Source organism: Pelophylax lessonae (assembly GCF_965119305.1).
Source record: "Pelophylax lessonae genome assembly, chromosome: 12".
Taxonomy (NCBI): Eukaryota; Metazoa; Chordata; class Amphibia; order Anura; family Ranidae; genus Pelophylax; species Pelophylax lessonae.
Genome location: NC_138779.1, coordinates 128,689,734 through 128,750,681, shown reverse-complemented (window position 1 = coordinate 128,750,681; position 60,948 = coordinate 128,689,734). Strand labels below are relative to the sequence as shown.

The 60,948-nt window shown below is 44.5% G+C and overlaps 2 protein-coding genes across 2 annotated transcripts; one reads left to right on the top strand and one right to left on the bottom strand.

Annotated features, from left to right (window-relative positions):
• Window positions 1–753: 753 nt before the first annotated feature.
• On the top strand, window positions 754–29,995 carry HMBS (hydroxymethylbilane synthase). Its single transcript, XM_082274120.1, has 14 exons — window positions 754–882; window positions 9,670–9,723; window positions 9,845–9,917; window positions 10,755–10,804; window positions 15,047–15,102; window positions 17,251–17,328; window positions 17,412–17,489; window positions 19,350–19,425; window positions 20,823–20,936; window positions 22,721–22,759; window positions 22,863–22,982; window positions 27,022–27,075; window positions 27,674–27,760; window positions 29,605–29,995. Exons 1-14 carry the CDS (start codon window positions 880–882, stop codon window positions 29,776–29,778), a joined length of 1,056 nt encoding a protein of 351 aa, XP_082130246.1. The 5' UTR covers window positions 754–879; the 3' UTR covers window positions 29,779–29,995.
• A 25,855-nt stretch (window positions 29,996–55,850) lies between these two features.
• Window positions 55,851–56,300, bottom strand: H2AX (H2A.X variant histone; the record flags this gene model as incomplete). The annotated part of the gene is made up of 1 exon (XM_082274599.1): window positions 55,851–56,300. The coding sequence occupies one exon, from the start codon at window positions 56,298–56,300 to the stop codon at window positions 55,851–55,853; it is 450 nt and encodes a 149-aa protein (XP_082130725.1).
• Between the last annotated feature and the right edge of the window lie 4,648 nt (window positions 56,301–60,948).

Genomic DNA, 60,948 nt, shown 5'->3' with positions numbered 1-60,948 from the left:
GAATTGGGGTGGTCTGAGGTGTGAAGGTGCAGAAATTGGGGTGGTCTGAGGTGTGAAGGTGCAGGAATTGGGGTGGTCTGAGGTGTGAAGGTGCAGAAATTGGGGTGGTCTGAGGTGTGAAGGTGCAGGAATTGGGGTGGCCTGAGGTGTGAAGGTGCAGAAATTGGGGTGGTCTGAGGTGTGAAGGTGCAGAAATTGGGGTGGTCTGAGGTGTGAAGGTGCAGAAATTGGGGTGGTCTGAGGTGTGAAGGTGCAGAAATTGGGGTGGTCTGAGGTGTGAAGGTGCAGAAATTGGGGTGGCCTGAGGTGTGAAGGTGCAGAAATTGGGGTGGCCTGAGGTGTGAAGGTGCAGAAATTGGGGTGGTCTGAGGTGTGAAGGTGCAGAAATTGGGGTGATCTGAGGTGTGAAGGTGCAGAAATTGGGGTGGTCTGAGGTGTGAAGGTGCAGAAATTGGGGTGGTCTGAGGTGTGATAGTGCAGGAATTAGGGTGATCTGATTTGTGAAGGTGTGCAAAGCTCACTTGATTTCTTATTTATTCTATTTAATGTTATTTAATTAAAGCATATTTTCATGTAGTTGCATGTTTTATTTGGCTAAATGATTAAATGCGCCTATATTTTTGGTAGAATATAAAAAAATTTGGGGCCCCACTTTTAGGTTTGCCCAGGGCCACACTTTATCTAAAACCGGCCCTGGCTGCAATCCTCCTCACATACATTCCAGCACGCCGCTTTCACTGTACAGTCACTTATATGGCCAATAAAGTTTTGTTGAAAAAAAAAAAAGTAAAGCGGAGTCACATGGAGGCCTTCTGAGTGACGTGATGGGTCGAGGTGGGCTCTGCAGAGGGCAGTGACAGTGCGGGGAGCGGAGAGGACATGGTAAGTTCGGGCAGGACAGGGGATGGTGGAGGGAACTTGGAGGAGATATGTGCGGGTGGAGCACAGGGTGACCTTCTGTCATGGCGGGACTGCTGGCCGGTTCTCCCCGCTGTCTGTCAGTGTTATCATTGTACGGTACAGGACGACTTCCTCTGTACTCCCATTGCTGGTCAATGTATGGGCACTATGTGGGGGGAGGGGAGGTTTATGCTAACATTAACCCTTTCCATCCAGCCTGCCTTGTCAAGTAGCAGATTGAATGGAGTGCTGCCTGCAGAGACTTCACATCTTCCCTCCAACTATCCTGACCCCCTACGGTCGTGAGTCGGACCCCTCCTGTCCCCCTGCACAGTCCTGGGTCCTGACCCCTCCTGTCCCCCTGCACAGTCCTGGGTCCTGACCCCCTCCTGTCCCCCCTGCCCAGTCCTGGGTTCTGACCCCCTCCTGTCCCCCCTGCCCAGTCCTGGGTTCTGACCCCCTCCTGTCCCCCCTGCCCAGTCCTGGGTTCTGACCCCCTCCTGTCCCCCCTGCCCAGTCCTGGGTCCTGACCCCCTCCTGTCCCCCCTGCCCAGTCCTGGGTTCTGACCCCCTCCTGTCCCCCCTGCCCAGTCCTGGGTCCTGACCCCTCCTGTCCCCCCTGCCCAGTCCTGGGTCCTGACCCCCTCCTGTCCCCCCTGCCCAGTCCTGGGTCCTGACCCCCTCCTGTCCCCCCTGCCCAGTCCTGGGTCCTGACCCCCTCCTGTCCCCCCTGCCCAGTCCTGGGTCCTGACCCCCTCCTGTCCCACCCTGCCCAGTCCTGGGTCCTGACCCCCTCCTGTCCCCCCTGCCCAGTCCTGGGTCCTGACCCCCTCCTGTCCCCCCTGCCCAGTCCTGGGTCCTGACCCCCTCCTGTCCCACCCTGCCCAGTCCTGGGTCCTGACCCCCTCCTGTCCCACCCTGCCCAGTCCTGGGTCCTGACCCCCTCCTGTCCCCCCTGCCCAGTCCTGGGTCCTGACCCCCTCCTGTCCCACCCTGCCCAGTCCTGGGTCCTGACCCCCTCCTGTCCCCCCTGCCCAGTCCTGGGTCCTGACCCCCTCCTGTCCCACCCTGCCCAGTCCTGGGTCCTGACCCCCTCCTGTCCCACCCTGCCCAGTCCTGGGTCCTGACCCCCTCCTGTCCCCCCCTGCACGGTCCTGGGTCCTGACCCCCTCCTGTCCCCCTGCCCGGTCCTGGGTCCTGACCCCCTACTGTCCCCCCCTGCACGGTCCTGGGTCCTGACCCCCTCCTGTCCCCCCCTGCACGGTCCTGGGTCCTGACCCCTCCTGTCCCCCCCTGCACGGTCCTGGGTCCTGACCCCTCCTGTCCCCCCCTGCACGGTCGTGGGTCCTGACCCCTCCTGTCCCCCTGCACACAGTCCTGGGTCCTGACCCCCTCCTGTCCCCCCCTGCACGGTCCTGGGTCCTGACCCCCTCCTGTCCCCCCCCCTGCACGGTCCTGGGTCCTGACCCCCTCCTGTCCCCCCCCCTGCACGGTCCTGGGTCCTGACCCCCTCCTGTCCCCCCCCCTGCACGGTCCTGGGTCCTGACCCCCTCCTGTCCCCCCCCCTGCACGGTCCTGGGTCCTGACCCCCTCCTGTCCCCCCCCTGCACGGTCCTGGGTCCTGACCCCCTCCTGTCCCCCCCCTGCACGGTCCTGGCTCCTGACCCCTCCTGTCCCCCCCCCTGCACGGTCCTGGCTCCTGACCCCTCCTGTCCCCCCCCTGCACGGTCCTGGCTCCTGCCCCCCCTGCTCGGTCCTGGCTCCTGACCCCCCTCCTGTCTCCTCTGCACGGTCCTGGCTCCTGACCCCCCTCCTGTCTCCTCTGCACGGTCCTGGCTCCTCACCCCCTCCTGTCCCCCCCTGCACGGTCCTGGGTCCTGACCCCTCCTGTCCCCCCCTGCACAGTCCTGGGTCCTGACCCCCCTCCTGTCCCCCCCTGCACGGTCCTGGCTCCTGACCCCCCTCCTGTCCCCCCCTGCACGGTCCTGGGTCCTGACCCCTCCTGTCCCCCTGCACAGTCCTGGGTCCTGACCCCTCCTGTCCCCCCCTGCACGGTCCTGGCTCCTGACCCCCCTCCTGTCCCTTCTGCACGGTCCTGGCTCCTGACCCCCCTCCTGTCCCTTCTGCACGGTCCTGGCTCCTGACCCCCCTCCTGTCCCCCCTGCATGGTCCTGGCTGGGTCCTGACCGGGTCCTGTCCCCGCATGGCCCTGACCCTTTGGTCCCTGGGGGGAGCCCTGAAATCCATCACCTCCCCCAGGAATTGTGTCCCTGGGGAGCCCTGATTCTAAACCAGGCCATACATGCGCGGTACACTCTGCATGTACTCTCTCTGGTTCCATTCAATCTATAGAGAGAAAAACTGCACTGAAACAATTATTGAAAAGCACATTCACTTGTACCTTCTTCTATCAATCCACATAATCTTGAGTGCCCAGAAACCCAGGCTTCCACATATTCAAATAATGACTTGGGAAAGAAAAGGTGAAGGTTGTCCAACCTATTTACATGCTTGATTATTGGTCCTAAAGTCTGTTTCATACAGGTTGTATAAGAGCAATGTGAACAGCAAGCTTTGGCGAAGCATCTGTAGAGCTTTCGGCAAGCTATGTTGAAGCTTACAAAGTACCATTCAGTTTGTAAATATTGAACACAGATTCTTATGGGAGTTATGATTATCACTTTAAGCAAGCTGCTAGCAGGCTACAGCACTTCTTGATTTGTTGAAAGCTTGCTTAATGTGGTAATCATCACTCCCACAGGGATCTGTGTTTACATTTACAAACTGAAGCTGAATGGTACATTATAAGCTTACACAAAGCTTGCCGAAAGTTCTGCAAATGCTTTATCAAAGCTTGCTGTTCACACTGCTCCTATACAAGCTGAAGCCCATGTGAAACTGACCTAAAAATGGCTGGCAGTCTTAGTGACCCACAGTGAATTTTAGGAGAGTTTGCATTTGCTTCCAGAGCAAATAAGAAAATATTGAAAGGTATGTGCAGACACCTCGGTGTCAGTTCTCTTCATTTTTTTGTGCCACTTTAAACATTTTTTAAGATGGACGGTTTATTTAAAATGTTACAATAATGTTGAATAATATTTTAGGAGTCATGTATGCATTTGTCCTTCAACTTTCTTGGGCTAGGTTCACACACATGTGGGCCTGGGAATGTGTGCTAATCTCATGTGTTCCTCAACCCACAAGGCAAAAAGCGCTGCTCTTTTGCAGATGCATGCGGGTGGCATTACTTCTTATTGGCACCCCCATGCATCAGAAAGCATGGCATATTTTTTTGTGTGCAAAACTATATGGTGCTACAGCACCATGTGGCAGCGTTTAAGAAAGGGTCCAGGACTTTTTTGCTGCATTTGCCGGAGTTACAGCTGCCAATTCAAATTAATGGACTGCTCAGCCTGTGTAAACCCGGCACGCAGGACGTGCACAAGTATCAACCTAGCCCAGCTTCTTTTCAACCAGGGTGCCCAGGCACCTTCAGGGGTGCCTTGGCAAAATGCTTAAAAATTGCCCAAAGAGTTACACTAAGCCACAGGTTTCATTGTTCAACATTACAACCTTCTAGATGCCAACATCCTAATGACCAATGGCATCATCAGTTGATAAGGAGGATGTCAGTCACCTGCATAGTATCCTTGTTTGAACCTCCCCTGCCCCTCTCCATCAGCGTTGGGTTCACATTACCAGAGAGAAGAGAAACATTGGAATACTAGTCAGTACCAGTTTGCAAAAGTGTATTTGCTTTGGAAGAATAAATGACCTCTAATGTTGGGTGTCCTACTTGGATTTGTGGATTATGCATTATTAGAATAGTTTTTACATTTTAGAATGGGGTGCCTTGAGACTGTCCATAATTTTTAAAGGTTGAGAAACACTGACCTAGCCTTAGAGTATCGGGTCATCTGGTTTCCTGGGTCATGATGATTTCATATGCCAGTTTTTCCTTTTTTTTTTTTCACCTATCTTGTTCTTATAGCCCAGGTCATGAACATCTTGCATTCATAGTTAAGGTTGGTAGCTAGGACCATTCATGGTTCTCAGGAGAAAGGTTTATACTGGCTGAGCAGCATGGGCCTCTATCACCTCATTTCTTTATACAGTGCATTGCGAAAGTATTCGGCCCCCTTGAACTTTTCAACCTTTCGCCACATTTCAGGCTTCAAACCTAAAGATATAAAACTGTATTTTTTTGTGAAGAATCAACAAGTGGGACACAATCATGAAGTGGAAGGAAATTTATTGGATATTTCAAACTTTGTTAACAAATAAAAACTGAAAAATTGGGCGTGCAAAATTATTCAGCCCCTTTACTTTCAGTGCAGCAAACTCTCTGCAGAAGTTCAGTGAGGATCTCTGAATGATCCAATGTTGACCTAAATGACTAATGATGATAAATAGAATCCACCTGTGTGTAATCAAGTCTCAGTATAAATGCACCTGCACTGTGATAGTCTCAGAGGTCCGTTTAAAGCGCAGAGAGCATCATGAAGAACAAGGAACACACCAGGCAGGTCCGAGATACTGTTGTGGAGAAGTTTAAAGCCGGATTTGGATACAAAAATATTTCCCAAGCTTTAAACATCCCAAGGAGCACTGTGCAAGCGATAATATTGAAATGGAAGGAGTATCCGACCACTGCATATCTACGAAGACCTGGCCGTCCCTCTAAACTTTCAGCTCATACAAGGAGAAGACTGATCAGAGATGCAGCCAAGCGGCCCATGATCACTCTGGATGAACTGCAGAGATCTACAGCTGAGGTGGGAGACTCTGTCCATAGGACAACAATCAGTCGTATACTGCACAGATCTGGCCTTTATGGAAGAGTGGTAAGAAGAAAGCCATTTCTTAAAGATATCCATAAAAAGTGTCGTTTAAAGTTTGCCACAAGCCACCTGGGAGACACACCAAACATGTGGAAGAAGGTGCTCTGGTCAGATGAAACCAAAATCAAACTTTTTGGCAACAATGCAAAACGTTATGTTTGGCGTAAAAGCAACACAGCTCATCACCCTGAACACACCATCCCCAATTCCAACAAGACAATGATCCAAAACATAAAGCAAAATCTACAATGGAATGGTTCACAAATAAACATATCCAGGTGTTAGAATGGCCAAGTCAAAGTCCAGACCTGAATCCAATCGAGAATCTGTGGAAAGAACTGAAAACTGTTGTTCACAAACGCTCTCCATCCAACCTCACTGAGCTCGAGCTGTTTTGCAAGGAGGAATGGGCAAAAATTTCAGTCTCTCGATGTGCAAAACTGATAGAGACATACCCCAAGCGACTTACAGCTGTAATCGCAGCAAAAGGTGGAGCTACAAAGTATTAACTTAAGGGGGCTGAATAATTTTGCACGCCCAATTTTTCAGTTTTTTATTTGTTAAAGTTTGAAATATCCAATAAATTTCGTTCCACTTCATGATTGTGTCCCACTTGTTGTTGATTCTTCACAAAAAATGTTTGAAGCCTGAAATGTGGCAAAAGGTCAAAGTTCAAGGGGGCCAAATACTTTCGCAATGCACTGTATGCTCCACTATTGGCACTTTCATAGCTGAATATAAAAATATTTTTGAATTGGTGCCATTATAGACATACCACATCCATTGTATTTACCACTTCGAAAAAAAAAAACCATATATATTATTGTATTGTATATAAATACACTATATTGTCAGAAGGGACGCCTACCTTTGCACACACATGAACTTAAATGGCATCCCAGTCTTAGTCTGTAGGGTTCAATATTGAGTTGGCCCACCCTTTGCAGCTTTAACAGCTTCAACTCTTCTGGGAAGGCTGTCCACAATTTAGGAGTGTGTCTATGGGAATGTTTGACCATTCTTCCAGAAGCGTATTTGTGAGGTCAGGCACTGATGTTGAATGAGAAGACCTGGCTTGCAGTCTCTGCTCTAATTCATCCCAAAGGTGTTCGGGTTGAGGTCAGGACTCTGTGCAGGCCAGTCAAGTTCCCCCACACCAAACTCACTCATCCATGTCTTTTTATAGACCTTGTTTTGTGTTCTGGTCCAAATCATTTGGTGGAGGGGGAATTGGGGTGTGGGGTTGTTTTTTAGAGGTGGGCTTTGCCCCTTAATTCCAGTGAAGGGAAACATTTGGACAATTTCATGCTCCCAACTTTGTAAGAACAGTTTGGGGGTGGCTCCTTCCTGTTCCAACAGGACTGCGCACCATGCACAAAGCAAGGTCCATAAGGATATTGATGAGCGAGTTTGGGGTGGAGGAACTTGACTGGCCTGCACAGAGTCCTGACCTCAACCCAAACGCCTTTGGGATGATTTAGAGCAGAGACTGTGAGCCAGGCCTTCTCGTCCAACATCAGTGTCTGACCTCACAAATGTGCTTTTGGAAGAATGATCAAACATTCCCATAGACATACTCCTAAACCTTGTGGACACCCTTCCCAGAAGAGTTGATGCTGGCATAGCTGCAAAGGGTGGGCCAACTCAATATTGAACCCTATGGACTAAGACTGGGATGCCATTGAAGTTCCTGTGTGTGTAAAGGCAGGCGTCCCAATACTTTTGACAGTATAGTGTATGTTAAAACCCTTGTGATTTTAACATATTATTTTAAGGTTATGTAACAAAATGTTATATTTTTTATACATATGTGTTCTCCTTTCTAGGACCATTAGGGCTCATGTACACTGCAACTTGTAAACGGCCGTTTAGGAGCAGTTGGGCGTTTTTTTTTTTTTTTTTTTTCAGAAGCCCCTGAACCCTCCTCTATGTTATCTTATCTGTCCATGTACACAGGGACGTTTACAGTCATTTACAGGCAGTTGAGTTCAGGGACGTTTTTTTTAAAGCAATTATTTGTGTTCGAATGTGTGTTTCCTGGTGTTTCAAACCCCACTCTGCCATGTCAGGGTGACCGGTGTTTAGGGTGACCCCACTCTGCCATGTCAGGGTGACCGGTGTTTAGGGTGACCCCACTCTGCCATGTCAGGGTGACCGGTGTTTAGGGTGACCCCACTCTGCCATGTCGGGGTGACCGGTGTTTAGGGTGACCACCTGACTCTGCCATGTCGGGGTGACCGGTGTTTAGGGTGACCACCTGACTCTGCCATGCCGGGGTGACCGGTGTTTAGGGTGACCACCTGACTCTGCCATGCCGGGGTGACCGGTGTTTAGGGTGACCACCTGACTCTGCCATGCCGGGGTGACCGGTGTTTAGGGTGACCACCTGACTCTGCCATGCCGGGGTGACCGGTGTTTAGGGTGACCACCTGACTCTGCCATGTCAGGGTGACTGGAGTTTAGGGTCACCTGACTCTGCCATGCCAGGGTGACCCCACTCTGCCATGCCAGGGTGACCCAACTATGCAGATTTTGGGTTGGGGATATATATTCATTCTAATGAAAATGGCTGAAAAACCTATATTTCTGTTGCATTGTGGGTTTTTGGGAGGGTCTCCTGATGTGTTTTGCAAAAAACGCCTCTGAGCGCAAACGCCGCTAAACGCATCCAAACGTGGCATGCAAACGCGACACAACGGGCGTTTTTTAATGTCGTTATGTAGCTGTCAAGTTCCAGCGTTCAAAGGACTTTTTCAAACGTCCCGTGTATATGTAGCCTTAAAGTCTGACATATACGGTTTTTCAAGTTGGTGCTATTATAGTGGTGTGATCTTCTATGTGACTAATGCTGACCATAGGTAGATTGATATTCAGTCGGTTCAGCAGGAAGCGTCTGAATTCAGTCAATCTTATGATCGGCTTCTCTTTAACTGGCTTGTTGGGAAATTTTCCTTTGATCAGCACTGCAGCCGATCAGAGGAGCGCCCGCTCTCAGAATACACCAACACAGCGGGAAGGATTCCTCCATGCACCTCACTTGTTTAGGAATCCATTCGGTTTTTTCGATCAGCCCACTGTCTGATGGAAAAGAACTGATCCATGTATTGTCAGCCTAAGCCCGTTGCTTCTATTACTATTGTAGTAGATGGTTTAAGTTCAATTTATTTTAATTTTTCCCCAACTAGTTTGAATTAAAGGATTGTGCCGCATGTGATACCTCTATTTAGTGTGGACGCAGTAGTTAATTTTGGCAGCTCAGCACAAAGAGAGGAGTTCCCATTTTCTGCTCAGATAAATGCTACCATAATTTTTTGGGTTTTGATAAGAAGTCCAGCCTGAGTGCAACTGATAACAAGTTTTGAGATTCTGTGTTAAATTGCACTGAGGGGTGGAGTTGCAGAATATTATCTGTCCCACCCCCAGGTCCTGCAACTTATCAGCTTGTCCATATTGCCATTGAGGAATATTCTTTTAACTGAAACTGCAGCCTGCAGAGTAGGAGGCAGACACGTGTAGAAGAGGGCTCTATTCCTTACACTGAAAATGGAAAATTTCAAAAGCAAGGTAAACTTTAGAAACTCAGATAATTGTATATTTGTTATATCTCTTCTGTAAAATTAGTTAGGAATTATTTTTTTGGTAAGGAATCGGCAAACTACTGTGATCTAACCTGCAGCATCTTTTATTTTTTACTAGTTGCTAGTTTTAGTGATATTTAACAGCATTGTAAATATGTATACATGCTATGAAATGACACATGCCATACATTTAATATAGACTGTATAACCACAATGTTAACACATATCAAGGAACATGAATGGCATATAAAATCATTATCATGTACCTAATCTGATCTTTTTTGCCCTTTATTCTGTGTGGTTTTTAAAGGGATGTTTTCCAGTATGATCTCACAACTTTTTTATTTTAGGATGGTCTTGGACAGAGGGGAGATGTCATCCGAGTCGGTACAAGGAAAAGCCAGGTGAGCCTTCCTTAACTTCTGTAGACAATCTTTATTTCCCACATTTTCTATATTTCATGTGTGTGTGTGTATGACAGGAACTAGTCGATCCTGGATCAATATGTATTATATCTTTCTACAGCTAGCACGCATCCAGACTGACAGCGTGGTGGAAATGCTGAGTCAGAGGTTTCCTAATGTTCAATTTGATATTGGTAAGTGAATTGACCTGATCAATTACTTTGCTAAGCCTTTGTTCTTACAACTATACAGGGCATTTATTTGCTTGTGTAACTAGCTGTACCTGTATAAAGCTGGCCATACATGTATAGATTTTATTTAATTTTTTTTTATTGTTCAGGCTGAATAGAAAAAAACTAACGGAATCTTCCATTCAAACTACACAGTGCAGTTGGAGAAATCCCCTCCTCCTGCTGGGCGATTGTATTTTGACAGCTGTCTCTGCTAGCTGTCAAAATTCCTGAACAATGCCTGCATCTGATTGGATGCATCCACCGTTCATCTGACATTTTCCACCTAGCTCCTTTCATTTATCAATCAAGGGATGTTGGGTAGGGGAATGGCCAAATTTCGGTCTGTGCTGGTCTAACATAAGTCTTTACCATAGAACATACTTGAATGAATACATTCTGTGTGCATTTAATATTTTGTGATTTTAAAAACAAGCTAAGGGTTTTTTAGCCATCATTCCATGGAACCCTGGGGTTCCTTTTATAAGTTCCCGCTGATGCCACAGATTTTTTTTCTTTTTTTTTTTTTTTGCTATCTGTAAGGGGTTAATTCTTCCCACTAATCATTGCACTGACCATAATTTTCAACAGGTTTTCCTGAGACGGGAAAGTTATGTCAAGGGTTCCTCCATGTTAAAAAGATTTAGAAAGGCTGATCTAGCTGTTTAATGGTCTTGCATGTTTCCATCTGCCTCAGCTTTCGCCCCATTTGTATCTCATCTCATCATAAGAAAAATAAGCATTCAAAATTTCTTCTCCTCTTCTATGTTTTTAATGTTATTGTCCCATTTTGTTTTCTAGTTGCAATGTCCACAACAGGGGATAAAATTCTGGATACTGCTTTATCAAAGGTTGGTACTCTGATTATTTTATTCATTTTTTTTTCTTTTTATTTATCATAGTGTCTGCAGCGTGTAGTTTAGTCAGTACTAGAGCTGCACGATTATTTGTTAAAAAATCGCAATCTCGATTCAACCCCCCTCACGATCCTAAAGAGGAAGTATAGCCTAATGCCTTGGATGGCTGGTTGTTTTTTTTTTTTTTTTTTTGACTTTCCACTGAATTAAAGTGGAAGCCTAATGCCTTAAACTCTCCCCTGCAATCATTAATGTAAGCGGAGTTCAGCCTTATGTGTCAAATACCTGTATTTTTCAGTTTTCAAGTAGCTCAAAGTGCTCTGGGGTCTCAGCTCACAGTCTATAATGATCATAGTACAGGCAACCACACTAAGTCTACGTTTCCACTAGTGTGACTTTGGACACACAGTCGCATGTCCAGTCACAGCCCATTGATTTCAATGGCACCCATTCCCATCTATGCTACTTTAAAACTCAGCGACTTTGGAAAGATACCTGGACTACTTTTGATGCAACTTTTGATGCAACTTTGATCCAGAGAGTGTAAATTTGGATCAGTCGCACTCTAAATCGCAATAGTGGAAATGTAAACTAAAGCTCAGTTTCCACTAGTATGACTTGTCATATGACTTTGGACACACAATCGCATAACAAGTCCCAGCCTATTGATTTCAATGGCACCTGTTCCCATCCATGCGACTTTGAAAATCAATGACCTTGAAAAGATACCTGCACTACTTTGATGCGACTTTGATCCAGAGAGTAAAGTAGGATCAAAGCTGCACTCAGTCGCACTCCAGCCTAATGGCTACATTTCCACTAGTGCGACTCTTAAGTTTGAGTGCAGCTTTGATCCAACTTTACACTCTCTGGATCAAAGTCACATCAAAGTAGTGCAGGCACCTTCTCAAAGTCGCTGATTTTCAATGTGGCATAGATGGCAACGGGTGCCATTGAAATCAATGCGCTATGACTTGAGCTCCTGAACAGACTGAGGTGAAACCTGGCGGCAGCGGATGGACCAAAACATAATGTCCCAGAGGTGTTCTATTGGATTTAGGTCAGGCAAGCGTGGGGGCCATTCAATGGTAATAATTACTTCATCCTCCAGAAACTGGCTGCATACTCTCGCCACATGAGGCCGGGTATTGTAGAGCACCAGGAGGAACCCAGAACCCACTGCACCAGTGTAGGGTCTGACAATGCGTCCAAGGATTTCATCCCGATACCTAATGGCAGTCAGGGTGCCATTGTCTACCCTGTAGAGGTCTGTGCATCCCTCCATGGTTATGCCTTCCCAGACCATCACTGACCCACCACCAAACTGGTCATGCTAAACGATGTTACAGGCAGCACGGCTTCTCCAGACCCTTTCATGTCTGTCACATGTGCTCAGGGTGAACATGCTCTCATCTGTAAAAAGCACGGAGCCAGTGGCAGACCTGCCAAATCTGGTGTTCAGTGGCCAATGCCAATCGAGCTCCATGGTGCCGGGCAGTGAGCACCGGGCCCACTAGAGGAATTCGGGCCCTCAGGCCACCCTCATGAAGTCTGTTTCTGATTGTTTGGTCAGAGACATTCACACCAGTGACCTGCTGGAGGTCTTTTTGTAGGGTTCTGGCAATGCTCATCCTGTTCCTCCTTGCACAAAAGAGCAGATACCGGTCCTGCTGATGGGTTAAGGACAGGGTCTGTGCTCCCGCTAGGCAAACTAGACAGCCGCCTAGGGGCGCACTGCTGTGTAGACTAGCCTAGCCAGGGGGGTGCAGGCCGGCCCGGATGGATCATTAAATGTCTGTTTGCCGGGCCCAGCAGAAGCGCGCGGCTGGTGTGGCTCCACCGGAATAGTTCGGTGTCTCCTTTGAGTGTGTGTGCATTGCTGCTGTGCAGGCCTTACGGTTTGTCTGGGCAGTGCTGTCCTTTCATAGATACGATTGGTGGTGGTGACGCACCTCCCTATAGCCTGGCTGGCACTATGTGCCCAAGACAGGTTCCACTGTGCAAGCCAATGAGATGCTGGGCACGGCGCTCTGCCCGCCCTTAACGTGACGTCATTCCCTCCTCCAGTCAAGTCCCACCCGCAAGAGAGCAGAGGAGCCAGCGCAGTCCCTGGCTGTCTGTCCCACACAATGTGTGTGGACTGTGGTGGAGGCTCACTCAGGCAGGCTGAAACAGAATTGGAAGGGGAAGCGAGAAGGTACAGACTGTGTGTGTGTGTGTGTGTGTGTGTACAGACAGTGTGGCCTGTAAAATAATTTCTGCCTTTCTCAAGCTGTAGCCTGTAGACAAACAGCATTATACACAGGCTGCAGCTATCATATTTGAAATTGCCAGGCTGTGTACAGTATTATGGCATAATGTACTTGTACAAATTTATTATAGTATGATCATGGACATTTGGACACTGGATTGATGATCTAGCTAAGAGAAGAGATGGGGACAGACCAGTGTGTGATATCAGAAATGATTAATTACATAATTATGTAAATTATATAAGCAGCAGTCTTGTGTGCCATCCCCCAATATTATATCAGCAGGAAAATTGAATATATACAAAAGCAGCAGTCTTGATTGACCCCCAATATTATATATCAGCAGTACATTTATTATTATTATTATTTAATATTCATAATAAATAAGGCTGCTGCTATTGTATATATCCACTTCCAGACCGCCCCACGTACATATACTTTTTTTTTTTATTAGGACACAGCGGGAACCAAATCAGCGGGTGCGGCGGACCCATCGATCGTTTCCGGTGGCAGACAGAATGGCAGTCTACCTATGTAAATAAGGCAGATTGCCGTTCTGTGAGAGGGGAAGATGGAGATCTTGTGATTCTGCTAAGCAGGAACACGGATCTCTGTCCTCCCCCAGTCAAAACGCCTCCCCCACACAGTTAGTAAACAATCCCAGGGATCACATTTAACCCTTTGATTGCTGCTGATGTTAACCCCTTCCCTGACAGTGTCATTAGTACAGTGACAGTGCATATTTTTTTAGCACTGATCACTGTATTGGTGTCACTTGTAAAATGAGGCTGCAGCGCTCAAATAATGATTTCAAATGACAAATAATACAAAATACTGATGTGAAAAAAGGGTGTATATGACGATTCAGTCCGTAACAACATATAAAGTCCTTTAAATAAATCCACAGATGTGTGCTGATATTCAGTGCCAATATAATTAAAACAGACTCCCCTCCACCAGTGATCCTTAACCAAGATAAGAATGCGCACTTACCAGACTGATATGCTGCCTGGTTAAGACAGCAAATGAGTTTATAATGTAGTATCACATCTGGAGTAAAGCCAGATATAAGGGAGTTCACACCAGAGGATATCTACTTTTTCAATACTCCCAACAGGACAGGTGCACAAATCAGCAGACATAGGAGAGAAAATCTTCTCATGGTGTAGTATTTATTTAAAATAAAGCATAACAGGCAACTCTAAAAGCTGAATAAAACATCCAATATTGATCCATAAAATGCTTCCTCGACTGCTCCTGGGGAAGTGTATTAACCTGAAACGGCCGTAGAGCAGTGCTACATGCCAGCGGTCCATAGCTAGCAGTACTACTCTGAGTCTGGTCTTTATGTAAGTGCTTTCATTTATGTCTGCATTTTAGCCAAATGCAAAACTAGTGAAAAACCGTCAGAAAAGAGGAGTAGGGAAAAAGTCAGTGGCCTCCACCTGTAAAACCATTCCTGTTTTGGAGATCGTCTCATTGTTGCCCATCTAGTGCACCTGTTAATTGCATTAACACCAAAGCACCTGCAACTGATTAACAACCCCCTCTGCTAATTAGCTGACCAGATCAAAATCCCAGGAGTTTAATTGACTTGATACTATACTCTGCTTTAAATGTATTTCTTTAAATTTTTTGAGCAGTGTATATATATATTTTAGCAGAGACCCTAGGGAATAAAATGGTGGTCAACGCAATATTTTATGTCACACTGTATATGCACAGCGGTCTTTTAAACGCAATTATTTGGGGAAAAAATACACTTTAATTTTAAAAACCATAGAATTTTTGTATAGTGTGAAAGATGACGTAAAACCAAGAATCGTGATCTTTATTCTAAGCAAAAAAAATAGTGATTCTCATTTTTTCCAGAATAATGCAGCTCTAGTCAGTACAGCTACTTTTTTTTTTTTTTTTTTTTTTTTTTTTGAAGAGTCTGAATTCTATTTCCTTATTACTGACTTCTATACATTCCCCATTGCAGATAGGAGAGAAGAGCCTCTTTACAAAGGAGCTGGAGAATGCACTGGAACGAAACGAGTAAGTGGGGTTGTTCCAAACTGAAGAGGCATGTGTTACATTTACCATAAACCTTTAAAGCCCCATGCACATTCTTGTGTTCTATACTGGTGCTTATGTGAGCACCAGTGTATTCTTCCAATACAGCTGTGTGCAGTCTTTCATGTCTATGGGCAATTGTATGCAGCACCTGGGCTTTAAAAAAAAAAAATTCCAGATCTTTTTTGCAGGTAAAAAATGTGCATTGAATATATATTTTTATTTTTTTACTTGGAGCCTGTAGACCATTGCACCCACAATCAGCAGATTGCGAGTGCCATGCAGGACTCTTTGTCAGTATATTGGTCTGCTCGTACCTCGTATGGGCAGGCAAATGCACACCACACTGACGGGAAGAGACAATGAACTACCACAACGCTCAACAGCGCTGTGTTAGTTCATTTGGAACTACAAGCTGAAGGCCAAAAAAGGATGTTGGAACTAGTAGTTTTTCTGTTTAAATTGTTTTTTCTTTCCAAGATATAAAAGAAATACAAAACATAGCAACACCAGTAAATTGCCAAGGTAACATACACCGCAGTATTGGTACACATAAGGCAATAAGGAACAAAGTCGAACTGCTCAATAGTTCGATTAAAGGTCTAGGTAGATATTGTGGGCTGACACAATATTTTAGACAACATTCTCACAACCATTCCATGAAATGAAGGACCCTGAGTGGAAGGAAAACAGTGCCTCTCCCAGTAGGAAACGTAAAAGCCCTTAATAACTAGAGCATCATAAAAGCTTAACATCGATGAAAACTGTAAATAACAAAAATACCTTTATCTTACATCCAGTACCCTCCCAGGGCCAGGTTCAGGTGTCCGTCCGACCATGTATTTGGGTCCAAGGACCCCTCTGCCAATACCAATATCTGCCAATAGTTAGCTCAACTGAGTTTTCTGTGCCGCCACACAATACTTTCTAAAATCTGGGACTCCATGAACGCAGCTGCATGTTATTTAATGTGGCCACGCACATGCATTTATCTGCGTATTTGTGTGCAGCGTTCAGGGGCATAAAAAAATGCCCCAAAGCTGTGTTTAGAAAGGTGTCTATGCGCATAATTTACATGTGTACGCATGTAAATGTGCATAAATGTATTCTAGTGACTAGAATAAATGACTACTCTAGCCAATAGAATGAGTCTACACACTCATATGCTCATAAACACCATAAGCCCATAAATGCACACATACGTAACAGAGGCAATTTTTCTGCCAAGTTCCGACAGGAAAAAAATGTAGCCCAAATGAATCTGCCCATGTGCATGGTGCCAAAAAATCGGCTGTACAAATATGCTATGATTTTATTATGGTCAGGGAATTGCCTACAACTCTTGCTGGTGGTAATGTTGGTGCCTGTTAAAGGAGAAGGGAATAAGTTACAAAAACGCATAATAGATCGTGATTAGGTAGGTAGAAGGCAAAGAACAAAGTTTAATGCTCCATGGAAAATAGGGTTTTTTGTTTTTGTAGCAGGGAGGATGTCAGTGAGAATTGCAGGAAACCTGCACTGCTAGCAATGTGTAAGTTGCCAATGCACACTTCCTTTGTAAAATTGTTAGTTGCTAGTAAGGTCAGACCAACTGGTCTGTGAAGTTATTTATAGTAATTTCCTCAACTCTAAAGAGAGGTAACCTAAAAAAAGTAAGGGAATAGAAGCTATCCCATCCCCAATGCTCTGATAATTGCTCTCTTGCAGTGCTGTGCTGGCCAAAGAATCTTCAGGATTTAACACACTTCTAGGAGGGTTGGATGCCTATTTCTCTATGGCACCCTATGGGAATGACTACACAGTAGTGACATAGTGGTACAGTGAAACCAAAGTGGGAGAGTCTCTATAAAAGCTCGCCTACAGAGCCACTTATATTTGCTTTAGCTGCGCCCTGCTTACCACTCTGTTCCTCTGTCAGAGACAGAAGTCCAAACCCTGTGTATACTCAGTGTTAATGTCATCCTCCTCCTCCTCTGCTACTTTCAGGAGGAATTCCAGACAGAAGGATCATTATTTTTTGGGGAGTGTAAAGGCACAGTTAACATTTCCATGTTTCCTATAACAAATCAAGTCTTCACTCTACTCTCTCTCTCTTTGTAATTTTGCAGTTTTTGTTCTTTTTTTGTTTAGGGTTGACCTAGTGGTTCATTCACTAAAGGATTTACCAACAACATTACCTACTGGTTTCACTATTGGAGCCGTATGCAAGTATGTTTATCCTCTTCTACTTCTCTAACTTGGTATAAATAATTACTATAGTAACTGAGAAGTTTCCTTTTTTGTGTTTTCAGGCGTGAGAGTCCATTTGATGCAGTTGTATTCCATCCTAAACTTGCTGGGAATAAGTTAGAAACTTTGTCTGAAAACAGGTAAAATTCTTTATTGTATCATACTTGGATTGTTTACTTTGTGGCACTAATATTTGGGGAAACCCTTTAACAATATATGAAGTCTAGTTACCCATAGCTGCTAATCCATGATCATATTTTTTCCTAATTGTGTCTCTTCTAAACATGATGAAATTTGTCTGCTTTGGTTATTTCATACCATTCCTCTTTGTTTTAAATATTAACCATTTCTGCCCAGGCCCATTCTGACATTTCTCACCTTCATTTCAAATCTGCATTTTTTTTTTTTTTTCTCATTCATTGGCAGACACAGCTTAGCTTAACCACTTAACGACCGCCCAACGACTATTTAGGTCGGCCGTTTAAACCTAAATATAGCTGCCATAACCCTGGTATTTTTTTTTTAAACCGTGGGCGGTCGGCTTTCCGATAATGGTGGCCCCAGCGGTGGATCCGCCGTGGGATCACCCTTCCAGGGCGGCCCTAATCCTAGTCTCTCATGCACAGTGCAGAATGGAGATCAGGCTCAGGTAATTTTAAGGGGGGTGAGGGGGATCTTGCAGCACAGAAGGTTTTTTATCTTATTGCAGGGAATGCATTAAAGGATAAGTTCACTTTTTATAAATAAATATACATAATTTTATGCAGGTAAAAAAAACAATATGCATGTATTTTTTTCTTTTTTTTTTCTTTTTTTTTTTTTTTTTACACTGGAGCCCATAAAACATTGCTCCCGCGGTTACACAGATTATGGGTGCAATGCCAGGATCCTGCAGACTCTCAATACATTGTCTGGCAGTACCTCTGATACAGGCAGGCAGTTACTGAATTGCAGGAGGAATTCATGAACTCACCAGCTCCCTCACAGTTCATTTAGAACTACAAGCTGTCGGCCATGGCGGACGACGGTACTTGTAGTTCACTCATTCACAGAACTCTGGAGCCCTGCACGTTCTTTAAATTGTGACAGCAGGTGCAGGGAGAAGAGGGGAAAAGGCGGCAAGAACTGAAACATGTTATGTTCCACCCTAAATATGGGTGTAACATGTTCTACAAGTGAACATAACGTTGCCTTTAAGGAAGGCTTTAGAACTATTTTAAAAGCCTTTACAGGTTGCCAGAATAGGGTTAATCATGAACTCTAGTGCTAGAATTATTGCTCTCACTCGTTTGTGGCGACCCCTCACAAGTGTGGTGCAATTACCTGTTTACATATGTTCGCATTTACGTGTGAGCACAGGGGGATAAGGGTGCTATACGTTTTTTTTGTAATTTTATTTTTTTACACAGTTTATTTACCTTTTTTATTTACATTGATTTTCTTATCTTAATGGATGAACCACATCACTTGTGATAGCATGGGGAATCAAATAATTAAAATAAAATTAGTTGGTACAAATTTAATTTGCTTGTCTATGGTGAAAAACAACATAATTAAATCTGAAGTTTAGATTTTTTTTTTTTTTCTCTACAGCTTTATTGACTTCAATTACCAATAATGAAGTATGTCCCACATTATGCAGACAGCTTAACCCTAGAGAAATCTTTACAGCAGGGATGTCCCATTCTCTTCCTGTCTCTAAAGTATAACTGGTGGTTATTAACTTTTTGGGAAAATGTTGTGCTGTCTCCCTCTTCTCCATTGAGAGAGTTTTTTTATTTCACTGTTTACACTGCCTATAACAGGATCTCCAAATGTAGGGGAAGTCAGATGAGTCTGAACTAATTGTTTTTCTAAAGATGTGGTAGATAATGTGCGTAACAAAAACTAGTGTGAAAAAATGTTAACCTCTTATTCTTCCTTTTTACTTTTTTTGGCATTGTATCACCATTATGTCAGTATCGATTTATGGGGTCCTAATGTCCTTTTTTTAATTACAGTATAATTGGAACAAGTTCTCTTCGAAGAGCGGCTCAGTTAAAGAAAATGTACCCTCATTTAGAGTTCAAAGATATTGTATCCTTGTGTAAGTGACAGTATTTGTTTCTTTATTTAAAGGTATGCAACCGAACACAATAGTATGACATGACATCATGTTTTTAGTGGAAAAACAGCAGCGCCAACAGGCTGTATTTATACAGACGAATAATTACAGAACAAAATTTATTGTAAATAATCCCACCACCACAATATGTAGCATTTAAAGCCATGGAGGCTCAACATTCACGCAAAAAAAATACTGTGATGTGGTTGAAGACATTTAGGAGAACTTGGCTTACATGTATATACTAGGAAGATGGGAAATACCACCGGTACATTGAGGGCAGGGGACATTCATTGAACAAGTGAAGAACATAGTCCCTATAGCCTCAGTGCAGCCATATTGAATGGTCATTGCATACCAGGTGGCATTTTACAATATTGGGGTAGAAAAGTAGACCCCCCTAAGGTGTCCAGGAAGTTGGGAGGGGGCGGGGGAAACCACGGTGAAGTTGACCGCTCCCGGAGTCAATTCCACATTAAAAAAAAAAAAACAATTTAGGAATAGGATAAATATTCATCTAGTATTTATTTCTGATCATGATTTGGGGTGTCCTCCAGTCAATAAATATTTTTTATGTACCTAATAATATAAAAGGTTGGTAAATACTTCCTTGACAACTGGCGCTATGAATAGAACAATGTGCTGTTAAAGTGTAATGCTACTTAACAATGTAATTCAACTTCTGAAATTTTGAACAGTCCATTTTTTAAGGATAGTTCAGGGATAATGGTGGAACAGCTAAGCAACTTAGTGGATTTCTGATTAAAAAAAAAAAAACATTCAGGACATATGTTCAATACTTAATCCTTTTACCATGTTTTGTCTCTTTAAAAAAAAATATTGAAAGTTCTGAAAATACCTGTTGATCCTGACAGAATTCCAGTTTGCTACAGAAAAGTAAACTGGGCTGACAAAGTTGCTTTTTGTTTTTTTTGTTTTTCTTTTACTAATGACAGAAAACCTCCCTTCTCCTCCTCTTCATAACATAAGGACTGACAACACTGCTTAGGATTTCCATGCAGCAGAGGCATGTTTTCTGCTCACCACGTGAAATTACAATTTCAGTGTATTTCTGCTAGGGTCAAGAGGGTTTTACCTGCAGGGCATGTACCCACTGTAGAAAAATGTATTTTCAATTTCTGTTGTGTCTACAAAACGGGAAGGGAAATTCCCCACCCCCTTCTAAACAGGAGTTCTAACCATTTACTACCCTATCCAAAATGGGGGGGGGGGGGGGGAGAGGAAAGGTTTAACCTTACATACTGTATACTTTAACTGAAGCCATTGGCTTACACTGTTGTTCATGCACTATGTTTTTTGTTTTTTAATCTTGCATTTCGTTTTCAGTCCTTAACTCCATTTTACTTAGCGAGGTAACTTAAATACACGTTTGAAAAAACTTGAAGAACATGATAATTTCAGTGCCATTATTCTAGCAGCTGCTGGATTGCGCCGCATGGGCTGGCAGGGCCGTATTGGTCAGGTAAGAAGAGTATTGGCATATGTAGTATGTGTAAAGCTCTCTAGAGCTGACAATTTGGAAGACTGAAAAATAACTACAAGAATGTAACATTATGTACACCAATAATCGAGAAATAAGATTGTATTTAAAGATACCAGTTTAATGCAAATATTCTTAAAAAGATAGTAAAGCTTTACACTTTTTTTGTTGTTAAAATAATAAACATGTCATATTTCCCTGCTCTGTGTAATGGTTTTGCATAGAGGAAACCTGATCTTCTTGGGTCCCCCGCCGGCGCTCCTGACTGCTAAACCACAAGCAGTCAAGCACAGTGATGCCAAGCTTGTTAAAAGTGTCACTAAGCAGTGAGCTGTTACGCCCATCACATAGGCAGTTCCAGGGGCTGGCAACACTGTGCTTGGTAACGCTGAAGCTGCAGTTTTATCAGGCTCTGGGTCATGGAAATGGCTTGGCCATTGTACCTGCCTGTGTGACAAGCACATCACCTGGGCCTGGTGCTCAGTAACACTAAGGCTGTGGTTAGCACATTCCCCCTCACCTTGCTTCCGTGAGTGCCAGCTAAGGTGTCGGCCTCCATGGGCATCACAACCCTGTCTGAAACGTATTCAACATTGAAGAACAAGTCCAGCTGAATGTCGCTAACCAACACTAACTAATCCTAAAAGTGTGTGTGTGTGTGTGTGTGTGTGTGTGTGTGTGTGTGCATTTATTTTTAAAAAATTATTTCTATGTATATTTTTTTAATGATGTAAGTACATGGAAGTAGCCATATTTTCATTTGCATGTGTAGCCTCTGCTTCCTATGTATGCCTTGTGAATCTCACTGCAAGTCTAACTGACAATTTTTGGCTTTTTTAAAGCAGATGCTTCACTGTAGTTGTTAGTGACATAAATACCTACCAGATACCCTCGAAAAAATGTTTTTGTGGGAAAAAAATAAAACTTAGCATCAACATTTTGAACTTTTCAGTACCATTCAGCCATGAGCGCAATGCAGAAATTATATCATGTCGTGCTCAACGGGCAACAACAAGCCCGCCGAATGCTACCTATTCAAGTGAATGGGGAAGCACTGCAACTGTGTGCAATGCACAAGGTTAAACTGCATTAGTGAAGCAATTATGGGGTTAAAACAGGTGGTGAGGAGACATCACATTGCCTCCACACCACCAGTCAAATGCCTCCTAAAATGTGATCCTAACGCAGATCTTTTTTCAGAGGAGCAGCAGTTTAGATACAGGTCTAAACCTAGCCTTTGAGAATGGGCATAGTCTGGCAGACATCTGGCTAAGAACAGTAGGCCATGAGACCTCCTCTTGTTTTCAAATTAGTTGCTGCTCTATCAGAACCTGTTGTGATTGCATCTGCAACACAGGCAATGGATGTTAGCAGCATGTATATTAAACATGGACATACTTTCCTTCCCTTTTTTTCCAGCTGAGCAGTGGTGTCATTTATGGGGAAGGAATGACTGACCACTCTCCTTCAGCATAGACACAGAGGAGGAGTGGTGGTTTAAATAAAAGAGGTTACATTGTGCCAGTGTTGTCACCTGGTCTAAGGGAGACGAGATTTATGTTTTTGGCAAAATCACCGGTATGGTTTGGTAAATTAGAAGTCACACAGGGAAAGTGCACAGCCCATTGTGTGTGCATGTTATGTAAGATAAGTTTTTTCCTTTTGTTTTTGCCCATAGATACACTTTAAGCCCAGTGGGTAATGGGATACACCGTATTTACAGGACAGCTGTTCAGCCTGATTAAATGTCTTCTCTCTTTTCTTAGATCCTTTCTCCTGAAGAGTGCCTTTATGCAGTGGGGCAGGTAAACTTTTACAGACAGACTTTTTGGCCTTTTTAAATAGAAATATGTTTAATTTTGCCATGCAGGTATATAAGGTGTAGTAATCCTGTGCATTTCTCTGTAGGGAGCTTTGGCTGTGGAGGTTAGAGCCAAAGACCAGAATATCTTGAACATGGTGTCTGCCCTTCAGGATCCTCAGACTGTTTTACGCTGTATAGCTGAAAGATCTTTCATGAGGCGACTGGTAAGTGGTATACAATCAAGGATAACTAAACTGAAAAACAAAAAGTCATATTTTGCAGCTTTCCAACACTTAGATGTGGCGGCTGCATTATTTTTCTTTTTAAAGGCTAAGAACATTTTCAGTAAGTACAGAAGACACTGGTTAATTATGGCAGAAATTTAGTGTCCTTGTCGCTTCCCATAGATGAAAGGACGGCAAAATCATTGTCTTTACTTGTTTACAGAACAATCTCCCCACCTCCATGTAATGGAGATAAACAAAGGGCAGGCAAGTTTAAAGTCCAGCATGGGTGACAACCATGGCTCTCTCCATAGATATAAGTAATGATATGGAGTAAGTCAGCATAGACACTCAGAGACAGGAGGTGTGTTATTCACAGGATTACCAGGTAAAAAAAGGGAAAAAACAAAAACAAAACAAATGCAGCTGCTTCATCCAAAGCAGGGGTCTCCAAAGTACAGCCCACGGGCCACATCCACTAGGACATTTTTCCGGATTGCAATTAGGAGTCCTCAAACTCACTGCAGGGACAGTCTCAAGCTTTGTAAGGTTTTGGAGTTGCCCTCACCCCAGCAGTATGCAGGGCAGGTCCTGCAAACTCCCCCTTCCCGACACCTCAGGTCCTACCACCACCGGCATCCTAGCAACCAATGAAGACCTGCTGCACCTCCTGGCTCCCGCCCTGCTGTTAAGATCGGTCTCCTTTAGTGCTGTAATTTCACATACAGCATATCTGGAAGGAGGGGTGGGTGATGGCTCTAATGGGGACACAGTTGGGCGGAGGGGTGGGGGATGGGAATACAGTTTAGGGAGGGAAATAATGGCTCGGATGGGGACACAGTTGGGGGTAGGGGGGGCTTGGATGGGGACGCAGTTTGGGGGTTGATGGCTCGGATGGGGACATAGTTGGGGGGGTTAATGGCTGAGATGGGGACACAGTTGGGGTGACTTGGATGGGGACAAGGGTAGTTGGCTCTGATGGGGACACAAATGTGCAAGGGGGCTGTGATGGCAACATAAATGTGTGACGGGAACTCTGATGGGACACGGGGTAGGGAGTGATGGCTCTGCTAGGGACACAGTTGGGGGGATTTATGGCTCTGATGGGGACATATATGTGGGTGGGGGGGGCTGGGATGAGAACACAAATGTGGAGGGGGGCTGTGATGAGAACATGTATGGGGGGGGGGGGGTGGCTCTGATGGGGACACAAATGTGTGGGGAGACTGATGAGTGACGGGAACACAGATGTAAGGCCCCATGCACACTGGGCATTTAGCCCCGCTGCATGATGCTACAGTGTTGTAGGTGCGGGTGCAGGATACAGATGTCGATCCAGCATCCTGTCAAGATTTTATTATATTCCGTTGTTGCAGACTTTTTTATAAATATATTTTTTTGGCCTGCGAATATGTGTAAAATATACAATGTGGCCCTCCAAGTGATAAGTTTGGAGATCCCTGATCTAAGGTAAGCTAATATGTATTTTTGTGTGTTAGCTTCTGTTCTGCAGGTCACTGACATACACACTGTATAAAACATCTAAACCCTAAGTTGTTCTGATACATTGCAACATTTGTTTTACAGCTTTGTGGTTCTGGCTTTTCTAGAATGTATTCCTACCCGATTATCCAAAATCGAAAAGTGCAATTCTCACTCCATTTGTACTAGTGTTATGGATTTGTATCTGTAAAGGAGTCTGTTTACTGGAGTGCGGTCATCCACTACGGACCGCCCACCGTGTATTTACCTCGGTACTTTGATGTTAAATACCGGGGTTATGGCAGCAGCTACCTAGCTATTTTTTTTACAGAGCTGGCGGTACGGCTCTGATAAAAGTGGTCCTGGCGGCAGATTCGCCAGGAATCCCCTCCCGCCGCTTCCCTGTTGTTTTCCCCCACTTATCGGTAGCAGCAGAAACGATTTGATCTGCTGTAAAGTTGGGCAGGAAGTCGAGTGAGGGCAAGATGGCTCTATGCCATTGGAGGACCGGAGCAACGTTGGACATCCCTTCCGCCTAACGGCCCTAAAGGGCCCATTTTTTTTTTTATTTTTTTATAGGCAAATGTAAAATTACCTCCCTTTTTTGCTTTTAAGTGTAAATGAGAGATCTGAGGTCTTTTTGACCCCAGATCTCACAATAAAGGGGACCTGTCATGCTTCTATTACAAGGGATGTTTACATTTTTTTTTTTGTTATCACTTTTATTCCTATTACAAGAAATTCAAAGGGACAGTGTAAAAATAATAAGAAAAAAAAAAAAAAGTAAAGCGGCCTGTTCCTCCAGGCTTGCGCACAGAATTGAATGCATACGCAAGTCGTGCCCACATATGTAAACGGTGTTCAAACCACACGTGAGGTATTGTCGCAATCGATTGTTAAAGTGAGAGCAATAATTCTAGCACAAGCCCTCCTCTAACTCTAAACCGGTAACCTGTCAAAAATTTTAAATCGTCACCTATGGAGATTTTTAAGTACTGAAGTTCGTCACCATTCCACCAGCGTGCACAATCTTAAAGCAATGACATGTTAGGTATCAGTTTACTCAGGCATAGCATCATCTTTCACATTATACAAAAAAAAAAATGGGCAAACTTTTACTGTTCTCTTATTTTTTAATTCAAAAGTTTATTTTTTCCAAAACAAATTGCGTTTTGTAAGACTTCTGCGCAAATACGGTGTGACATAAATGATTGAAACAATCTCCTTTTTATTCTCCAGGGTCTCTGATAAAAAAAAAAAAAAAAAAAAAAAACCTTATATAATATTTGGGTGTTCTAAGTAATTTTCTAGCAAAAAATACTGATTTTTAACTTGTAAACAACAAATAGGCCTGGTTCTTAAGTGGTTAAACCATAATATTCTAACTATTAAAGAGTTACATACATATATGGTATTCCTGTAGCTGAAAGAATTAGAGCGTTAGATTTTATGTTTAATTTTTATATATATATATATATATATATATATATATATATATATATATATATATATATATATATATATATATATATATATATATATATATATATATATATATATATATATATATATATATTATTTATTTTTTTTAGTTGACCACAGATCTGTTTGTACAATCTACTGAAGATTTGTCAACAACTATATAGTTGATATATAGAAGGCCTACCTGACTGAGTATAATTTGTATACATTGGGGTTGATTTACTAAAGGTAAAAAGACTGTGCAGTTTGCAATGTGCAGTGGCACTCTGCAAAAATAGTTGGTCCACGGCTTGGTATATGAGCAGAAGCTCTGCAGAATTCCATCATTCAATCATGTGCAAGCAGAAATGCTGTTTTTCTCCCCTGCACATTGGGTACTCTTTGCAAAGGGAAGCTTTGCCTCATATACAAAGCTCTGGAGCAACTGCACTTTGCAAAGTGCACAGTCTATTTGCCTTTAGTAAATCAACCCGACTCTGTAGTTGCTACTTCATCTAAAGTAAATTGTACAGAGATTAGAATATGGTCCGTTTTTACCTAAAAACTTTGGAAAAGTTCAATAAATATAGTCGCTTAATATGGAACTCCAGCCATTTTTTTTTCTACCGTAGTTTTGTTTAGAGTTGGCATGGGTAAGAAACTCTGTGAGGGGTTTTATATCTGTGTTTTACCTCATTGGTGAGAGTCACCTTTACCTCCTGTCCTGTAAACCTAACCAGAAGTAACAGTAAATCCCACCTTTAACAGAAATGGTGTCTCCATTGCAAGATCTCTCCTATACTCCAATTCTGGGGACAACTGTTTATATTGATTTCCCCTCACTTTTTGTTTCACTGAAGCTGGTCACCAGGACAGATCGGTAGAGTAAATTTCCCCAATGGGAACACAAGTAAAAACCTAATAGAGGCTCTAACCCTTCCTGATTAAACAAAAAAAAAAACTAGAAATAGGGTGTTTTGGCTAAAACATTGGAAGCTGAAAAAATCCAAAAATGCAGAAAGCTGACTTCTTGGTATGCAAAATATAAAAAAAATGAATAATATTTAATACATTAAGATATATTATTCTCTTATAGGAGGGCGGTTGCAGTGTACCTGTTGCTGTGAGTACAGTTCTACAAGACTCCCAGGTAATGATTTGTTTTTTATATGAGTGGGGATTCCGAATTTTGACTCTCCTTTTTTCTGTTTCTGATTTAGGCTACGTTCACATGTTAGCGTAGCGGATCACGGGCAGAATCACAGCGATTCTGCCCGCGATCCGGAAATCATTGCAAATCGCGGGACGCCTGTGCGTTGCCGTTGATTTGCAATGGCACCCCAAACGCTGTGCTATGTTGCCGCGATTTCTGCCTGCTGAATCGCAGTAACATCGTGCAAACAAAATCGCGGGTCACATGACGCCCCAAAGAAGCTCTTGTACCTTTTTTTTGGGCGTCATGCGACCCACGATTTTGTTTTTGCGCGATGTTACCACTATTCGGCAGGCGTAAATCGCGGCAACATCGCACAGCATTTGGGGTGCCATTGCAAATCAAAGGCAATGCACAAGCGTCCTGCGATTTGCAATGATTTCCATATCGCGGGCAGAATCGCTGTGATTCTGCCCACGATCCACTACGCTAACATGTGAACATAGCCTTATGGTTTTATATTTTTTTGTTTGATGACCAGATAACTTTGTAAACGTTTTTCTTATCCAAAAAAAAATCAATTTCTCTCCCACAGCTGTATTTAACTGGAGCGGTCTACAGCCTTGATGGTTCCGAATGCCTTAAAGAGACAATGCAGACATGTGTTGTTTTCCCAAATGAGGTGAGGGCATGGATAAACAGGTTTACTGGTACCCTAAAATGTAAAAAATAAACATAAAAAAAATAAAAGGAAAACCTCATTCATTGCAAAAAAAATATTCACCAAACTTATGATAAATGGTTTATTTGGAATATGTGTGCATTTTTTTTTTTTTCTCTTAAAAATAAAAATGAAAACAGGGATTTTTGCTAGCACATGATTAGAGCATTGAAATAAACACCACTTCCCCTTATTTACTAAACTTAGTCAATATTCACTTTGCTAAGTGAACAGTTTATATCAGCCATTTTCAACCAGGGTTTGTAGAACCCTACGGTTCCTCTAGAGGCTGCTAGAGGTTCCATGAGCTGTGGAAGATTTACTTCTTGCTTAACAGTGCTTACATAGTTTCAGAGCCACTGAAAATGCCACTTGGCAGAGTCTGCAAATTCCCAATACAATCATGACACCAATGGCCATGATTGTATTGGGCATTTGTCCTACTGACCCCCCAATGAATTGCTTTTAGCAGGGCTTCCCTGAGATCTTATTCATTTAAGGGTTGCTCTGGGCTAAAAAGATTGAGAAAGGCTGATCTGTATTCCATAAATTGCCCCACTCACTTTTACCGGCACTAGGCTTTTTTTTTTTTTTTTTCCCCAAAAGCTGAGAATGAGATACAAATCAACAGAAGATCAAGCTCCACCTTCTGGCTGAACAGAAAACAATAATTACTATAAAATATTATTTACCATCAAATTCTGTGTAAGGATGGAAAAAAAGCGTTTTTTAAAATTGTCCTGATCATAAAGTATAAAAATCTTTACCTCCACTTTAATTTTCTTATCAAGGAATAATTTCTTTATTCACTGTAAACGACTATTTTTTACATTTTCATTCAAAAGGTTTAGGTTCTGTTATCCCAATAAAAACCCTGTATTTTTTATTTTATTTTTTTCGGAACACTACTTTCACGTTCTTGTTTTTCGTCAAGAAAGTCACAGCTATTTTATATTTGAAAGTATTTCTTCTAAGTAATTCTAATGAGGCATAGGAGGGAGCATTCTCTGAACTGGTGAGGAAGACGTGTTTATTTTCAAATGTGCAGACAAAATGATTAAGAGTATGGTTTAAGACCTGGTTCATACCAGCACGGCTTTGAAGTCGTGCTACTTCGGTGCAATTTCAAAATCCTCAGATCAGTGTAATTTTGACCTCTGATTTCTTTGCGACTTTATTTAACAAAAGCCACTGCAAGTTGCAATGAAATCGTGGGCGGCACAGTGGTGTGGTGGATAGCACTTTCGTCTGGTAGTAAAGAGTCGTTGGTTTGAATCCCAACCATGACACAACCTGCCTGGAGTTTGAATGTTCTCCCTGTGCCTCTGTGGGTTTCCACCGGGTACTCTGGTTTCCTCCCACACTCCAGAGACATGCTTGTAGGCTAATTGGCTCCTGTCTAAATTGGCCCTAGTATGTGTATGTATGTATGTATGTATGTATGAATGTATGAATGTGAGTTGGGGAACTTAGATTGTAAGCTCCTTGAAGGTAGGGACAATTTTATTGGTTCCGTTGCTGGCAATAGGGTGCGACTTGTCATGCAATTTTAAACGGTCAAATCACATGACAAATGGCACTGGTGTGAACCAAGGCTAAATGTTTAATACACGTTGACTTTTGTTTTTAATCTAAAATGCTTACCAAGCTCAGTGATAGGCTAAATGTTTAATGCACGTTGACTTCTTTTGTTTTTAATCTAAAATGCTTACCAAGCTCAGTGATAAAAGTACGATTATACTACCAATTTTATTATGTACAGTAGTGACTACTAACTAAACAACGCATGTATGTTTTATTTACAGGAAGGTGAATGTCCAGATGATAATGCCCAACACGTTGGTATCACAGCACTTGGAGTATCTCATAAAGCTCTGGAAGCTGCTGAAACTTTAGGAGCAGATCTAGCGAACCTGTTACTAAACCAAGGGGCCAAAGAGATCCTAACTGTGGCAAGACAGCTAAATGATGCCAGATAATAGTATATCACTACAGTTCAAGAATATATGCCTTTTCCGTTTTGGGACATGGATATCTTTAAAAGACATTATCTACTATGTTTTTCTCCATCCTCATTTTTTGCCATGCATCACTGCTTTGAGAATAAGGCTTTGGGCTTGTATCTGTAGAACTCATCTGGAGCTGGATGACTATTAGGCCCCTTTGGAATTCTCCAGACAGTGATAAAAGGGCAGAGGCTGAGGTTTTTGAGGTGTCAAGATTGTCTCAAGGCAAAAAATATTTTTGTTTACTGTAGATCTAATTTAATTATTTTGATGAAGAAGAATGTTTTGGTCGAGCAGTAATATTCTCTAAAAAGTGTGCTGCTACTGAGTGCTCTTAACAGAAAATTGTCCTCAGTAAAAATGAAATGAACAGGGATGCAAAAAACAGCAATCACCATATATTTCCCATCCTCCGCTCCAGCTATATTGTGGGTGCCCTTGGTGACCTTAACAGAAGGATTGCATTACACCACGGGATGTGGAAGGTATTCTAATTAAAGCACTGTATTGCAGTAAGGTTGGTAGTTCTTTACAGCCTGCATCCCAGGATACTCTGGAGTACCATTTACACAGACCAGAAAGATATGCAAGGGCACCATATGGTACTTGCTGTTCAATGCTGATACTAGTTTTTTGTCATCTTTCCTCAGGACAGGTTCACTTTATGCACATTTCTTTGAATGAATTAGTAATGCATATTCTTATTTTGATCAGTTATTAAAGATGGATTTCCGGTTTAGATGTTTTCACATAGTTATGTGTGAGCTTGGACCAATATCATTATGCATATTTCATACCTGGCTGATCAATGTACTAGGCACCACTACTACAGTTATCTCCAGTAGCTTCTGTTCCTGTGCCAAGCAGCTGCCCTGCTACTTGAACATAGGTCACCTCCGAAGCATTGCACCATGCAGAGAATGCGTTTGCATTTCTCAATGAAAGCAATGAATTCTGTGTTGGGTGAGATGGAGATTGTGGCGCCATTGCCCCACCTTTCTACTTTGTCCAATTAAAGAATGCGTTGCACTCATTGAGAAAATTGGTGCCTGTGCTGAGCGGGAAACCACCTGTGTCAATAAGCTGTAGGGCAGTCAGTTGGCACATGACAGGAAGCTAGTGGAAATTACTGTAGTAGTTGTACCTACTACATAGATTTTCAGCTTCCAGGTGGATTGGCTAGGTATGGTACGTGCTGGACCAATGTAACTGTGTAAAAAGCGCCATGCATGGAATTCAGCTTTAAACTGTATCTCGGATGTAGAAGACCACATGCATTACAGAAGCTGATGATTTTTTATATCGGCTGTTTCATATGTAGGTTTTTAGTTTACAAACTCAAAACCACCAACCACACAGGGAATGTATATTCAAAGATAGGGTTCATACATGTGGTAGTATTTTTGTTGTCTTTGTCCCTACTGTTCACTAGACCTGTATAAAGGAAGTGCCGATAATGTAGATAAGTAACCAGACTTCACTGTGTGCTTTTTCCATAGTTTACTTTCTCCATAGGGTTCAGGTAAAGTCCAGCTTTAGCTCTCTTTATTTTGAATTTGAACAGACATGGAAATAATACATACACCTGTAAAGTTTTTATTGCTATCTGAGATGCCGTGAAACAAATTTATCGTCGCTTCCTCTCCATGGGATATCAGCATAAGAAATGAGAGGGTCGGTTGTCCCTGAGAAAGGAATACCCTGACAGAGGTTTCAACCCTTTACCATTTTACTGACTGTTTTTATGCAGACTACATTCCTACTGCTGGAGGGACTTCCTTCCCCAACATAAGTCAGGGAAACCCCCCCACCCTAATGGGGAAAAAAGACTACAGATAAAACCTGACAGAGGTTCTATTCATTCCTTACTGTGTCCAAAGTACAAAAAAAAAAACCTCCTATGTTCTTTTCAGTGAACATTGAACGCAGCTAAAAAATGCATAGCATACATTTTACAGATGTCCCATATGTGTGAGCCCTGTGTTAGATTTAGTTACATATTTTAATTTTTTTTTATTTTTTAGAAATACAATTTATTACATAAAATACATATTTTCTAAGCTTAAGTATGTTCGATAAGTTATGATTATGGTGCCTTGATGTAATAAATATTTTGTCATGCAAATTTCTATAATTGTAATTGATGAGAAAAGCAAACTACGTGGCTTTGTAGTAAATTTCTAATAAATTGTGAAATGCCCAGACTATGCAATATTTTAGATTTTGTTATTTATCCTAAGAGAAGCTAGCCAGTTTGTGAAACCATTTATTGTCATTGAGCCCCTTTCAATTCAATTCCCTTTATCAATCTAGTTGTCCGCCTTTAAACTCTCTTGGAATGTCCAAAAAACCTCTTTAAGACGCTTAAACCACTATTATTTGCATCTCATTTTTGCAAAGTGTCTTTGTTTTTGTGGCTCAATAATTTTTATTGCTAATATGTCAGAAAGTTTACAGTAATACAAAGAAAGTACCTAGTCAGCCTACACAGGGACTACAACTGGCAACATAAAGAACATAGATTTGTTTTCCAGATCATCCTGCTTTTGCATGATTTGTGTGACCTGCTGCTGGAGTTGGTCAGTAGAGTGCTGGAGTGGGGGGAGGGAGTCCTCCATGCTGCTAATCCTGGTCTCGGCCTCGGACACCCTGTCCCGCAACTGTCACATATCTTGTCTGATCAGGGAGATGTCAACTTTCACCTCATCAATTTATGAGGTAAGGGTTGCTTGGCAGGCTGATATGGCTTCCAACACTGCTGCAGTTTCTGCTGCCGCTCCGGCGTCTGGAGGCTGCTCGGCACCATCTTGGGAGGAGGCCTCTCTGTCCTGGCGGCAGAATTTGTCGAGTTTGGGGGCCGCCTCGGATGATTTTTTTTCGGCGGAGACATGGCAGGACTGGCGCCGGAGTGCCCTGGGGAGCAGAGCGGGTCACGGTGAGATAGCGCAGGGAGACAGGATAGGTGATTTAGGATAGGATTCCAGCAGAGCTCCAGCTACTAACGTCCTATCTTATGCCGCTCCAGGCCACGCCCCCCCAGAACATAGATTTGTGCACATAACATAAACGAAGGAGGAAAGACCTCCTTTTAAACAAACACAAAAAAACCTAAATATAACATATATGTATGACTGGGAAACCCTGAAATGTTGCCAAAGTAGCCAGGACTCAATGACCCCGTGTAGGTCCTGGATGCCAATTAACGGTTAAAGAGGCTAAAGATCCAAGCAAATGAAAAGAGGCAGAGAAGAAGGTTAAGAGCAAAGTAGGAGGGGGAGGGAGAAGGTAGGGACCTGGGATTGCCTGCGACACCTGTTAAAGTTGACCCACCCTTGTCAAAGGAAGGTCAGGGAAGGCATATGTCAACCATGGTTCCCACATTTTTAGGAATTTACCATGTGTGTCATTAGGGATACTAGACATTTGTTTGTTAAGCATCATGCCCGTTAAATGGTCTCTCACTCCCTGGAAGGGGAGTGTAGGTTTCTTACAGGCCTGTGCAATCATCCGCTTGGCTGCTATGAACAGATAAGATGCCAGTTTTATTTTGCAAGCAAATAAGCCCAGAATGGGGCAATGCAGCAAAGCAAATTTAGCCTCCTTTCGGATATTTAGATGGAACAGGGAATACAGCAGTCTGAACACTTGGGACCAAAAAAACCCACCAGTCGAGGACAGGTCCACCAGGTATGCAAAACTTCCATATGATCACCACACCCCCTAAAACCGCGATCACTAGAGGTTGGCTTAGCATGGGTGATACAGGCTGGCACCCAGTACCACTGCAACAACACTACATGCTGCCTCTAAGGTGGCAATAGTAAAGTAACATAAAGCAACAGAAGACCAAGCCTTGCTCCAATCCGCTGGGTCGATCTTAGTACCCAAATCCTGTTCCCATTAAACCACATAGGAAAGTGAAGTAAGAGATGATCGGCCATTTATGGATGTGTAGAGCGTGGAGATAAGTCTCGTTGGAGTGTTGAAAGATATGCACAAAAATGTTTTTCTGATACAGGTAAGAAGAGGTATGCCGGAGAGACACTATCCAATGTTGAAGCTGGAGGAAGCGGAAATATTCTGACCAAGGAGCATCATAAACTTCATGAAAGGCAGTCCATGTCAGTAGGGACGAGGTAGTCAGAAAGTGTCACAGATGAGTAAGGCCAAGGGAGGTCCACCAAGCGAATGCTTGAGGCTGGTCAAGGCCAGGGATATACAAGGGATTGTTGGTAACAGGCAGCAAGGGTAGCAAGTGAGACATGAGGGAACTCTAATACCTCACTGAGTCCCATAGCTTCAAGCTATGCTGCATTAATGGGCTTAAGGTTGCAGGATGCAGCTTCTGTGGGAGCCATAAAAAGTGCCTGAAAGAGGGGCGCAATTAGAGAGCTCCAAAAACACCCATAAGAGGACATTGGACGAGGCGTGAGGCAGAGTTATTTGGGAGATCTGGGTGGCCGGATAATATTTAGAGACATGGGGAACCCCCATGCCTCCTTGTAGTCTATGTATTAAGAGCGTGGCCTTAGAGATTCTAGGACTTTTATTAGCCCAAATAAATTGTAAAATCTTGCTCTGGAGCAGGCGGAGGGACTCGCACAGGCAGGGTGTGGAAGTAGTACAAGAGTTTACGTAAGACAGTCATTTTTACCGAGTGGATGCGACCAATCCAAGACTGGTATGGAAACTGCCAAGACTAAAAGAGAATGGTCAACGACAAAAGTAAAGGATAATAATTATCAGTGAATGAGGAGTAGTTAGGGGTCAATCAGATGTCCAGCGAAAAGGAAAGCTGGACTGAAAATAAGCGACCAGGTCAGGATCTAGAGAAATTTTTAAGGCCATGGATTTCTCCAGATTAATATATAGGCAAAAAGTGCACCATAAGGCTTAACAGGTTAGGTTGAGTCGTAAGAGGATTAGTCAAGGTCAGATGGGCATCGTCCACAAAAAGGCTCAATCCAAGGTCATGGCCTGCACGGGGAGTTTCTGGTCACATTTTGGCCAGCCCAGAGTGCAAGCGCTATGGGTTCCAGTGCCAAGGGAAATAGGGTTGGGGATCAAGGGTCCTTATGGTTTTTAACAGAATCAACAACTTACTTGCATCTTTAAAGAAATATTCTAATAGCTTGGGAAAGTATATAATTTTGATGGGACCAGGGTAATAAACCGTATGACAGGGATCACAAGCAGATAAAAGAATAGCTGGATTACAAGAATGGATCTACACAGAATAACCAAGTATGGCAGCGACCATACCCAGATAAAGGAATGTTGTTTCAGCAATCAATTTTTGCACCAGAGTCCGCAACACAACCATCACAAAAAGAGGAATGGGAATCTAAATTCATAAAGAATGTAAATGCTGGACTGTGGCCCACATAAGGGGAGAAATGGACTATACCACTATATCCACTCTGAAAGGAATCTTCTTTTTTATCCACTTCAGGTGTATTATAAAAGGCAGATAGACATTCCAAAAAGACTGCAATTTCCAGCTCACACTCTAATGTAAAATTTGTTCATTCTTCTTATCCCTATAACATGTCTAATACACTCCTAATTCTAGATAATTATCTTAAAATCCTAACCTTTTACTATTCATGGATGTCAGTGAGAAAACATTTGTATTTAATTGCATCAATTTGTAGTTCTATGTATAAATGTGTTTTTGGACCCAGTTGCATGTCAAATAAACCTTCCATGAGAGAAATGCTGCCATTGCATTATGTTGACTAACTGGCTTCACTCTTTTTGAGTTTCTAATCAAGAACCAATTGGGCACATAAGAAATCTCAGAGGTCAGAAAAGTGGGTAGTTGACTAAGGCCCCTTTCACACTTGCGGCTCCGTTGGCAGACTCCGTTTTTCTCAGCGGGGGATCAATCCGCTGATTCCCCCACTGAGCAGGCGGATGGCAGCTCTGTCTCCGTGCTGTGTGCGGAGACAGGTGTCAGGTCCCTCTCTTCTCTATGGGGGAATCGGATGAGAACGGACCGCCTATCCGTTCTCATCCCATCCGCCAGATGGATGGAAAATAAGGTTTCCATCCGTCCGGATTTGATGGACAGGATCGGATGTCAGCGGACATGTCTCCGCTGACATCCGATGCCCCATAGAGATGCATGGGGCATCCGTTCAGATCCGCCTGAAAAACTGACAGGTGGATCTGAACGGTCCGCAAGTGTGAAAGGGGCCTTAAAGTTTTACAACTAGAGATTCAGTATGACAGCCAAGCAATTCGCATTTTCAGGAGAAGTCAGCAATGCCAAACTCCATATACTGTATTTCTCATCACAGAATTTCTAATAACAGTGCATTTCTAGCCAAAACTTTAGTTGAGTAAAGAAATCCAGGTTTATTTTCCCTGCTTGCGTGCCCAAGGGGGGTGGTGGAAGATCTAAACTTTTACAGTTGTCAGTTGAGCAAAGGGTAAGTGGTAACTCTTCCAATGGTAAAAACTAAAAGGAAAATTACACAGATTTTGTAGACATTACTTTTGGCTTCCTATTTCCAGGATAGAAAGTAAAGGATATATATTCGACATACAGGGGTTTCAATCTTTACCTACTTTAACCAGTTCTGGACAGGAAGGATTTTTCCCCTAATGACCAGGCCATATTTTGCGATACGGCACTGCATCACCATTCACAATATGTCAAAGTGCAATCATAGGTTCTCCAATTACCATAACTGTAACAGCAGATTAGGGTAACCTGAAGTGCAAAAACTTGTACCTTGATAATAAGAGATGCCCGTATGCTTGAAGAGAGCCTAAACAAGCAAATGAACCATCATCCACTGAGGGGCATGTCGGCAGCATTAAGATATAGGATACCAAGACTATAGGTCACAAGGTTAAATAAAGTGCTGAGGAAATGTGAACAGAAAAAACATGGTAACATATTACATGAACAGGACGACGCTTATATAGAGGATACTAGGACTGTAATCGCCCACACCAACTATACCTCTGAAGCAGGAGGGGGTTTTAACTTTTACTCATAAATTAAGTATGGGACTTAATCCGGATCAGAAATGTGATCTTGCCTCTCTGCCCAAATTCTAGAGAAGCGCCCTTGTCTGCCCTAACACGTCGCCACCCACTTCTCTACTTCTATGATCGCATTCACTTTCCTAATCCATTCCTCACTGTTAGGAGCATGAGCCCATTTCCACTAATAAGGAACTAATCTCTTGGCTGCATTTAGGAGGTGCAACAGGGCACATCGCTTATAATGACTAAGCGGAAGGATGGGGACTGGAACCAGGAAGTGGACCGGAGACAACGGAATGTCCACATTAAGAGCATCTTTTATCTGAGCCTTAATGTTGTTCCAAAAAGGGAGAATCATGGGCCACTCCCACCACAGGTGTATGAGCTTGCCACAACCTCTCCAGCAAAGATCTGTGACTGAGGGGTATATACATGACAAGGCCACAGTACAAACACGTTAGCAACTTATAGTTGGTTTCCTCAGTCTTGGTGTCAATCGAGCTAAAATGCGTTAATTTGTAAAGATGTGCAAAAATTAGCTAAGTATTTGATAGAAAATTTTCCATTTTCCTGACAGGCTCCATGGCAGCATACGTTTCGGAACTAACTAGCCCAAAAAACAAGGGTGGCATGACGAAAAAGGTATGGTTTCCAACATAGTATCTATCCATAAAGCTTCTGTTAGACAAGTGCTAACAGTTAAACCACTTCTGGATTGTAAGGTTTTACCCCCTTAATGAGCTTAAGGCCATTTTTTGCAATTTGCGCAATCACCAGTTAAAGTCACGCAGTGCCAGTCATGCAATGATGTACCCAAACTAAATTTATGTCCTTTTTTTCCCACAAATAGATTTCTTTTGGTGGTATTTGATCACCTCTGTGGTTTTTATTTTTTGCGATATAAACGAAAAAAGACCGAACATTTTGAGAAAAAATAAAATTTTCTACTTTTTCTTATAAAAAATATCCATTAAAGTCAAATTTTGGCCTAAATGTATGACAAAAATTATTTAGCTACATGTCTTTGATAAAAAAAAAAAAATCTCAATAAGGGTATACTTATTGGCTTGCACAAAAGTTATAGCATCTACAAACTATGGTGTATATATTAGAATTTACACAGTTTTTACCCTTTGGCGTCACCCGGAGACCTCACCCCCTTGTGTCGTCACGTTTTGTCAGGTGACGAAACAAGGGGACGGGGTTTCTGGGGGACGTCACAGGGTGACCATGCCCCCATGGCTATATAAGCAGCCACAAAGAGCGGAGCCGGCATAATCACGGGAGACATCGTCGAATGAGGACCAGAGGGAGAAGACTGGAGGAAGAAGACTGAAGGGAGAAGATCAAAGGAAGATTTTTAATAAAGGACTTCTCAAAACCGTCTCTTGTCAACATTTACTGGAATTTTCTGTTTTCTCCCCGTGATTATGCCGGCTCTGCTCTTTGTGGCTTCTTATATAGCCATGGGGGCGTGGCCACCTTTTGACGTTACCTGGAGACCCCGCCCTCTTTTGTCATCACGCATTGACAGGAGGGGTATCCGGGGGATGTCACAGGGTGACCATGCCCCCATGGCTATATAAGAAGCCGCAAAGAGCGGAGCCAGCATAATCACAGGAGACATCGTTGGAGGGAGATTTTTAATAAAGGACTTCTCAAGACCATCTCTTGTCATTATTTACACTACATTGCCTTTTTTTGGGTGAATAGGTAGGGGTACAATGTACCCCATACTCATTCACATAGGTGGTGGGGCGCCCAGATTCCGATAAGCCACCTGCCCACAGACCCCCCATACCCAGCGCCCAGGGCTGTCGGGAAGAGGCCCTTGTCCTCATCAACATGGGGACGAGGTGCTTTGGGGGGTGCAGATCCCCCCCTTCTCCAAAGCACCCACCCCCCAATGTTGAGGGCGTGTGGCCTGGTATAGTCCAGGAGGGAGTTGGGCCGCTCGCTCGTTCCCTCCCCTTTCCTGACCTGCAGGACTCCATGCTCAGATAAGGGTCTGGTATGGATTTGGGGGGGTGACCTCACACCCACACGTGGGGTTCCCCTCAAAATCCATACCAGACCCAAAGGGCCTGGTTTGGAACCCGGGGGGACCCCCGCGCCATTTTTTTTTCCATTTTGGCATGGAGTTCCCCCTCAAAATATTCAGAGCGCAAGTCGGATCATCCTAATCTGACTTGGATGCAACTTGCATTCAAATCAATGGGCTTAAAACCATATCAAAGATGGCTCATAGGTAACCATTGATTTTAAATAGAGGCAGAAAAACGCTGCTAAAAGCTAATGTGGCTAAACGTGCATTAACGCCAATGAAAAAATCTACTAAATGCACGTTTTTACAGCTGCTTTTACCGGGCGTTGGTAGTGGCTCTGCAGCTCATTTTTTCGAACGCCCTGTGTGCATGAGGCCTTAATATGCAGCGGGCAGTCCGCAACAGGTTAAGGAAGCTAGCTACACTCCACAATGAGCCAGAACAGCCCTAACAGAAGACATGCCATTCCCCTTTCACAGGGAGCCCACAAAGCCTACACACTCCTGGTTGAGTGTGTTGTTGCTGCTTCCATAGGAATTAAGCCCTAATATATATAAGCCTGTTGGCAAGTTGGAATGACCCATCCAGCGATGATTCTGGAATATCTCTCTCTAACAGAACCAGCGAAATGGAGATATATACAAGAAAAAATGTAAAGGGATTGGTTCCAGAAAAAGGCCTCAATAAATACCAAAAAGACACTCAGACTAAAACGTATCTGTATGAGTACCTATTGATCCCAAAATGCCATAAACAAACAAAATTTGTGAATTGGGTGAAAACAAGGATTGCTACCACCCTACTTCACAATTCGAGGGTGATCAGATATAGGCACCAAAGATACACAGTGATGGCTGAGTGGTGGTGGAAAAATGCAAAAAATTTATTAAGGCACTTATGCCTGATGAATGAACTGATGACATACATGGACACAATGTACATGTTTTTAATGTTTTAATCATGTAAACAGTGGATTGTATCAACCGAGACCAAAAATTGAAATATATGCAGGGGTGGTTCAAAACATGATCAGGGATAATAGGCCCAATCCGTAAATGGAGATATGCAATACCTGCAGGGTTCTTGGATGTAATCACAGATATGCCTGTGTAGCAAAAAGAAGTTTGAAACAGTGTGGACACTGTAGAAAAACCTGCAGGAAAAAGAAGGTTTGGGAGGAAAGTTCACTTGAGCAATTCCAATCCTGATTTGAGGGGTTGGGATAATGCAGTAATTGATGCTGTAAAGGGATTTTCCAGAGTAGGTGATATGGGCACAAGTTGATGATACTGTCCCTGAAAATGTGAACCGGCCAAAAAGCAGGTGCGGTTTCCTCCTGTAGATATCGTGAGCACTATTGAAGGAGTTACATGCTATCCGCTCGGTAATTACATATCATACCCCAGTGATGGCGGGGATGGAAAGCGGTTAGGTCCTCCATGCAGATTGTAGAAGGGGATGTGCACCGTGCGATAGATAAGTGGACCGATTAGAGAAAGTTCATACCTCCATGTGTTGAAGAGCAAGACCCCGGCGGCTCGTGCAGACTGCTAACGGCGTTGTCCCATCGATGCTTGCTCCAGCCTCGTTTCCAAGTGGTGACGAACGGGTCCGAGATTACCGGCCCTACGTCACATCCGGTATTGGCGAGCAGTGGAATCAGGGGAGCCGTGACTGAGCCAATGCTGCAGGGGTCGCATAAACACTCCAAGGAGGTGGGTCCGGGTGGTGCAATCCAACTGGTGAAGCCTGCTGACGCGTTTCACCGACCTTACGTCGGTTTCATCGGAGCTGATTGATGGGGGGTCATGGGTTCCCTTATATAATAGGCTGATAATTGACTGATCAAACACAGATGTGTACAATCAGACAAAAATCATTGAGATGTATAGACGTTGTTTGGCCACCAGATGTCAGTGTGCCAATTGTATAATACAAAGGAAGCCATACGACTCCCCCTAACGTTACGTGTACAATTTACATCTCACTGGCTGCTGATACTGAACCACAGTCACACAATATCCCGCTCATTGAAAAAAGGGGGTAAACAAGAGCTGACTGATGTGGTGAAGTACAGCTAATCATGGAGATGTGAAAAATTGTAGTTAAAAATTAAGGGTCTCAAGGAGCACCCTGTGCCAGTAAGGACACAGGGGTGCTGATAATAAAACATCATATAAAATGTGCGAATAGAATCAAACTGTAAGACTAAAGAACCATAAAGATACACAGTGCTGATTTGTGACACATAGTCAATGGAGAGAGATGCTGAGTTATAGATTCAGCAATAAATTTTGTTGTATAGACCATATCCACAGATACCTTAATATCATGTTAAGGAAGTTCCATGAAATACACATACACACCAACCACAGATAATGGTCCAAGGGGAGGTGTCACCTACAATAATGGCCGAAAATAAGCAGAATAAGCCGCAAAGAGAAGACCAACACTCGGAACACTATGGATATATATGATACCCTAAAATAATGGATGTCCATACTGGCTACTTGCTATACATATATAAAACCATGCAAGAAATATCAATATACTGGCACACTAGGACATACCGATGAAGGTATCAAGATGGAGGTAATTCATAAGAAGGAATGAAAGGGGTAAGCAAGAAATATCAATATACTGGCACACTAGGACATACCGATGAAGGTATCAAGATGGAGGTAATTCATAAGAAGGAATGGAAAGGGGTAATCAAGTCAGAAATGACTTCATCGGTATGTCCTAGTGTGCCAGTATATTGATATTTCTTGCATGGTTCTATATATGTATAGCACGTAGCCAGTATGGACATCCATTATTTTAGGGTATCATATATATCCATAGTGTTCCGAGTGTTGGTCTTCTCTTTGCGGCTTATTCTGCTTATTTTCGGCCATTATTGTAGGTGACACCTCCCCTTGGACCATTATCTGGGGTTGGTGTGTATGTGTATTTCATGGAACTTCCTTAACATGATATTAAGGTATCTGTGGATATGGTCTATACAACAAAATTTATCGCTGAATCTATAACTCAGCATCTCTCTCCATTGACTATGTGTCACAAATCAGCACTGTGTATTTTTTATGGTTCTTTAGTCTTCCAGTTTGATTCTATTCGCACATTTTATATGATGTTTTATTATCAGCACCCCTGTGTCCTTACTGGCACAGGGTGCTCCTTGAGACCCTTAATTTTTAACTACAATTTTTCACATCTCCATGATTAGCTGTACTTCACCACATCAGTCAGCTCTTGTTTACCCCCTTTTTTCAATGAGCGGGATAGTGTGTGACTGTGGTTCAGTATCACCAGCCAGTGAGATGTAAATTGTACACGTAACGTTAGGGGGAGTCGTATGGCTTCCTTTGTATTATACAATTGGCACACTGACATCTGGTGGCCAAACAACATCTATACATCTCAATGATTTTTGTCTGATTGTACACATCTGTGTTTGATCAGTCAATTATCAGCCTATTATATAAGGGAACCCATGACCCCCCATCAATCAGCTCCGATGAAACCGACGTAAGGTTGGTGAAACGCGTCAGCAGGCTTCACCAGTTGGATTGCACCACCCGGACCCACCTCCTTGGAGTGTTTATGCGACCCCTGCAGCATTGGCTCAGTCACGGCTCCCCTGATTCTGCTGCTCGCCAATACCGGATGTGATGTAGGGCCGGTAATCTCGGACCCGTTCGTCACCACTTGGAAACGAGGCTGGAGCAAGCATCGATGGGACAACGCCGTTAGCAGTCCGCACGAGCCGCCGGGGTCTTGCTGTTCAACACATGGAGGTATGAACTTTCTCTAATCGGTCCACTTATCTATCGCACGGTGCACATCCCCTTCTACAATCTGCACGGAGGACCTAACCGCTTTCCATCCCCGCCATCACTGGGGTATGATATGTAATTACCGAGCGGATAGCATGTAACTCCTTCAATAGTGCTCACGATATCTACAGGAGGAAACCGCACCTGCTTTTTGGCCGGTTCACATTTTCAGGGACAGTATCATCAACTTGTGCCCATATCACCTACTCTGGAAAATCCCTTTACAGCATCAATTACTGCATTATCCCAACCCCCCAAATCAGGATTGGAATTGCTCAAGTGAACTTTCCTCCCAAACCTTCTTTTTCCTGCAGGTTTTTCTACAGTGTTCACACTGTTTCAAACTTCTTTTTGCTACACAGGCATATCTGTGATTACATCCAAGAACCCTGCAGGTATTGCATATCTCCATTTACGGATTGGGCCTATTATCCCTGATCATGTTTTGAACCACCCCTGCATATATTTCAATTTTTGGTCTCGGTTGATACAATCCACTGTTTGTACATGTTTTTAATGTTTTAATCATGTATTGTGTCCATGTATGTCATCAGGTCATTCACCAGGCATAAGTGCCTTAATAAATTTTTTGCATTTTTTCACCACCACTCAGCCATCACTGTGTATCTTTGGTGCCTATATCTGATCACCCTCGAATTGTGAAGTAGGGTGGAAGCAATCCTTGTTTTCACCCAATTCACAAATTTTGTTTGGAAATGGAGATATATGTCTTAAAACTCTAAGCAAAGCTTGAGAGCATGCTCAAAGCATCCCAATATCAATGGCATGGAACCAGTTATCCTTGGTGGTCCTGCATATGGGAGTAACAAAACTATTGTTCTCATAGGATGCCGAAGCCACCTCAGATTGCAACCCAGTATGGATATAAACACTAGCCATACTAGGCAGAATGCTAAGAGGAATCCCTCATGGCAAAAAGGCCCAGATCTCGGCGCACACCTGAGATTGCCTTTATGACAGAACCTTTACTCAAACCTGGAGAGAGATCCCATCTGGAGCACAAAATTGCCAAAGGGTCCTAAAGGTCCTGATTCTGGCAAACTCCCTGCTGAAGATGTATCCCTCAAGAGAGAATGACATCATGGCTCAATCCTTACTCCAACTGGACTGGAGGTGATCCCACCTGGAGCTGTAAGTCACCAAAGGATCCTTCCTAGCCTAAGGCTTTGATCTTTGCAAACTTACCAACTAAAGAGATAGCTCTTCGAGTACATGGCTTTACAGCTCAGTCTTTACCCAAGCTGGACTGACAAGAGATTAGGCACACTCTTCTGACATGCAAATTGGAGTCGGGGAAACCCACATCCCATTCACACTAGTGTGAACCCAGGCTAAACAAATACCCTGCTCAGATTTTTTTCAAAAATGTGGGAAAATATGTTGAGTATTTTTCTTCATTTGCACGTTCCCAATTCTCACCTTGAACGCTCTCACAGCATTTCATACATAACTATGTATATATCATTTCATATTTTATGACTCTTGATAAACAGGCCAGAACCAAAAAACAGAAATGGAGTGATTCCTGTGTACTGTAAACCGGACTATTTCATGTGAAAAGCTATTTGATTTTTATATGAATATGAGTGCATTTTTATTTCAATAAAATTGTTTTAAATACTATACTATGGAGTGGCCCTTGGCTTTTGGTATATTTTGAGCTAAGGAGAGGAGTGGATACTGAAGACTTTTGAGTACCAGAGACATATTGTGGCCATTCAGGATTATTACAACCTGCCTTTTGTGACCCATTTATCTGATGGGATCATTAATCTATGGCAGCCCTCAAAAATTCCACTCGCCTGCTCGCATTTTGCGAGTGGAATGATGAGGATGGCGAGTAAGGGCTGTGCTGTATGGGGAATGTATTAGTGCCTGCTGCCGCCGTTCACTGTGCAGCCTGCATTCTTTCGTACAGCTCCTCTCCACCTCCTGCACCTGGGACCGCCCTTCTCCGCCTCCTGAATGTCCCCGCCCCTCACAGGCTCGCAGCACGAGCATCAGTGGCGGCCGGTGCGTTGGCTTCAGAAAAGGGTGGACCCGGGGCGCAGAGCAGTGCGCCCTGAGCCCACCCATTGTGTGACAATAGCGAATGAATATTCATTATTGTCAAACGGATCCTCCTCCTGGCCAATCAGGAAGCGGGTCCGAGACCCGTTTACTGATTGGCCGAAAGGCGAACAATTGCCATTGGCCAAGGAGGAGGACTCGGGAGACGCGGAGGATTGAGAAGCGCCGCTGCATCAGGTAGGTGCACTGGTCTCTCTGCATGCTGTGGTCATTCTGCACTGAAAGGGGGCATGCTGTGGTCACTCTGCATTGAAAGGGGGCATGCTGTGGTCACCCTGCATTGAAAGGGGCACGCTGTGGTCATCCTGCATTGAAAGGGGGCACGCTGTGGTCACCCTGCATTGAAAGGGGGCACGCTGTGGTCACCCTGCATTGAAAGGGGGCACGCTGTGGTCACCCTGCATTGAAAGGGGGCACGCTGTGGTCACCCTGCATTGAAAGGGGGCACGCTGTGGTCACTCTGCATTGATGGGGGCACGCTGTGGTCACTCTGCATTGATGGGGGCACGCTATGGTCACTGCATTGATGGGGGCACGCTATGGTCACTCTGCATTGAAAGGGGGCACACTTATGAGATATTTTACGAGATCGTGTTTAGGGGCGGAGCAGGGAAGGGTTTTGGTGGGGCAACAAGTTGCGAGTAACTCTTAAGGCCTGGCTAGTAGCTCATGACTTGAAATTTTGAGCCCTGATCTATGGGTTAGCTCTAATTGTTTGTGCTGCACAGTGCTGAATTATTGGTGGGAAGAGGAGATTGACACTTTATTTGCTGTGTTTTGAACACTGGATTGTCATCACTAAAGTAGTGACACTTTTGACTGTTTATTGTTAGTGAATCTGACAGACTTCGTTGGTTATTATCACTTAATATGTATTATAGGTTGGTGGTGTTTTAGGGGAATCTTAGCACTGGTATTGTATGCTTAATAATAATGTCCAGGGGGGCATTGTGCCTCCAGCTGAGTGGGTTTTTATTAAAAAAAAAAAAAAAAAGCAATTCAAAGTAAGGGGAGGGAATATTTTTCTTGAGTGCTGGTTTTAAATTTGCAGTGACATCCACACACCATTCCTAAAAACGAAAAAAAAAAAGCTGGGTTATACTTACTGATAACTCCTTTTCTAATAGTCTTCCAGGACAGCCCATGAGACGTTAGGCTCCTCCCCCAGGGACAGGAAACACATTCCAAAATTAAAATAAAAGGCGGTCCCTTAGTCCTCACCTTCAGTATTTCATGAGAACCACAGGACACCCTGTAAAACATATACATAGATATATAGACACATATCATACATTATACATAATACCAGATAGTTCGGGTGGGAATCCGGCTGTCCTGGAAGACTATTAGAAAAGGAGTTATCAGTAAGTATAACCCAGCTTTTCTCAAAGTCGTCTTCCAGGACAGCCCATGAGACGATGAGCAAGCACTTACCAGTCTAGGGAGGGACAACTGCCTGGAGCACCTTTCGACCAAACGCCTGTTCCTGAGAAGAGAGGAGGTCCAGGCGATAATGTCTAACAAAGGTCGAAAAGTTAGACCAGGTAGCTGCCTTACAGATTTGATCTGGTGAGGCACCGGCCCTTTCAGCCCAAGACGTGGACAATGCTCTAGTAGAGTGTGCAGTAATGAAAGGTGGAGCCACCTTTTTCACTATATAGGCTTCTGTGATAGCCTGTTTGATCCATCTAGCTAAGGTTGCCTTAGAAGCTTTTTCCCCTTTATGGGAGCCGGAAAATTGTAAAAACAAAGTATCAGTCTTCCTGAAGGTTTTAGTCACCTCCAGGTATCTCAAGAGGGATCTTCTGACATCCAAACAGCTAAATTCTTTCTCTTTATTGTTGTTCGGGAAATTGCAAAAGGAAGGAAGGACTATGTCCTGAGTCCTATGAAAAGAAGAGACCCTTTTTGGCAAAAATCCTGGATCTGTTTTTAGCACAATCCTGTCATCAAAAAGCATAAGAAAAGGTTCTCTGATTGAGAGAGCCTGTAATTCGCTAACTCTTCTAGCTGAAGTTATAGCTACTAAAAATAAGGTTTTTAGGGTGAGCATTTTTACTGATAGGTCTACCAAGGGTTCAAACGGACTGGTAACCAAGGCCTGGAGTACCAGGGATAGATTCCAAGCTGGACACGTTTTAAGCACGGTTGGCTTTGTCCGGGCAATTGCTCTGAAAAAGGCATTCACATTTGGGTCTTCTCTAAGGGAAAACTGAAGAAAGACACTAAGGGCAGCAGCCTGTACCTTTAAAGTCCCTAAGGAGAGACCTTTGTCTATGCCTTCCTGAAAAAAATCCAAGATAGTTGGTATATCTGGGGAATGTCTCTGATTCTCCATCATCCAAAAATGAAATTTCTTCCAGATTTTAGCATACATTTTTCTAGTGACCGGCTTTCGACAGCTGGTCAATGTTTTGATGACTCTGTCTGAGAACCCCTGAGAGCCTAGTATTTGTTCCTCAGATACCAGGCCATCAGGTTTAGGGTCCTGAGAAATGGATGGACCACCGGACCTTGTGTTAAGAGATCTGGTCTCCAAGGTAAGGTCATTGGAGGTTGCGCTGCCAACGCCTGAAGGCGTGCAAACCATGGCCTTTTGGGCCAGTATGGGGTTATCAGTATCATCTCTGTGTCTTCTAGGATGAATTTCTGAAGAACCTGTGGGATCAATCTGATCGGAGGAAATGCGTAACAGAGTCTGACTTTCCAGGGGTGGGCGAAAGCGTCTATGCCTAACGCCTGATCCCCTTGAGTTATGGAAAAGAATTTTTCTGTTTTCCTGTTTGCCTGGGAGGCAAATAGATCCACTACCGGTAGGCCCCATGAGGTTGTGATTTTGAGAAACACCTCTGGGTTGAGGGACCAATTGTCCTGGTTCATCTGGTGGCGGCTGAGATGGTCTGCCAGATAATTCTGCGTCCCTTTTAGGTGAATGGCCGAAATGGATGTTAGGTTCCGCTCGGCCCAGACAAAGATTTTCTGTGCAATGGTTTGTAGGCCCAGACTTCGAGTACCTCCCTGCCTGTTCAGGTACGCTACCATTGCTATATTGTCTGACCTGATCTGTAGATGGCTCCCCTCTACCTCTACCTGAAAAAACTCCAAGGCCTTTTGGACCGCCATAAGCTCTTTTTGGTTTGATGAAGACTTCCTTTGTGCTGGGGACCATGTACCCTGCGCCCATCTGTCCTGCAGATATGCTCCCCATCCGGAAGCGCTTGCATCCGTGGTAATCCTCTGTGATACCTGGATGGTCCAGTTTAGCCCTCTTGATAGGTGAAGAGAGGATCTCCACCACCAAAGAGTCCTTTTTACCTTGGTGGGAATCCTTACTTTTTGTTCCAAGGAACTTGACTGCCCATCCCAATTCTGTAGAAAGAATTTTTGGAGTGGACGTTGTTGGAACCTTGCCCAGGGGACTGCTGGGAAACAGGAGGTCATCAAGCCTATCACTCTTGTGACATCCCTCAGAGAGACCCATAAGTTGGTCTGTAAAGAGGCAACCATCAGGTTCATTTTCTCCATCTTGCACTGAGGGAGGAAGATCATCTGATCCCGTGAGGAGATTTCGTAACCCAGGTAGGTCACTCTTTGTGAGGGTACCAGGCAAGACTTTTGTCTGTTGATTATCCAGCCTAGGGAAGTTAAGAATTCCTGAACTATGAGGAGGTCGGCTTCTAGTTTCTGGTATGATTCTGCCACTACCAAGATGTCGTCCAGGTAGGGGGTGATCATGATAGCTTTTAGCCTTAGAGGGGCTAGTGCTTCCCCTAGGACTTTGGTAAAAATCCGTGGGGCTGAGGACAGCCCGAAGGGCAGTGCCCTGAACTGGAAGTGCTTGACTTCCGGTCCTATCTTTACTGCTAGCCTCAGGAATTTCTGATAGGATGTGTGTATGGGGATGTGAAAATACGCATCTTTCAAATCTAGGGTTGCCATGAAACACCCTGGGAACAGTAGGTTCCCTATGGAGTATATTGATTCCATGCGAAAGCGTTTGTATGCTATTGAAAGGTTCAGATTGCGTAAGTTCAGGATCAGTCGATGACTTCCTGAGGGTTTTTGGATCACAAAGATGTGAGAATAAAACCCTGTTCCTTGTTCTTCTCTGGGGACTGGGATAATTACTTTTTGATCTAATAGGTCCCCTAACTGAAGACTCAAGGCGGAGGCCTTGACTGGATCCCTGGGAAGATTTGTGATCAGGATCCTTTCTGGAGGTTGAAGACAGAATTCCAGCCTGTGTCCTTGGCCTACTAGGTCCAGAATAAAAGGGCTGGAAGTAATCTTCTTCCACAGTGGGAGGAAGGTCCTTAATCTTCCTCCCACTCTGAGAAGGGAGTCATTGGGGCTGGTTGGGGCGTTTAGGAGGGTTAAACAGGATGTTACCCCTCCCTTTTCCTTTATGCCCCGTCCAATGTTTTTTGAAATTTTGCTGAGTTTCAAAAGACTTCTGCTGTTTGCCCCTGCCACGAAAATTCCTCTGAACATAGGGGAATTTTTTCTTATCTGGGAATCCCTTCTTTTTATCCGCTGTACGCTCCAGGGCTTCTGTTAGGCCTGGGCCAAAAAGGTGGTCGCCTTTGAAGGGAAGACCACAAAGGCGAGATTTAGAAGTAACATCTCCCGACCATGTCTTGAGCCATAGGCTTCTTCTGGCCGTATTAGCTAAAGCTGAGGTCCTTGCTGCCATTCTTACAGCTTCAGCTGAAGAATCCGCCAGGAATCCTATTGCCTGGAATAAGAGTGGAAATGATTTATTAATCTGTTCCCTCGATGTTCCTGCAGTCAAGTGTGTTTGGATTTGAGATAGCCACAGCTCCAGGTGTCTGGCTATGCAGGTGGATGCCAGGGCTGGCTTTAAGCTCATAATGGAGGCTTCCCAGACCCTACGTAAAGAGATATCTGTTCTCTTATCCATAGGGTCTTTTAGTGCTCCTGAATCCTCAAATGCCAAGTCAGTTCCTTTGGAGATTCTGGCAAGAGAGGCATCCAGCTTAGGGATTTTGTTCCAGGGCTGTTCCACACTTTCGTCAAATGGATACCTTCTTTTTAAGTTTCTTGGAAAAAAAGGCTTTTTATCAGGAGAATTCCATTCCTGTTTAATCACATCCAATAGTGAGCTATGCACAGGGAACACTCTAGCATGCTTTTTATGACTAGCGTACATTAAGTCATGCTTAGAGAGATGCACTTCTTCCTCCTCAATCTCTAGAGTGGTATAAACCGCTTTGAGTAGATCATCTACATCCTCCAGGCTCAGTTTAAAGTTGGAGCTATCATGGGAAACATTGCTTTTTGGTTCCTCTCCTGATCCTGATCCCTCTGCAGAAGAGTGGGAAGAAGAAACTTCCTCCTCCAAAACCAATGGGTCAATTAGGGATGGTGGAGCCTGAGCTGGGGTGGAAGGCTGGGCTGGTGCCTGCATCTTTTCAATGAGAGTCCTGAATGAACTAAATGTACTTTTTAGCTCATCTCTCACTGAGGACAGCATTTTCTGGGTAGAGACTGCAGAATCGTCTCTGACCAGTTTAGCTATGCATGCCCGGCACACTGCTTTGTTCAAAGAGGAACTCAATTTTTCTCCGCATACAGCACATTTCTTTTTGGGGGGCTGAGGTGGATTATTGTCCTGAGCCTTGGCCTGGAAGATAAAAGACAAGGGAATTTAATTAGAGATACTTGTCCTCCTCCCACCTCCCACTTTTCCCCCTCCACCTTGTGGATAGAAAAGAGGGAGCGGTGCTGCTTAACCCCTGCCCCTAACGATAGAAAAGAGAGGGGGGAAGGGGAACGGAGTTCCTAACAGGTACCTGCAAATAGGGTGTCGTTCCCCCTTGCTTACCTGAGAGGTGCCGATGCCAGAGCCGACTTCCGCCGCCTGTGCGGTTGCTGCCGTGGTGTCCATCGCTCTGTATGGTGGTCCCAGCAACTGCTGTTTCCCCTAACATCGGTCGCCCATTTGAACTCTCTGTTCGCGCCTTCGGAAACTGGAACGAGGGTTTCCGGCGCCCGCGGATGCCGTCACTGCGCCGGAAGTGACACTGTCACTTCCCGTGAGGCCAGAGTGGATACGCTGAGTTCCGCCCCCTCCGTTTTTGGCGCCAACTTCAAAATTTCTTCCGAAGTTAGCGGTTCACGGGTACACAGCACTGCTGCTCCAAGGAACCGGCCGACCAACGGAGTGAACTCCCCAACGCTCCACCAGACAGCATCCGTAGTCCTGCCGAGAGGCTAGGAGAACAGGAGACAGCGGTCAGCCCCTATTGCGGCACTAAGGGGTACCGCTATGGGCCGAGGAGATGCATCTTTCCAAGTCTTTCCATGGACAGTCCAGGAGACCGGGAGCTTCAGTTCCAGGAACATGTTACCCCCTGTCCGGAGGAAACAAAAATACTGAAGGTGAGGACTAAGGGACCGCCTTTTATTTTAATTTTGGAATGTGTTTCCTGTCCCTGGGGGAGGAGCCTAACATCTCATGGGCTGTCCTGGAAGACGACTTTGAGAAAATATATATATATATATATATTTTCTTACCTTTCTATTTTTTTTGGGAGTCGGATTACATATAACTATATAGGTAGCTTGTATTGTCCTTCTGCAAGCAGTTCCCCCCGCAGCCCCCCTTATACTGACCTGAACCTGATCTCAATCCAACAATGAGCCCAGCTCTCCTGACTCTCTCTTCTCATTGGACAGCGAGTCAATCACAGCCAGTGAGGAGGGGGTAGGGGGTGTGGGCGAGCCATGCCGTTTGTCAATGAATGCCTAAGGAGCCAGTTTGGGAGGGAGTACACATAAGTGCTCCCATAACTAGACAATACAAATACCCCCCAATTACCCTTTTTTGCAAAGTAGACACCCCAAGATATTCAGTAAGAGGCATGGTGAGTTTTTTAGAGTTGTATTTTTTTGTCAATTTATTTTATAAAATTAAATAAAATGTGTTTTTTCACATACAATCACCAGAGCTGTAAAGTGTCACCATATGATCGGTGTGGTGGTGATCAGGGACACTGACTGGTGACAGTATGCAAAATAAAAGTATATATATATTTCTCTTTTTTTTTTTCCATATACAGTCACCCTAGTGCAGTGATGGCGAACCTTGGCACCCCAGATGTTTCGGAACTACATTTCCCATGATGCTCAACTACACTGCAGAGTGCATGAGCATAATGGAAAATTTAGTTCCAAAACATCTGGGGTCCAAAGGTTCGCCATCACTGCCCTAGTGACACTAATGCTCTGGGAAGGTGATCAGGATTTTTGTTTCGGTTTACATTATGATTGCTTATTACAATGATGATCACTGTATAATCAATCATTTTTGCATTGTGAATGGCATCCATTGATGTGCTATTGTTTACAAGTGATTGTCCAGTTATCACGATAGTACCATGTGATTATTTTGACCAATCACAGAGATCACAATAGTACATAATGAATGGCTATAAATGAAAGCTGTTTATTTTGACCAATCACAGAGACCACAATAGTACATAATGAATGGCTATAAATGAAAGCTGTTGTGTACAACTGACACATGATCTTTGAAACCCAGATTGCGCTGCACCCTAGGGCATGCACGAAGATGTCATATGATGTCGACGCCGGATAGTAGTGCTTCTGCCCAGCCGAATTATTATAACCGCTGGGGGTGGTAAAACATCCAAATTTTTTATTTTCCAACATATGTGGAACCCTGTGATAACTGTATTGTCCTACAGACACACTTACAATAGTTAGAAGAAAAACTATTCTTCCAAAAAATGAATGATGGTGTGGTTTATCAGTGTTGAACCCATGACCATGCAAAAAATAAAATGAGGTCCTAAGCACTGTGCCATAGCACTTCTAAACAAAAATCAGTATAAAAACTCTTCCATTCCCAATTAGAACCAGTATTTGCACAGTCCTTGTTTGGTATAGCAGTTCCAGGAGCACCCCATGGTAAGTCAAAGACTTAGCTAGAACTAAATTACTAGTTGCACCATAATATAAAGTTTGCGTGGGAAGAAATAGCATGCATTATGAGATTTTTTTCATTTAATCGCATTCAACATATATATTGGTACAATTGACTGAGTGCATCTGCAGCGGCTGGTGTGCAGTGCGATCTGACTGGTGAGCTCAGCATAGTGATGAAGTGCTAAGCTCAGCTGATCGCATGCTTTTCTTTAAATAAATTTGAGATATCACACAATTAATTGCCTTGCACTGTGCTTAAAAAATAAAAAAAAAAAAACAGTACATGCAGCAATTTTTATTTGCATCGTGCCCGCACACCACTGCACCCCAGTAGTTTGGACCAGGCGCATAGTAGATACAGCATTATGCACAGCCCTACCTCATCTGGTGTGAATCCGCCCTGTGCAAAATAACTACTCAAATAGAGCTGTGACCATGTTGTGAAATAAAGTTCAATATACAAACAAAAAGATAATCCTTTCATCAGCAAAATCAATGTATCAGTGTTGCAATCATATACAAGTCCAGATACATTTTTTCCTGGCATCTTTTTTGGTAAAATCCCCAACTGTGCACAAAAAAACAAAAGATCATGACTTTCCCCAGACTTACTACCCCTCCATTTCCTTGCCCCTTCCCTGATTTCCCCCACCTCCTCACCCCTTCCCTGACTACCTCCTCTACCTCCCCCCCAGCCTTCCTCTACCCCTCATCTATTCCCCCACTCCACCCATTTCCTGACTCCCCCTTATCCATTTCCCCACCCACTCCGACTTCTGATCTCCTTCCCATCCCCTCCTTCTGACTTTTACTACTTTCTGCTCCCATTATTTATCCCCCCCAAAATGGTGGTGGTGTGGTACGTATGGAGCTCTCTGGTATGGTGCAGTGGGGATAGTGGTGGTGTGGTCTGTAGGCAGTGTGGGGGTGTATTGAGCTCTCTAGTACGGTGCAGTGGGGTTAGTGGTGGTGTGGTCTGCATGCAGTGTGGTGGTGTATGGAGCACAGTGTGTGGGGGAGGGGTAGTAGTGTGATCTGCATACAGTGAGGGGTGTATTGAGCTCTCTGGTATGGTGTACAGTGGGGGGTAGTGGTAGTGCGGCTTGTATGCAGTGTGTGTGGAGCACTCTGGTATGGTGCACAGTGGGGGTAGTGGTAGTGTGGCCTGTATGCAGTGTGTGTGGAGCACTCTGGTATGGTGCACAGTGGGGGTGTGGTCTGTATGGGGGGGGATATGGAGCTCTCTGGTATGGTGTACAGTGGGGGTAGTGGTAGTGTGGCTTGTATGCAGTGTGTGTGGAGCGCTCTGGTATGGTGCACAGTGGGGGTGTGGTCTGTATGGGGGGGGATATGGAGCTCTCTGGTATGGTGTACAGTGGGGGTAGTGGTAGTGTGGCTTGTATGCAGTGTGTGGAGCACTCTGGTATGGTGCACAGTGGGGGTAGTGGTGGTGTGGTCTGTATGGGGGGGATATGGAGCTCTCTGGTATGGTGCAAAGTGAGGGTAGTAAGTGTGGTCTGCATACAGTGAGGGATGTACCAAGCTCTCTGGTGTGGTGCATAGTGGGGGTAGTAGTGGTGTGGTCTGTATGCAGTGTGGGGGGTGTATGGAGCACAATGGAGTGGTCTGCATACAGTGAGGGGTGTATTGAGCTCTCGGGTATGGTGCATAGTGGGGGTCATAGTGTGGTTTGTATGGAGTGAGGGGTATATTGAGCTCTCTGGTATGGTATAGTAGTGTGATCTGCATACAGTGAGGTTTATTGCGCTCTCTGCTATGGTATAGTGGTGGTGGGGGGGTAGTAGTGTGAACTCTCTGGCATGGTGCATAGTGGTGTGGTTTGTATGGAGTGTGGGGGGTATTAACACTCTGGTATGGTGTAGTGGGGGTAGTAGTAGTGTGATCTATATACAGTGAGGTGTGTATTAAACTCTCTGGTATGGTGTAGTAGTAGTGTGATCTGCATACAGTGAGGGGTATATTGCACTCTCTGGTATGGTGCATAGTGGGGGTAGTAGTGTGGTTTATATGGAGTGTGGGGGTATTGAACTCTGGTATAGTGTAGGGGGGGGGGGGGGTAGTAGTAGTAGTGTGATCTGCATGCAGTGAGAGGTGTACAAAGCTCTCTGGTATGGTGTAGTAGTAGTAGTGTGATCTGTATACTACAGTGAGGGGTATTCTCTGGTAGTGTAGTAGTAGTAGTGTGATATGCCTAAACTGAGGGGTATATCGAGCTCTTTGCTATGGTATAGTGGGGGTAGTAGTAGTGCGATCTGCATACAGTACAGTGGAGTGTATGAAGCTCTCTGGTATGGTGTAGTGGGGGTAGTAGTAGTGTGATCTGTATACAGTGAGGGGTATATTGCGCTCTCTGGTATAGTGTAGTGGGGGGTAGTAATAGTAGTGTGATCTGCCTAAACTGAGGGTGTATATCGAGCTCTCTGGTATAGTGTAGTCGGGGTAGTAGTTGTGTGATCTGCATAGTGAGGGGTGTACTACGAAGCCCTCTGGTATAATGTAGTCGGGGGTGGTAGTAGTGTGATCGGCATACAGTGAGGGGTGTACGAAGCTCTCTGGTATGGTGCACAGTGGGGGTAGTAGTGTGATCGGCATACGAGGGGTATATGGAGCTCTCTGGTATAGAGCATAGTGGGGGTAGTAGTGTGATCGGCATACAATGAGGGGTATATGGAGCTCTCTGGTATAATGTAGTAGTGTGATCAGCATACAGTGAGGGGTATATTGAGCGCTCTGGTATAGAGCATAGTGGGGGTAGTAGTAGTGTGATCGGCATACAGTGAGGGGTATATTGAGCTCTCTGGTATGGTGTAGTCGGGGCAGTAGTAGTGTGATCGGCATACAATGAGGAGTATATGCAGCTCTCTGGTATAGAGCATAGTGGGGGTAGTAGTGTGATCTGCATACAGTGAGTAGTAGTAGTGTGATCAGCATACAGTGAGGGGTATATTGAGCGCTCTGGTATAGAGCATAGTGGGGGTAGTAGTGTGATCGGCATACAAAGCTCTCTCTGGAAGAGGTGGTGGCCCTTATAAGGGCCTTTTTGTTCAGGGATGGTGGGGGGATAGCAGAAGATCGGTGCTCAGTATTCCTGGGACTGCTGGGAGCTTTTCTTCCCGGAGGATTTCCCGGTGGAGGATTTGGCGGTAGAGGCGGCGGCTGCCCCAGAGCCCTTCTTAGGAAGAAGTACGGCCTGGATGTTGGGCAGTACTCCGCCCTGAGCGATGGTCACCCCTCCCAGCAATTTGTTGAGCTCCTCATCATTGCGGACGGCCAGCTGCAGATGGCGGGGGATGATTCTGGTCTTCTTATTATCCCGGGCGGCGTTGCCGGCTAACTCCAGGATCTCGGCGGTGAGGTACTCCAGCACAGCAGCCATATAGACCGGAGCGCCAGCACCGACCCGCTGCGCATAATTCCCCTTGCGGAGCAGTCTGTGGACTCTGCCGACAGGGAACTGCAGGCCGGCTCTGGAGGAGCGGGACTTGGACTTCGCCTTGGCTTTGCCGGTGGTCTTTCCTCTTCCAGACATCTTCTGCTGAATCTCTGATACTCACACGATGGAGAAGAACGAATGAAGTAAGGCGCTGCAGGTCGCTGTATTATAGGGCCCGGCGCTCTAATCTCATTGGTCAAATTTGAGCGGGCTTCATGACGCTTTAAAGGATGTGAATTATAGTACTCCTTGATTGGTTAGATCTTCAAGCCGGTATGTAAAGAGTACGACTCAACAAATCAGCGAAAAGCGCGGGCGATTTCAAACGCCTGAACACTGGGAACGCAAGCCCGCGCTGTGCTCTCATTGGTTAGCGGTTATAAGCTTTCTAGAGAATCGGGCGCACGTGTTGGAATGCGGTCTAGCCTGTTATTAGGTCAGTGTGTCTATTTCATGTTATTTCCGAATAAAGAAACAACTTATTCATTAAATAATGCAATAAAAAGGTATACATGATATGCAGAGATTTACAAATCCTAACTACCTCAGCAGCAGAGACTCTCAGGCACAGCATGCTGCTATTTTATGACAGCTGGCTTAAAGCGCTTCTAAGGTTTAAACTTTTTTTCCATTAAATCGGTTCTTCAGTCATCTTTTGTAAAGTCACCAGCTCCAAAAACTGTAGCTGCTGACCAGTAGGCCCCATTCACATCTACTGATTTGAGATTACGGGTGGAATCGACACAATTGCATATCACAATGCTGGCAAAATGCAGCACACATGTTTGGGTGCCATTCATTCATTTTCAGTAGCACCTAAAAGCGGTGCGGTTTTGCCACGATTATTGTGCAATAAAAGGCGCTTCAATTGCGGCAGACCGTATTGCACAAAGCTTGTCGCCCAAAAGAAGCTCCTGATCCTTTTTGGGGTGACGATCTTCCCGCAGTGCGGTTTTACCACAATTGCAGCGTGATTTATTGTGATAAAACAGCAGCGCATTTAGGTGCCATTAAAAATGAATGGCATCCGAACACATGTGCAGCTTTTTCCCCGCATTGCAACGTGATTTGGAGTCACGGGCAGAATTGAGGCAATTCCATATCAGTAATGTGAACGGGGCCTCAATAAAACCGACCCTCACCTATTCCAGGATCCAGCGCTGTCCGGCCCATTTCTTCACCAGGCTTTGGTCCCAGGTGCCAGCATTCTAACTGTGGGCAGCCAGCTATAACTGCTTGCAGCTTCACAGTCAGTTGCTCACTGCACTATCTGAATGGTCCCATAACATTTTGGGAACTGTAACATACAGGGCCATCTTACAGAATGGGCATGCTGGGCAGTTGCCCGGGGGGCCCCACCTGCCCAGTGACCCAGCCCCAGCCAAGCATAAGTCAAGATTCCCACGTGCATCCCACCGCCAAACTTAGCAGGTGGCAAGCGCCTGTCGGCCCTGTGCTACTGTCAGGCCACTTGGGCCGTGGAGGGGGAGCCCACAACTGGAGGAATGCCTGCCTGCCTGCCTCCACGGGAACAGGCACACACAGGACAGCCGAGTCTGACTCCCGTCCGTGTGTGTGTTCACCGGACTCAGCTGCCGAACTTGGAAGCTGTCACTAGCCTGGCATTGCTGTACCGATAAATATCGCTTTATCCATAATTTGCATTTTTATTCTCGTGGGTGATTGCGTAGACGGGGCCCCAGTGCACTGCATTGCCCGGGGGCCTATAATGCTTTTAAGATGCCACTGGTAACATATACCAGAAGGTTGCAGGGCCAAATTCCACTCAGATTGCTGCAGAGATCCAAACCAAAGTGGGGGAGCAGGTATCTGTCAAAACTAGGTACCCGCTCTCTCCCCCCCCCCCCCCAAAATAATATGTGCCAAAGTGGAGAAGGAGCAGAACTTACCCTTTTGGGTGAAATTTCACTTTAATGCAATTTCTGTGTAGCACCCTCCTAAGTAGGTGCTATTGAGAGAGTATAGTTTTTGGCTCTGTCTGCCTATCAGAGGAGCAGCAGGGAAATCTATATTGCTTTCTGCCTACCAGAGAGCAGGATCTGTGAGTTAGGTCTGCTCAGTGTGTGATTTATTGGGTCTAGATAGCGTTTCACGCTAGTCCAATATGGAGGCATGCTGGACAGTGGGAGGAAACCTGACCAATGGGTACACACACAGGCTTTGATACAGTCCCGGTGATTGGTAGAGACTGGCTGTCTCAGTGCATTATGGGATATTGTATACAAGCCAGGAGCACATTGCTCAATAGCCAAAGACCCCGCAGCACAAGTCCCAGGGGGAGGGGGACAGTTGCCTCCTCCTCTGTAGCAGTGGCATGTGGTCCCAGGCAGTCGGCCTGGGGACCAGAGGAAAGGAACTGAACCCAGAGGTCCAGGAGAACTGACTGGAGGGGTGGAGATACTGGAGACCCTTGAAAAACAGTATCGTGAGTAAAGGGGATCGTGTCTAGGGGCCTGACCTGAGGGGGCCCCCCTGTGTAGGATAGTCAGAGGATGTGTGTCAGATTGGGGAGTTAAAGGGTATACTAGGCAGGTATACTGAAGATAATCTACTCAACCAAGTCGTCTGTGTAGACTCAACCTAAATTCATCTAGTGGCAAGGTGAATCTGCAGCCTTGCTGCATCTTCAGACAGGAGTCCTCATCCATTGTGAAAAGTTTAATTTTGAGTATCCCACTCTTCCCTTCTCCCATCCCTATTTAAAATAAAACACCAAAAACAACTTCCTACCCCTGGACTGATTATTGACTGAGCCAAGAATTGTGAATCTGTGAATGCCAGTGTTGCTAACGGTAACCCAGGGGGACCCGAGAGTGTATAATCCAGCAGTCCTCAAGGGGACAGTGCTACATGTGCATGAAGGTAAAAAAAAAAACACCCAACTTAATGTCCTACCCACCCCCATGCCTGAACACTTACCTGACTCCTCTCACCACTGCAACGCTGTCCCTTGTGGCAGCACCTTTCCCCTCACTTTCTGGTTTCCGTCAAATCATGTGTGGAGGAAAAGGGAGCTTAGCTTGCTGACACTGTGCGTGTCTGTAGACGCAGACACAGCCTGGCTTGGGAGCTCATGCACATGGATGCCTTCTTAGTAGCCACCTCACTAAGAGGCAGACAGCACCAGCAGAAGACCACCAAAAAGTACAGCAGGAACGCTCTGTGTAATATCGTTGCACAGAGCAGGTAAGAATAATATCCTGTTTGTTTTAATAAAAAATAACCTTTAGTATCACTTTAACAAGGAGCTGAAGTACCTGCTTTCCATATGTAGACAGCTGCAGTCTATTTTCTCCACTGCAGGTGGCGCTCGATTGCAGTTTGAGGGGAAGTCAAGAGGAACACATGGTTCCTCTATGGTTTCCTGGGTCATTAGGGAAGCTATCCGATTTGATGCTGCCACTCCATGTGACTCTGGTGGCCATCTCCCAGGCTTGGGGTGCATTTTGTGTGTGGGTAGTACAGGGACAGGTCAACTATCTGGCAAGCACAGTATTAGTGGTAAAATGAGGTTCCAGTTGAGCAAGGACATGCTATTCTTCGTGGAAGCCTTCCTGTTTGGGCACAGACTGGCCAAGCTGCATTCTATCCCTCACGACAGATGCTGTTGGAGCATCCAAGGTCTGCTGTAATGTCCTGTGAGTGCACTTGGTCAGGCTAACTTCCTGCTGGGTAGCTTTGCTTGTTGACCTTTAACTACAAAACAGTTCTGTTACTGCATCTGAACTCTTAAAGTGGAGTTCCACCCGAAATTTATACTTACCTCCATCTTCTCGCTCCCGGTCACCTGAAAAACAAATGGATAATCGCAATTTTTTTTTTTCACTTACCTTTTAGAGAAAATATACTCACCTTACTTCCTACTTCCTCCCCTCGGTGGCCACGGCGATTCGTCACTTCCTGGCTTTTGCAATGATTCCTGGGAGCTGAACGCCATCGCTCCCAGGAATCATTGCGCCTGCACCGGCCCCGACGTCAGTTCCGGGGCGCGCGCGTCATTCCCTTCTAAACAGCTTCTGGGCATGCCCAGAAGCTGTGGAGGGATGACGCGCGCGACCCGGAAGTGGCGTCGGGGCCAGTGCAGTGCATCGTGGGACCGAAGAGGACCAAAGAGGACGCGGAAGAGGATCGCGCTGGCTTCAAGCTGCCCACACCTGAGATGGCAGCGCTGGACAAGACAATTTCAAGGTAAGTATTTCTCCTGAAAGGTAAGTGCAACCCGGGACCGATCAGAGGCTAGCCATTGTGGAATGTGCTAGCCCTGACTGTCCCGGGGGTATTTTTATAAAAAAATGTATAACTAGGGTGGAACTCCGCTTTAAGTGTTTACTGATAACACCCCACCCCACCCCACACATAAATAAATGCATACCTCTCAAGTGTCCTGGACTCGGTGGGACCATTCAAGATTTGAATGAAATCCTGAGGTCCTGCGAGTGCAGGCTAAATCCTGGAGCCTTGTGCCAGGCAGGCAACCACATGGGTTTAACCCTTGGAGCTGAGCTACTTGGTGCACCCCTAGCATACCTTGGGCTGAGTTCCCTCTATTACGGCAGATACAAAATATATGTCTGGCTGTGATCCCTCAGGGCCCTGCAGCGCAGTCTCTTAAATTTTATATATATATATATATATATATATAGCCGTGCACCAGGAACCTAATATCTGACGTGTAGATGTGCATATTACACTCTACTGGCAGTTGTTTTTCTGTCCTTGTGTA

Excerpts from the sequence above, each read along its gene's own strand:
- HMBS (XM_082274120.1), top strand. Across the intron at positions 17,329-17,411 it reads ACTATTGGAGCCGTATGCAA|GCGTGAGAGTCCATTTGATG; the intron begins GTATGTTTATCC and ends TTGTGTTTTCAG. Across the intron at positions 22,983-27,021 it reads GATCTTTCATGAGGCGACTG|GAGGGCGGTTGCAGTGTACC; the intron begins GTAAGTGGTATA and ends ATTCTCTTATAG.